The sequence below is a fragment of the Cynocephalus volans genome, chromosome 7 (assembly GCF_027409185.1).
Source record: "Cynocephalus volans isolate mCynVol1 chromosome 7, mCynVol1.pri, whole genome shotgun sequence".
NCBI classification, from domain to species: Eukaryota; Metazoa; Chordata; class Mammalia; order Dermoptera; family Cynocephalidae; genus Cynocephalus; species Cynocephalus volans.
The window spans coordinates 157,057,418-157,124,445 of record NC_084466.1 but is presented as its reverse complement, the minus strand read 5'-3'; the positions used below and the strand labels follow the sequence as shown (position 1 = coordinate 157,124,445).

At 49.5% G+C, this 67,028-nt stretch overlaps 1 protein-coding gene across 4 annotated transcripts; it reads right to left on the bottom strand.

Moving 5' to 3' along the window:
• Positions 1–6,334: 6,334 nt before the first annotated feature.
• Positions 6,335–45,591, bottom strand: PTPRE (protein tyrosine phosphatase receptor type E). 4 transcript variants are annotated; one of them, XM_063101998.1, is made up of 19 exons: positions 45,453–45,591; positions 39,241–39,340; positions 38,932–39,005; positions 37,141–37,277; positions 31,724–31,814; positions 27,767–27,843; positions 27,047–27,083; positions 26,206–26,303; positions 23,279–23,398; positions 21,888–22,051; positions 20,413–20,548; positions 20,164–20,313; positions 19,821–19,914; positions 18,561–18,637; positions 17,512–17,646; positions 13,991–14,116; positions 12,868–13,034; positions 10,581–10,716; positions 6,335–6,418 (listed from the first exon to the last, which is right to left on the bottom strand). In XM_063101998.1, the coding sequence occupies exons 1-19, from the start codon at positions 45,562–45,564 to the stop codon at positions 6,344–6,346; spliced, it is 2,106 nt and encodes a 701-aa protein (XP_062958068.1). In that variant the 5' UTR covers positions 45,565–45,591; the 3' UTR covers positions 6,335–6,343. The 4 variants fall into 4 exon arrangements, with proteins under 4 accessions (XP_062958068.1, XP_062958069.1, XP_062958067.1 ...); XM_063101999.1 differs by having other exon boundaries at positions 39,247–39,340; positions 45,453–45,582; XM_063101997.1 differs by lacking the exons at positions 39,241–39,340; positions 45,453–45,591 and adding an exon at positions 39,085–39,119.
• Between the last annotated feature and the right edge of the window lie 21,437 nt (positions 45,592–67,028).

Genomic DNA, 67,028 nt, shown 5'->3' with positions numbered 1-67,028 from the left:
TAAATTGTACATTTTGGAAATAAAAAAGAGGAAAGAGGTGAAAGCATTGTTTGTCACTATCATAGTTGTTTGGGGCTAATTGTTGTAATGGTTTCGTCATAATGATGATTACTGAAAAACAATTGGGATTTTTTCCCTCTTATTCAGATGTCTTCTCTAATAATAAGCATTTGTGTTTACTATGCAAGGAATTCGAGGAACCAGGGCTTATTGGCCTGTGTTCTGAAATCAGCCCTATGAACATCCCCAAGGGAGGTTTGGTGCAGGGAAGTACTGTCCACAGGGATAGATGGGCACCCCAGGCTGACTGTGGGTGGGGTCAGTGGATAGTAAATGTGGGGTGACCCCACAGCTTGACCACATGCTGGCCTCTTAGTAAGCCTGGCCCTCCTGGTGCAGGACATTTGTGGTGTCCTATAGCCTGGGACATTCCAGACCTGTCCTGAGGACACATTCCTATTTGCAAGGCAGAGAAGAGCTGGCATCTCTTTGACTCAAGCTCAACACCTGCAGGAACATTGAATTAAAAAAAAATTCAGCCAGGTAGAGCATTCATTTGCTGGAACGTGAGGAAGAATCTGCAGGAGCTCTGAGGACACTCTCAAAGGCAGCACCGTGGACACCATCAAGATGACATTACTTTCCATGCCTGGGTTTTTCAGTTTATTTGAAACAAAATTATTGGCTCATAATATTGTCACAAACGTGGGTGGGGAGAGCAGAATGGAGGGGGAGGTGATACTTTCAGGAAGAGGGGACTGTCATGTGAACTCAGCAGTCAAAACAGAACCAAATGTGAAACTCACACCTCAGCACAGCTTCTGCTGGGGCCCCGCCACCAACAGCTGCTGGTCCCACGAGCCAGAGTAAAACAGGCCCAGGAGCCCATGCAGATGGGCTCTTTTGGTCTTGAATTCTGGAGGAGAACGTGACATCGTGAAGTGTTTTCTGAAATTTCATCTGATCCCTTTACAAAAGTGGTATTCATGGCTGCTTCCTGGACAAGGTGCACTATGTAGTCATCAAAGACATTCCTTTATAAAGGAACTAGAGGAACAGATTTATAATATGAATAACAAAGACTTAGTATCTACGTTTTTAAAAAATGACAATAAATTAGAAAAATAAAAATATGAATAGCAGACTCACTGATAAAATACAAATAATACACATATGAAAAGATGCTCAACTTACTAGAAATTTGGGAATCGCAAATTAAAATTAAGTTGGGTTTTGGTTTTTTTTTTTTTTTGCTTATTAGTTTTGCAAAAACTAAAACGTGTGCTCATATCCAGGGTTAGTGACGTCTAGGGACGTGCAACTGACAGCTGTAATCCTGAATTTGATGATATGCCAAACAACAGGAGCTTGACACTGTGTTTATGCAACTGTACAGTTTAAACCTGCAGACAGCTGTCTGTTGGGAGGTGTACTCCTAAGTTATCAGTGGGCTGTGGTTTGGGGAGAGGAGTTAGGTAAAGGGCCAACTTCATATGTACGCTGTATGTTTCTGGTTGGTTTAAACTTGTACATCAAACACGTCTCCCCCTATTGATGGTGTGGCTCCATCCTTTGAGACCAGGGGCAGCTGGCTCTGTAAGGCCCCTGGGACACGTGGGAGACAAGCTAGTGGGCAGTGGATGTACAAGCGGCAGTGCAAGTGGCCACCAGACCCTCCCCAGGCTGTCCCGTGCCCTGAAGCTGCCCTCCTGGCATCCCGGCAGACAGCCCGAGCTCTCCCTGGGACCTCCATTGCTGCACACTAACACACAGCTGCCAAGCCCATGGGCAGTTAGAGGCCAAGCCTGGGAGCTTGGTGACCACAGCAGAGGCCTCGTGTGTTCTGTCACATCCCCTGGTCCTCCTTTGGCTTCAGCGGCAGCAGGCTCAGAGGCAAGTATGGCACGATGTGCCAGGGAGCCGGCAGCCCTGGGGACAACCTTCAACCTGGGGTCAGAGCTGTGGGTCAGTGCCAGCATCCTGCCCTTCAGCTAGACGATTTGTGGGGGCTCTTCTGGTGTGTCAGTGGTGTGGAGTCCCCAGTGCTGGTCTCAGTAACGCTCTTCTGAGCAGCTCCTGTCCCCTCCGTCCTGCCTCCTGCAGTTCCCTCCCAGCCACACCAGCTGCACCCAGGTCCCTGCTCCAGGCATTTCTTTTGGATAAACCCAAACTTGGAGACCTCAGCCTGTAGGGGTTACAGTGGGGTGTGTCAGTTTGCTGGGGCTGCTGTAACAAAGTGCCACAAACTGGGTGGCTCAAGCAACTGAATCTTATTCTCTCAGTTCCAGAGGCCAGAAGTCCCAAATCTAGGTGTTGGCAGAGTTTTCTCTGAGAGCTGTGAAAGAGCACCTATTCTGTGCCTGTCTCCTAGTTTCTGGCAGCCTCAGGTGTTCCTGGGCTTATAGAAGCATCGCTCTCATCTCTGCCTTCGTCTTCACATGGCCTTCTCTCTGTGTCCAAATTTCCTCTTCTTGTAAGGTCACAGTCACATTGGACTAGGGCCCACCCTGGTCCAGCGTGACCTCATCTTAACTTACTACATCTGTAATGACCCTATCTCCTAACAAGGTCCCATTCTGAGGTACTCAGGATTAGGACTTCAACAAGCGAATTTGGAGGGGACAAAATTCATCCCATAATGGGGGGCCCTCCACTCTGGCTGGAGGTGGCAGGCAGAGGCGACAGGGCACCCCATTGGCTGCCAGGCTGTCTCAAGTATGGAGCTTGGGTTTGGGGTGAAGGCTTTGTTTCCCCCTCCCCATGAGTCCCCTGGGTGGAAATGGCATGTAAGCCCACTGAGGGGCACCCCCTAGTCCATGCACCTGCTGGCCTGCCAATTTGTTTAAATTTCCATTTAAATAAATATAACAGGACTCATACCATTTATTAAATAACTGTAACAAACAATAAAAATAATATGTTTAAATTCCACATTAGGCCCAGAGCCTCTGAAGGAGGAAACTGGTCATGGGGCAAGGTTGGGAGGTGTGGAGAGAGACAGTCAGGTCATTGGAGATATAATAGGTGCACAAGGGAAGGGTGAGCAAAGAGAGGCCTATTAGGGTTTTAGATTTTAGGAAGAAAAGCAGCTTTAGAAGGAGTTTTTGAATTCACCTGGCTAAGAACTTCAAAACCTGCTGTCATCTCTGCAGAGATTTGGGAGATGACTGCTCATGGCTCAGATTCCTGTTTGGACTCCAGGAGGAAAAGGCTCCCTGGAGGGGGAGTTATGACTCTGTGATTCACACAGCTCTGGCCTCTGCAGACCAGCCAAGAGCTGGGCTGGCCCACCTGCCACCCCACAGCAGTGCCACTGTGCCCACTTGTGCCTTAGGTCAGGTTGGAGCTAAACCTTCAAAATCCTAAACTAATTATCCATGTAAACCAATCCTAGCCTCCAAATGAGTGTCTTGCTTAAAAGCATGTAAGGCACAGGAATGAAATTAGACATGAAGAAAGAGATGCAGGCTGGCAGTCAAAGTAAAGGTTTATCCTCACATCAGAACGGTTTAGATCTTGCAATTTGCATATACAAAGAATTCAGCAACATTCACTGGCATTATAATTGGAGCAAGATCAAATCATAAATGCAATAAAAGAAAACATGATAGTTGAAACTGTAATACATACATATATTATAAAGATTGCACATAAATTAAACACAACTTAGTTAAAACATATAAACAAAATGTATCAGTAATCGTACATTTGAAAAAATGACATGGACATGTCTCCAAATGCTGAAACACAAGTGTCAGGCTCATTTTTAAGTTTTTAAAAACACATAAAAATACCTCTTAAAACACTGGTAACACATTCTTCATTCGTACAGCACGTGGAGAGAAATCGTAAGAAGTCACACAGTGACCGATGAAGCGTATAGATCAGGAGGGTAGTCTTCTGATCACTATTTGGCATTTGAATGCTACTGCATGCGACACAGAGAAACGTGAAAGGAAGAACGTTGCCGGCAGTGGGCTGTCTAGTTATGTACAATGGGCTTTCTTTGACTGAAGGGAAGAAGATGGACTTCCCAGGTGCACAGAGAAGGTTCTGTGTCCCCCGGCTGGTCGTCAGTCCCTTGGCATGCAGCTGCTCTAAGGCCCAAGGAGCCTGAACGGGGGATGCTGCAGAGGACTGGAGACTGCAGGGACCAGTTCCTCTGGAGGTCAAGTGCTGCCCCAACTGGGGAGGGGGTCCTGCATCCAAGGGAGAGTGGCTTCTGCTTTGTTTCTGGAACGGGAAAGGTTTGGGAACAGGCAGAACCCCTGCAGTGAAACGTGGGGATGGTCCCACATAAGTGGGGCACTTTCCTGAGGACACCCCGAAAGGTCTACCTTAAAGGTACTTCTTGATACAAGAGATGCCAGTTAGACCATGAAAGGGCTTCAGAGATTCTGAGTAAGGGCTCCTAAATTTGGGCTAAAGTCCATGATCCTAGACTTCTGACTCGGAACTCAAATAAATTACTAGCGTAATGTCACCTTCATCATAATGAGCCGGCTCCACTTCTAGGTTCAGGTGCTGAATGAAAGCTTAGGTCCCTGCCTTCTCCTTTAGTCAAAGAAAGGCTTCTGGGTTTGGGATTTTAACAATGAAAGCAAGTAGGACCAGCTGGAGAGTCTCAGAAAGCTCCTTCCATTTCCTCTTCCACCTGAATGCTTAATCCCTGCACAGAGGAAAGCGGGGTGAATCCAGTGGTGACAGCCCAGGGGGCGGCTGGTCACAGGTGAGCTTTTGTCCTCCCAGCTGGGTGCCAACTCATGCCCTGGGATGGCAGCTCTGAGCCGTGGAGCTGCGGGAAGCTCCATGACCTGTGAACCCATCATCAGAACAGGAGCCTACCGTGGGGTTGCGTTTGCATGCGCTGTAAGTGAGTAGGGATGAATAGTGCAATGGGAAGGGGCATGTAGTTATTACACAAAACGTCCAATAAGGCCTTCATATCTCTTTACAAAGCAAAAATTGTACCCCAAACGCACATATTAAATGCTTTTAGTAAGTGAGACCAGATGTCTTGTTTCTTCTATTGTGCTCATCAGCTAGGTACCTAATGACCCACATAAAGATAACTGTTCTTAAATTAAATGTTTCTACATTCATCCTCCCACCTTTTTTTTCTTTTTCTCTTTGTTTTGCCCCTAAGTCAATTCTGTCTGGCAGCGGGATCCTCATTATTTGCCAGTGTGAAAGGTCTCAGTAGTATTTCCATTCAAAAATAAGTTAGCCTTTAGACTAAGGATTTCTCTCTTCTTCTTTTATTAAACATTGAGCAGTGTGGCTTTAAAAAACTGTATAAATCTAGATTTTAGGATTTCTTTTCTTAACAAACAATCTTAGCTTTTTACAAGAAATTTTTAAATACCAAAATGCTTCTCAGAAATTTTAAAGTATAATTGCTTGTAGTTATCGCACTGTTTCTCCCCAAATGTGTGCTCCTCGACTCTGTGTGTGGGATGTTGGGCTTTATTTGAACGCTTGGATGGGAGGGGTCCTGTGTGCAGCCTCAGGGCACGGCTTGCCCGAGGTAGAGTGGGAGGGGAGTTGAGCATGGCAGTGGGTCTGACTCGCTGAGGGTCACCTGAGTCAAACAGGCAGACAGAGGGACAGCAGATGGTGCTTTGGGAGTGCAGCTCTGATGGCTGGTTGTGCTGTACCCAAGGCAGTGGGTGAACGGGACCACCTGGCATTTGCATCTCTCTTCTAGCCAAGACAGTACAGGCACAGCCTTGAATAAGTGCATTTTTAAATATCATATATAGTCACAACTACTGTAGTGTGTTTTAGACCTGGATTCAGGTGGTAAAGTCTTCTGTGATCTTTAAAAGATGCACATGGGCTGAGATTGAGGACTTTACGAAAGTCCCTATTTATATTGTATCTTCATGAACAGTTTGCCTTCAAAAATGCTGCTGTTCAGGGCTGCGAAATCCATGCCAGGAAAGGGAATTTTCAGCTGATTTCTGATTCCTCGACTGTTTTCTTAACAATGGACTTTGTGTTTAGACTCTTGCATAAGCACATTTGGCATGTTAAGATTTACAACAGTTAGAGGTGCTGAACATGTGAAATTAATGATATGAATCTAATGAAAAATTAAGATATTTACTGATATTAGCAGAAATATATATTTTATGGCATATTATTTGACCTTAATACATTACTCCAATTTTTAAAAGGGTATTTAAGACTTTATAACTCTATAGCAGGTGGCCTTTAAAGCATAACAAAATATATACAAAAGAATTAGGAAGGATATTAATGTCAACTATGAAATAAATTAACATGATTTTTACAAAATATACTGACCATTAAATTAAAAAATATTTTAAGGCAGGAATCTTCATTTGAAATTAGCATAATCAGAAAATATATCAATAAAATCTTGTACCACTTTGTAGCAGAATTCATACTGTTCCTGAAAAAGAAAAACAAGAATACATTAAAGCGATATTTCAAAATAATATATTTTATTAACTTAATCAGGAGAAACATAAAACAAATAAGATAGAAGTAAGTCTGGTTATTTATTAAAATACTGCATACTCCTATGCACATTAGTTTCTGTTACATAATTTAGTTTTTAGGTACATAAAAATTTCCAAATACAGCTGTTTCCTACATAGAAAATGTCAATTTTAGTTTTAGTTTCAACTTATATTTTAGACAGTCTGAGTAAAATGTCTTTAATTTTCATATATAAACTGGAAAACAACTATTTGTGAACTGAAAAAAAATCAGAATATTAACACTGCCAGGTAAACTTCATAATATAACAAAAAAAAAAAAATCTACAAAAGTTAAATAGAATAAAAATCTAGATTATCTTTAAGACTAAATTTACTCTGCAAAAGGGACATTGCTTTATATAAATTTTACTAGAGTCCAAAAGAATGATGCCTTACATTTGTAGAAGGCATTTAGCTCACTACGGCACCTCTGCACCGTGTTTGACTCTCTTTCCAGCAGCCCCGCAAGGAGGACTGCGGCCAGGCTAGAGGGTTCATGGGCGACCAGCGGGTGGTGCCCCTGAAGCCCATCAGTAATGGGCACTCGCTGGTAAGAAATGAAAGAGATGGGGAAAAGAACAATTGCCAAACTTTTCTTAAAGAGCCTAAAAAAAGTGAGCTTTGGAAAGCCATGTGTGCATGATGGTGATTGGGTAGGGGAGGGGACCCCAGAGGTTCCAGTAGCAACAGACAGCTGCTGACCTGCCTCTCACATAAGGGATCTGGTTACTTGCAGACTTCTGAGTGGGACACGTGAGCTTGGGGCCCAGAGGGAAGGGCTTGGGACACCTGAGAGGCCAAGAGCTGTCCTCAGCATCTTCCCCTCTTCTTTTCCAACACATTGGATTTACCTCTTCTCAACACACATTGAACAAATGTCCAAAGGCTTTTGGGTTGAAAGATGCCAAACATTAGTCCGCTTAGTCTTTCCATGAGTCTCAATCTGGCTGGGATGCGATTGAACTTGGTTTTCCAGAGAAAGAAAACGTGGACCATAAAGTTTGGTTCTGGGCTGGCCAGTTAGCCCAGTTGGTTAGAATGTGGTGTTATCATGCCAAGGTCAAACAAACAAAATCTTTGGTTCTGAGATGCATGAAATTATTGGGAGAGCCAAGAACAGACTGTAGGGGTCCTTGCTTTAAGCTACTAAGATTTCCACCTGATTACCCAGCCCTCAAAAGGAAAAGGAATGTGAATTTTCAGAAGAAATTCCTAATAAACGTGTAGGCTCTCTTCAAAGAGGCAAGCACTTCCATGACACTCATAAAGCATTACATGTGCAAACTGGCCTTTGACTTGACTTCCCCAGCTTCCTCTATCTGAAAACTATATCAGCTGAATATCAGAGCTGGCTCCAATCTGGGAGGGAAGCAGAGATGGTGATTAGTCACTTGGTTTTCACAGCAAACACACGAGCTAACTGCTGACCATCTGTTGTGTCTCGAGTGCAAGTGATTAGCCTCCAGTGGCCAATGAAGCATATTTTGGCAGTGTGCTAGGATGACACAGGCCACCTCTCAGGCCACAGATAGACATTTCTTATCAAGGCACAGAGCTCCCGGGAAACAAGTGCACTTGGGGTCTTTGGAATGCTGGTTCTGATGAAGGCTATCTAGCATTCTGGAAATGGGCCTTCCCTGCATGGTTAGCAATTAGAAATTGGTTTGTGAGCCGCTGTGCCTATTTGCAGGGCCACATCAACCTGCACGTCAGCACGCATCTCATTGCCCAGTGATGTTCCTGCATCCTGTGTTCCTTGCTAAAATGTCCCTGCCAAATGTTAGGTCTTCAATTCTGAGCCCTTCAATTCTGGAGTCAGATTATGCTTGAATCTCATTCTGACACATAATGCCTGAGGATCTTGGTCAGGTGGCTTACCCGTCCCCAGTGGGGGTGATGGCAGAACACTCCTTGTGAACAGAAGTTGACACAAGAACGTGGTGAGGTTGAGATGAGAAAGATGTTTGTGGAGCATCCGGCTCACAGCCCCCAACACCTGACAGTTACTGTCCAATGCCCAACAGGTGCCTCACTTGTTTGCTGATTCACCACTTGTTTGGGGGCTAGGCATTGGGCTAGACGCTGACTTTAAAAATAAGGTTGCAAAATGCTCTGTCAAGCCGCCACCAGGCAAGAAAACAGATGCGAGCCAGGAAGTGTCCTAGGGCAGCTTCTCAGTAAGAAGCGTGGTAAGAGAAGCTGAGAGGAAAAAGCAGAGCTGGGAAGGGACACTCGGAGTCTCGATGCTCTTCAACATAGAATATAATGACAGACCAGGCAACTTAAGGAGAGCTACAAGTCCCTAAAAAAGCCAAGGATGTGCTGTGTGCTGCTTCTTTGACAGACGCTCTTTGCTGCAGTTCGCTGGGCACCTCCCCCGGGGCCAGGCGTTCGTGGAGCCCTTGAAGTACCTAAAGCACATTTTGCACAGAGACTCTAAAGGCAGCACCCTCATCCCCATTTTCCACAGAAAGGGACTGAAGCCTAGAGAACAGAAGGAGCTTGTCCAAGCTCCAGAACCAAGAGGGAGTCCTGCTGTGAAGCTGTATGACACGTGGATGTGGCCCAGGCTTTGAAGGGACCACATGGCTTCTCTTTTAGACCTGACTGTGGCCAGGTGGGCTGCCTGGGAGAGACTGTAGAAGAATTAAACAGTCAGCAAAGAAACTCAAGTGAGTCTGGCTCATAATTAAAAACTGGATTTCTTTTTGAGGGGCTTTCTATTATGTTTTTATTGTTATTATCATTTTGATCTAAACAGTTTTTGTGGAGTGGTCTGCCACAGATTTTTTTCCATGCACAAAGTTGTTCTAGTTTGTGATCTCCCTGTGGTCTCAGCTAGCAGGGGACAGGTAGAGCCTTTAGCAGGCATTAATTGCCTCTCTTGTGTCTTTCCATAGCCCTAGCTGAGTCTGTCAGTGCTGGGACCAGAGCCCCAAGGTCAGTGGGAAAGGCCTAGGTGCTTTTTCCTTCCCATTGCTTGCAGCTGTCCCGATTTCCATCACAGTCACAGTCAGCAGAGATTTAGAGGTGAGTGGGACACCGCAGGCACCTGATTTCCTTCCAGTCCAGTGGCTTCAGCCTGCACTCACTTTGGAACTACTTGGAGGGTGGGGGGGACTTTCAATATGTGGATGCCTGGGTCCCACCCCCAGAGATTTGACTTCACTGGTTTGAGGGGCAGCTTGGGTAATGGGAGGAAGGGTCAGTACTCCCCAGGTGAGTCTACTGTACAGCGAGGGTGGGGATCACTGCGGCCCAACCTGGGTGTGGCGGGCACAGCTGCCCTTGGCTAGGGCGGTTCTCTCTGGCTGCTGTGCTCCACTGTGACAGGAGGTCGTGGAAGGGTCCCCTTTGATACCTTTTCGTGCACAGGGAGCTGGCTGCTTAAGCCGGGGTTGTGTCAGCCCGGAGAATGAGCAGGCTGGAAACAAGTCCTAAGTAGGAAGCTTTGGAGAAAACTGTGAGGTGTCACAGCCTTTAAAATTGCACTTGCTGGTTTAGCATGAGCCATGACCGAATCTGGTAAGGAGGAATCTCTTCCGAAAACCAGACAGTGTGTGTCCACGTGATGAAAGAAAATGTATAGGGCAAGTTACAGTAGGTCAATTCCTTAATGCACTGGTCACTGAGGCCCAGCCAAGGAAAACAGACCACATGAAATGGTGTAAAATTGAAAATAACAATCAGCAGGATTTCAAACTTCAGTGCTGCTTTTGAACTTGATAGCAGTACACATTTAAATGTACACTGGAATCTCCTAGAATAGTTCACTTTGACACAGAAGCTCCTATCATCAGCGCCCTTGGCCACAGGGTCTCGGTTATTGAAATTCGTGGATGAGCCCCTCCTCCTGGGTCTTGCCCAGAGGACAGACCCGAGTCAGAGACCCAGCAAGGAAGCGGGTCTGTAAAGCTCCACTGTGGGAAGCTGCAGCTGGCTGTCCTCCGTGGGAATGTGCCCCTCCCACCTCCCACATATACTTGAGTTTCTTCAATGAAACATACATCAAATACTACATGAAACAATTCTCGACTCTTCTGGAAACATTCTTATTGTTCAGATCCTTACCAGGGTTTGCACCATATGCGGTCTCTGAAGTCGTAAACTCTTCACAGCTTGAAATACGTCTAAAAGTCCCTCGGCTTTTACTCGTTCCAGAATGTTGCTGAGGGCTATGAATGTACCTGTCCGCCCAGCTCCAGCACTGAGGAGAAAAAGCACTGAATGCAGTTAATCAAACTTGCACATGGGAATGAAAGATGGACAGCTCACTATGACCCTGCATATCAGTGTCGAGTCATTCAAATGATCAGAGTTTGATTGGATTTCTAATGATCATTTACATGTAGCTAAGCTGCTGAGCAAGATTCAGCAAACGTGACATTCCTAAAACCCATCCCTAAATTATACTAGACAGATATTTCATGCAATGAATCAGGACCAGTTACAAGTTTTTAAGTGAGTGTAACCATCTCTCCTCTTCCTTGTGTAGACCAGCCTTTCTCAAAGTGCAGACCCTGGACCAGCGGCACCAGCATCACCTGAGATCTTGTTATTAAGTGAAACAAATCAGGCACAGAAAGAGAAATACCACATGTTCTCACTTATTGGTGGGAGCTAAAAATAAATAAATAAATTCACACACACACACACACACACACAAAAAAAAAAAAAAAAAAAAAACGGGGGGGGGGGGAAGAAGACATAACAACTACAGTTCCTTGAAGTTGATACAACAAGCAAACAGAAAGGACATTGTTGGGTGGGAGGGGGGAGAGGGAGGAGGGAGGGGGGTTTTGGTAATGGGCCACAATAATCAACCACATTGTATATCGACAAAATAAAATTAAGAGAGAAAAAAAAAAAAGAAACGCACACCTTCCCCAGTCAGGTCTGGGGAGGAGGCGATCCTGGCACAGACTTTCCTTCCTGTGCCAGGGCCTGTCTTCTGACATGGGTGATGCTGAAAGGCAGGAGTTAAGGGATGTTAAAGCACAGGGCGCTCGCTGCCAGGAACAGGAACAGTCAGACAATGACACTTAGATCAATGATGATTTGAGTCAACTCCGTTAAAGATGATCATTTGCTTGAAAAGCTGGACAAACGTCACAAGAGCAGAGTCCAGGCCCACTTAGGAGAGCCCACGTGGTCAGGCCAAAGGAGGCATGGTTGGCTAGCCCCTTCCAGTCCCCTCTGGAGAAGCAAGGCTGCCCTCCTGGCCCCAGAGTCTTATTCTAAGGCTCCTGTCCTGCTGCAATGACCTGTCCCACATCTGCCTTCCTATAGGATCTGTTCACCTTTGCATCCCCGGTATCCTACAAGTGCAAAACTCATAGCCTGAGTTTGCAGAGGCAGAACAGGAAGGAACTCATTTCTTCTTTATTCTGAATGACCTAAGAAAGGCACCTGGAACTAAGAACCCGAGTGTGTGCGCCCCCTACTGGCCAGGCCAGGAGCGTACCCAGAGGGTTCTGACAGGGAAAGAGTCTCAAGCCCTCCAAGTTAACGGGGGTGGGCTTCACTGGCAGCAAGGGTGGCAGCAAGAGTGGTAGCGACTGGGGGAAATCACACAGAGTGGGAGCCGCATGTGTGGGAAAATAAATAGAATTGCAACTTTAGAGGCAAATTTTCACCATCCAAGAATAAAAATACTCCAAACTCCTGCTTGGAAGAGCTTTGCAATGGTGGCCCAGGTCCCTGCAGGCGGTGCTTGGCAGGACCAGGACTTCACAGGTACAGAAGGAAGGTGGGGTGGCAGGTGGATTCACCCTCCTACTCTCAAATGCTGCCTATGAAAGAAATTGTTGAGGTGCTCAGCTGTCTCTAGGTGTAGCTCCGGGCATGACCCTCTGCCCTTGGGCCTGACTTGGGAGCTGGGCTGGAAGGCTTGGTTGGGGAAGGTGTGGCTGCAGGCCTCTTTTAGTGACCCTGGCTTGGACATCCTGATGTGGCATGGGAAAACCATCCTGCGCCCATGTTCACACTGACTTGGTTCCCCAAGCCCAGGGGCTCGGACGGGCAGGTGTGGGCTCAGCAACCAGAACCAGAGCCATTTTTCAAAAGAAGGCAAGCAACTTGAAGTGTAGGAGTGCATTTGTCAAGCTTTGCTGCAATTTGTTATGGCTTCAAAAGCACATGGAAACGTGTGTTTTAGTTGTTTCCTGACTGCTTCTCTAAAAGTGCATTCTGCATGCTCGATAAGATGACATTTATGTCAGTTATTTGTCTACATGTGTAAGGAAAGGTACAAATACAGTCCAGGGAAATAACGTGGCTGGGAGCAGCGAGCTCTCCCACTAGGAGCTGCAGATTCAGCAGGTGCGTGGTCAGCATCCTCCCCACCTGGAGCGCTCACCTGCAGTGCACAGTGATCGGGTGGTTTCCCGTCTGCTGCTGCTGCTTCTGCACGGCCGCAATGAGGTCGATCATGCCTTTGCCCTCGGCGGGAATCCCAATCTCGGGCCAGCCGTGGAAGTGGAACTGGCGCACCATGCGGACCTGCTCCTCCTGGCGGGCCAGGGGCTGTGGGGGAACGGATGTCTCAGCGCTGCCCAGTCCCATGCCCCTCCCCATCTGTTGGGGAACAGGCCCCAAGCCCTCTCGGCATCCCAGAGGTCAGGCTGAGGCTCCCAGCCAGTGTCCCCACCTACACAGCTGAGTTTCTGGCCAGGTTGTTTGTACCCTTGCCCACCTTAAAGGAGAAGGCTAGCAGTTGGCCATGTTTCCTTCTGAGAGGGGAGCAAGACATCCAGAGGACGTCCCCTAGGGCCCCTGATAGGCCCCAGGCAACCCTTTAGGTGATCCTTGTCAACTCTGCTTGAGACAAGGGAATTATCTTTCCTAAGAAGCCAGAGCCTCGAGCTTCTCAGTTTCGCATCAGAGGTGCGAGATGAGCAGCTTCTGAGTCTAGCGGCTTGGGTGGTTTTGTTAATGGCACGGAGGACAACAAGTCTTTGGGCAATGTGGTTTTGCTGTACTGACCATCCTGAGGGCAGAACCAAGTCCCACAGCTGAGTCATCTTACCCACAATTGACCCAGAGTCCCCATTCATTGCCAGGGAGAGAGTGTGAGCAGAGCCCCGCACTGGGTAGGGATGGGGGATGGTTGAAGGCTCTGAGAGGGCCCCAGAGTGGCCTCTATGGCTTCATTCATCCCCTCTGGTTGATGTCATTCTCCCGGGAGTGGGGAGGGAAATTGGGTACATTGAATGCCTCTCAGAGTCAGCCTCTGCCCCTGAGTCCTCATCCTCCGGCAGGCAGGTAGATGACCATGAAGGTGCGGATTTTACAGGAGACCTGCTACTGCACAGCGTGGCTCCCTATTAAACCCACTGGCTATTCATAGTATTCTGGGGCTCAGGAAAAGGCCAAAGAAGCATGACAGGTGCAGGGCCACATTCTGGGACAGTGACAGAACACTGAGAGATGGCTGCAGTTCATTAGGTCGACAAGAGTTTAAAGAGCTATGGCGACGATACCTGATTGAAAGTGACCAGGAAGTCTCGTATACTGATGGCTTCAGAAAGGGTATCGCTCCTTATTTCAATCGTTATATCTCCATGAGTAATTGAGCCCTCTGTTGGCCAGTACTGGTAGCATTTATCCTTAGAGGACAAAATAAAATTTTAAGTCGTGTAGTAAATAATTTGCGGCTAGCAGTTTTGACTTTACAACGCAGACTTGCTCTCAAACCATTTACCATATTTCATCTGACCAAGAAAATAATGTATATAACGTATGAGTATGAATATGAATGCCCATTCATGCCTGTTGAATGAGAGAAAGGAATAGAGAGTTCAGAAACAGACACACACATATATATGGAATTTTGATACATGACAAAAATGAGAAATTACTCAATAAATCCAGCTGGAAAAATTTGTTTTCTAAATGGGAAAAAGGAAATTGAACCCTGACTCACACCCTACTGGGGCTGATATGAATGCCCCAGCCCTTCCTAGAGCAACCAGCATCTGTAATATCCTTGAAACAACAAAAATAAACCCAGATGAGTTAAGACTTAGGGTTAAAAACAAAACTGTGAAACACTTAGAAGAAAATAGCTTTCACTTTGGTGTACAGAGGATTTACTGAATAAGGCCCCAAAAGATTTAACTAATCATGACACAAAAGAGTGAAACATCAGATTACAATAAAATTCACTTCTCTTTATCAACAAACATCATTAAGAGTGTAGGGGATTGAATTATGTCCTCCCAAAACTCCCTGAAGCTTGAGTTGTGTCCCCCAAGTTTTATGTATTAGGAACTTAGCCCTCACTGTGACTGTTAAGAGGGTGGGAAATCCTATTATGGCAACTGAAAGGTGGAGCCTTGAGTAGGTGATTGGATTGTAGGACCATGCAGTAGTGAATGGGTTAAAAATGGTGGTCGGGGCATGATTCTGAGGGCTTTAAAGGAAGAGGAGAGTCTCTCTCTCTCTCTCTCTCTGTCTCTCTCTCTCTGCTCTCCCTGCTTTCACCATCTTGCAATGTGAGACCTCTGGGTCACTGTCACCACCAGATGGACTTTGGACTTCCCAGCCTCAGAAACTGTAAGCAATAAAAATCATTTTTCTTTATAAATCACCCGGTTTCAGGTACTTTGTTATAAGCAACGGCAACAAACTAATACAGAAAAGAACGAAAGGCCAGGCCATCAACTAGGACAAAATGTTTGGAATACATAAAACCATCAAAGGATTAGCATTAAGACCATGTAAAGAGCTCCTATAAATCAATAAGAAAAGGGCAAAGGGGCCGACCCCATGGCTCACTCGGGAGAGTGCGGCGCTGAGAGCGCAGCAGCGCCTCCGCAGTGGGTTCGGATCCTATATAGGGATGGCCAGTTCGCTCACTGGCTGAGTGCGATCACAAAAAAAAAAAAAAAGGACAAAAAAGAAAAGGGCAAACAACTCAACAGAAAAATGGATGAGAGGCACGAGCTGGCTCTGCACAAGAGGAAATATGCCATCCACAAATGTATGAAGTGATGCTTGACCTCTAGAAATCAGAGAGATGCAAATCAAAGCCACAAAATGATGGTATTTACACCTATTCAATTAGCAAAACTTAGGACACCTGAGAATATGAGGTGTGTGGAGGAATGACATCTCTTATACATGGCTGGTGTCCACTTTGGAAAACTCAACCACTTTAAAAAGCAATTAGGTAATATCTTACAAATTCAAACTTTCACATACTCTCCAATATAGCATTTTGTCTTTTGGGTACATATTATTCCTTGTGCAGCAAAAGCACAAGATATGTACAAGAATGTATAGGCAGCACTGTTTGTAAAACAGAAAAATTGAAATTGACCCAAATGCTAATGACAGAAGAAGGGATAAATAAGTGGATCCAGGACGTATGGTTTGTGAAGTGGAATATAATGACATAATGACCATGAATGAAGCACAGATCATGAACAACATGGCAAAATATCAAAAGCACAATTGTGAGTGGAAAAATCCAGTTCCAGAAAACCACACGCTATAATGATGCTCTTTACATATAAAGTTCAAACACGAGCAAAACTAAACAATAGTTTCTTTAGGCATAATATGCAATTTAAAAAAATATTTTAGAAAACAAAGAACACATCCAGTAGGATGGCTTTAGTCAAAAAGACAAAGTATGACCAGTGTTGGTGAGGATGTGGGGAGATTAGAGCCCTTGCACACTGCTGGTGGGACTGTGAAGTGGAAGCTGCTTCAGAAAAGAGTCCGACAGTTCCTCAAAAATGTAAAATGGTAAAAGTTTATGATATAGACTTATGTTACGATGCAGTATTCCACTCCTAGTTATATTAAAAAAAAACCAAGACCATGCAAAAACTTGTACATGAATGTTCAAGCAGTATGATTCATAATAGCCCCAAAGTTGAAATAACCTAAATGTCCATCAACTGATGACCGAATAAACAAAACGTGGTACCTCCATACAACAGAGTGCTATTTGTCAATAAAAAAGAATGAAGTACTGATTCATGCTGCAACATGAGTGAACCTTGAAAACACTATGCGAGGGCTGGCTGGTGAGCTCAGCTGGTTAGAGCACAGCCTTATAACACCAAGGTCACAGGTTCGGATCCCCGTACCAGCCAGCCAGCAAAAAAAAAAAAAAAAAAGAAAAGAAAAGAAAAGAAAAAACATCATGCTAAATGAAAGAACTCAATTACAAAAGACCACATGTGATATGATTCCATTTGTATTAATGTCCAGAATAGGCAAATCCATAGCATAAGAAAGTGCATGAGTGATGTCCAGGGCTGGGGGAGGGTGAGTGGCAGTGACTGTTACTGGTGTGGGGCTTCTTTCTGGGGTGATGAAAATGATCTGGAATTAGAGAGAGGTGATGACTGCTGGTGACGATCTGTACCCTTTAAAAAGATGAACTGTGTGGTAAGCGAATTATACCTCAGTAAAGCTGTTCCTTTTTTTAAAAAGCAAAGAAAAAAAAAAACAAATTCAGGGCAGTGGTTATTTCTTGGGGGGACACCTAGATAGATGTACATTATTGCAAAAGTTTCTGTGGGACAGTGGGTTCGTGAATAATATTAAATAAACACCAGAAGTCTGCAGATGGGTATCTTAGAAAAGGGAAACATTTAGCTCATTCAGTTTGACTAGGACAGTGTCAATTGGGTGCACATCTCAACGTCTATGTCTTTCGGTCTTAAATAAAAGCAAATAAATATCTTTTACTTCAACAGGTTGTGATCTTGGCTAATAAGAAATGGTGGGATTTCAAGGCAGGTTAAATAAAATGCGAGCTAAGAACAAAAGCCAGTGGGTGGTTATGGTTAACCTCCACCCCCAAAACAGGAAAAGGTGAAATGAAACCATTTTCATTCCCAAACTCTCTCCCTCTTCAGCAGTCCCAGCTCAGCCCCCCTGAAGTGTGTGCAGGACCGAAAGCAGGTGAGACACTGATAATGAATAGCTTGACCCGCAGGTACACGGACCGCCCCTGGAGGGCTGGCTGGGCGGTGCCCCTCACCTGCTCTCTCTCCTGCACCTCAGTCAGCATCACGATCGTGTGACACTTCCACTCCCAGACCATCCTCCAGAAGTCCTCGACGGTGTGCGCCAGTGGGCCCTGGGTGGCGATGAAGTAGTCCTTCTGCCGGTAGCCCTTCAAATGGGAGAGGAGAGGTTAACTGTGACTTCCTACCATCCCCAAGCCACTGCCTGCCACATGCATTTAGGGCAGCCCAAGGCTTGATGAGGGAAACTCTCCAACCTTCCACAGCCCGAACCAAACCCCAGTTGGCACATGCACACACACACACACACACACACACACACACACACACACACGGGAAGCAGGTCAAGATGTCCACTTCATCAGAAACCTAGCACCTCCACTCTCAGCACCTGAGGTCACCTACGAATGGACATCACGAACTACCAGTCACTCGTGATCACCTGAACAGCATCTGGTGACGTTGATTCTAACATGTTTCTGTGTTTTACAGCTGGGTTAGCATCATGGTGGTGCAAAGGGCCCTGGGAATGGAGTCAGAGGAAGTGGGTTCAAATCCCAGTTCCTCCACTAGGACTTCACTGACCTCTGGCACAGTTTTCTCTTCTGTGAACGGAAATACTAACACGCGCTTAGCTGCAATGCTCTTTCCTGCTCATTCTTCTGCTGACTGTGCCGTGCATGAAGACAGCCTGTGCCTGTGTGCCCTGAACACATAACTGTATTATCTGCATAGGCACGTGTTGCAGAAATCACATGAGAGAAAGCATAAGGAAGTGCTGGGTATGTAACTGGTGCATAATAGATATAGACAAGAAAAATCGCTGGATATTTAAAGTGGAATAAAAAATATCCAGTTACTTAGCAGTAAGTCTATATCCTTCTGTTTCCAAAGTTGATTCTTCATGTTTTTAAACCAAGTAACTCTGCTAATAAAATCGTTGAGTTTCTGGAAGCATGTCAATTTTTTCTGATTGTGAAAACAGGCCAATCACAAGCCTGTGTGGTCATATATGAAGGAAGCACACACCTGCACACGGCACACCCAGGGCCGGGGTACATACGTCAATGAAGGACGCGTTGATGTAGTCTGTGTATTCCTGACCCCTTTTCATGGAAAGGATCACTCGATTGAAGTCATCTGTAAAGCAGTATTCTTCTGAAGTTAGTACAAATAACTTTTTTCCCTGAAAATTTTAAACTGTTGTTACAAGCTTCAGAGATATAAAGCCTATTAATGGAATTGCTAAGTAAAGCCAACTCTTTGGAAAGTTTACTTTATAAAACAGGTTAATTCAAGTGGCTCAAGGAAGTTTTGTTTTATAGGAAAGCTCTGAAAATAACCCAGTTATCAATTTCATTTTTCATAAATGGATATAATACATACCAAAATACAAGCATTAAAAACACCACATTTAAGGGGTATGACCAGGCAGGCAGCCGGAGTGGTGGCGGTCTGAGCACGCTGCAGCCACCGAGGCTTCGTCCAGCCTTGGGGACTTTCCACTCCCCTCAGCAAACCAGCAGTGGGACCACCGTCAAAGCTGCCCATTTACAGCCACTGTATGATGGCCAGTATTTGTCGAGCTGTGAATCCATCCAGGACACAGCTACAATGAGGCACACTCTCTTCTTGAGAAAAGTGGACTTCAAGAGTCCACTTTTTGGCTGGGTTTCTCGGGCTTCTATTTATTTCCCACTAGGAAAGACCCTGGGTCCCTACCCCGCCCCTGTCACATGGGCCCACCCCTGACTCCTTGCCGTCCTCTGCCTCTGCTCCTCCGTGGCCCTGCCAGGCCGTGCCTCCCTCACCCTCGACAAAGTGGCAGGCCTGTATCCTGACTCCACCCCAGGCCTGCTTCTTGCCTTACCCAAGGCCAAAGGGAAAGGTGTGACCTGGCTCCTTGTTGCCTGCAGGGTTTCAGCCTTGTCACCGGCTGCCCCTGCCCACCCAGGCTTGGTGGAGCATTGAATGAGATGTGGAATAAGGAGACACCAAGTCACTCCTGCAGCAAATCTCTCGGCTTCTACGAAACCTCCCTGGCCAGCCAGCTCCAGCTGCCCTCCCTGCCTCCAAGCTCATGTTCCAAGCTGCCCACCTGAGAAGCACACAGGACAGTCTGGGTCACCTGGTGCTTCCCAGGGGGGTCTTCTCTTCCTGACACTTGGCACAGCACCCAAGATGGTCCAGGGGTCACCCTGACTTTGACCCTGGTTTACAGAGGTCAGTGATCAGTCGATCCTCAGTTACTGAAGCCACCCAGTACCAACCCTGCCCAGCCCCACTGCCACAAGTGAAGGTCTGTCCCCCAGGACTGCCTTACATGGGATGATCTGGATGACCCTCGCCTTCTTCATGTTTGCTGGCAAGTTGCCTGTCCTCATGTTCTCCTTCATGATCCGGACGTTCGTCAATTTCTGCAGCCGAGAAGGACACAGTGACGCAGTGAGAGCTCTGACACTGAGCAAATCGCTCAGCCGTGTGCCAGCACTACCTGCAAGGGCATCTGCTCAGAGGAAACACCTGTCCCCATCTCAGTGCCCTGCTGGTGGCTGCAAAGCTCCTAAAGTCTCTGATTGTCATAGCCGGGCAAGAGGATAGGTGACAGCAAGAGGTGGCATTTAAAGGCCGCCCACCCGGGGCAGCACCAGGGCAGCAGCACTCACCCTGAACTCCTCCTCCAGCCCAATCTTGTTGAAGTGGGTGGCGGCGCCATGCAGGCTCTGCAGGTGCTTCTCCAGGGAGGACACGTCCAGCTCCGTGTCCCCGTAGAGGTAGTACTCGAGTAAGGCTTGGTAGATGAACGTGTACTGCATCTGCAGGGGACCAGAGGAGCTCAGGGCGGGGACCATGTGCCACCCCAAGCCAGGGCCCGCAGCCTGGGGCGTGCGGCATCAGAGGAAGCCAGCACTCACATCCGTCTGGACCATCTGAGGGCGCTGGTTGCGGATACGCGACACAAAGTCAAAGACATCGACCTTCTGCTCCGCCTGCATCATGTCCATCATGGCATCGATCACGATGAAGGTGCCTGTGCGGCCCACACCCGCGCTGCGGGAAACACGAGGGTCCCACCGTGAGTCACTTTCCCCGAGCGTGACAGGCCCCAAGGATGCCGGGCCAGGAGCGTGCAGCCCGCACACAGCGAGTCCATGGTACGGCCACCCGAGGTCACTGCACCCTCACAGCCCGGTCTCAGGTCTTTCCCCTGCTAACTACAGAAACTCTGCTGTGTCCTGAGCTTTGTCTCTGTTACCAAACACTGTCTTCTTGTTACCACTTGTGTAATTGTGCCCTGGCCAGATATGGCATTCTGGATCTGTTCCTTGGAAGCTGAGGGTTCTCAGATCAACTATGCAATACCTCTGGGTCTCAGCTTCCTCCTCTGGCAAACTGAGCGAACACTGTCACCTATCTCAGGGCATCAAGTGATGTGACATCTGTAAGATTACTGCTACCTGACCCTGCCGGCTCCTCCCAGCATGGGCTGCGCTGGAGGGTGGATGGGACATGGTCCAGCCCTACTTGGCCCCAGCAGCACAGTCTTGCTCACACTTGGTGAAAGCCAGTTCTGCTAGAGTTTCTGGTTGAACACCTGTGACAAGTGCAGAGCACCTGCATCACTGTGTGCAGGTGGCTTTTGTCCCTGGCAGTGCTGTGATACTCAAGATGAACCTGGCTGTAACGGCTGGAAACTCAGTATCTGATCAAAGTGACACCTGGTGAGGGCAAAGCTTGGCAGGAGCAAGCAGGTCCATCCACCCCAGACACAAGTCACTGGTTTCTCCAAGGTTGTCTTTTCCATGACAGACGAGGAAACCGAGGCTGAGAGCAGTGAGTGGCAGCCAGTGGGGGCAGCCTAGTCTACAGGACAGCCTGCTCTGGAGGACTCTGCTCCTGGCTGTTGGCTGTGCTCTGGGGTCATCCGCAGCCCCTCTGAGCCTCAGTGTGCTCTTCTATAGACGTGTGTGTGTGTCTAGGGGCGGGGTCCTGTAGATGCACTATTTCCATCTCTGTTCCTAGAGGTGACTTGGGAGTCCCTTGCAGAGATGAGAGGGAGGCCAAGTGAACCTTCCCAGAGCTTCACTCCCACCATCAACCTGGGTCTCTTGACTTTTGTCAGTTTTACATATTGGGGTTCCCCCTCAGATGCTATTGAAGAGGGGGCTCTGATTCCACGGAGTGCACCAGGGGCTGAAAACCCCTCCAGCTCTCTCCCCGTAGGACTGTAAGCCACTGCTCAGTGACTGCACAAGTGTGTGCACGTCCCCCGGCCTGCACCTCTGCCCACCTCTACCCAGTGTCCACCAGTCACTTTCCCACAAGGGGCGAGTCCTCCCACCATGGGCTGCTCTCAAGGGTCCCGCCCATGGCACCCGCCCCGACTTACCTACAGTGGACCACGATGGGCCCAGCATGCATGGGGTTGAGCGTCTTCACTTTCTTCAGGAACTTCAGCATCCCGATGGGGGTGAAGGGCACCCCAAAGTCAGGCCAGCTGGTGAAGTGCAGCTGCGACACCAGCCTCGGGGACTTGCAGCCATCGGGCAGCTGCTGCAGGGGACATAGGAGGGGTGATGTGAGCCGGCAGTATGCCCCGTGCCCCTACCCTCCCAGCTCCTTCTGAGGACGCTCGCACAGCCCCCCGCACCCTCCAGGCAGGAGCAGCCAGGGCTGTGTGCGGGGAGGGGCCACATGTGGGGAGGACACCTGAAGGCAGAGAGTCCTGGCTCTCGCTACTGCCGGCTCTGGACATGGTGCCACAGCCTCTCGGGATGGGGGGCATAGAGCAGGGCCCAGGGCACGGGCTACACCCCAAAGCTGATCCTAATGCTCACGGACCCATGTGTAAGCAGGGTCGCCGTGTCTCACTTTGCCTGGACAGTCCACTTTATGCCCATGGTCCTGAGTACTTACCAACAGCACGTCCTTTCCCTCTCAAAGTGTGTTAAATTTGGGAGGGAAGATGGTGTGGTCGGCCTACTCACCGGAAACCCCCAGACCCACCCTCAGAGCCCTCTCAGCTTCCATACCCAGAGCCCAGGAGTAATTCCTCTGCCCCAGACCACGGAAGTTTATATGTAAGCACTGTTTTGGAAGTATGTGTGTGCATGCGTGTGCACATGTGTGTGTGTGTGTGAGTCTGGGAGGGAGGCGAGCAGGGGATCATAAGAACGGTAAGGCTCATCCTTTTCTCTTTTTGCCATGGCTCCTAGGAACCTCAGACTCATATTTTGTGCTCTAATTATGTAACCACTTATTTTTGATTCTTGACAAAATGATCTCTGTTTCCTGTATGGTTTTCTCTTAAATCTTTATTTCAGGTGCCTTGTATACAGCATTTTTTCAAAGGCCGCCTAAAATCCTTGGGTTGTGTCAGTGGGTGGGGGGGACTAGCAGGAAATAAGTGTGAAAAGTAATGAGGTTCCAGACAACATTTTGGAAGTGTTAAGCACCCTGCCTCACAATGCCAGCATGTGAAATGGGGTTGTGCTGCTGAGGGGGACCTGATCCCTTGCCCTCAACTGACCGTCTTCCTCCTGGGGAAGCCCAGGTGCCCCCGGGAGCCAGGAGCACCGGGTATGCCCTGCAGACTCGCGTCCTCAGCTGGTTAACCCGCCCATCCCCGTACCAGCCTGGCCACAAGCTCCAGCCCCCACAGCGCTGGGGTGGGGTGGGGGTGGGCAGAATGGTTCATATTATAAAATGTAGAAATGTGTTTAATCTTGACATGTGCTCTCAAAGAATGATCTTTCAGAAAATTGCTCTGGAGATGCTTACCGCCTGTATGCAAAACTTGCGGATGGTATAGTCGACCAAAACCACGCAGTCTTCCACGCACACCCGGATGTTCCCGTAGGTCCAGCAGCCCTGGTCGGGCCAGTACTGATAGCACTTCTCCTGCGTGGGACAACGTAACAGAAACGAGTGCATCGCCCTGCCATCCACGCAGGCCTCACGCGCACCAGCCTCAGGTCCAACAGCTCATGAAGTGGGGAAGGGGCTCGGGCAAGTGCGTTTTCCTTGTAAGTGGGGAAACCGAGTCCACACAACCGGTTGAAAGGAGCCCCGAGATGATGACTAGGACCCCCGAGGCCTCCTGATCCCGCACCAAAGAGGTCTCACTCACTCATGCACTTCATTACCCGCACGTCTGTTGTGGCGGCTGGCTGGTGCAGCGACAATGCCAAACGTTTTATTCAGCTGGCCCTACAGTGACGCTGAGCCCGCTTCCTTCAGAGCCGGGACCACGATGACCCTCAAGGCTGCAGCAGGGCTCACACCAGCCCCCAAGGACTGCAATTCCCCAAACACCCCCCATCCGATTCGGCGGGTCAATTCTGCTCAGCTCACTGAGGACAAATGTCATCTGCATTGCCACCAGCCCTCCATTCAAGAGTCACGCACTTCAGCCTAATGATCCTCGTTTCTCCAGGAAGATGAGGCTGACGCGGAAGTCTGCAGAAAATGGGCTCCTTGTCATGGCGAAGCCTACTTCTTCACCTCCCCCCGGCTCCAAAATTGCAGTGACCCAAAATACAAGCTCCAGGAGCCCTTTTATTCTCCGGCGCCTCCGGCACGTAACCTGTGTTAAGTCTTCCACGTGCATGGGGTACAGGAATGAGTGAGAACCCACCCAAAGCGGGAAAAGACCTGCTTAACGAACCACAGAAAGGTCTCCGGGTTTAACAGACTTCCAAATGTCTGATGTTTATCCTGGAAATGGCCCATGACTGGCACAGCTAATGGGCCAAGCCATGAGGATGAATAATCTTACAAAACAAAAAGCATCTGGCATTTACCAGTGACCAACATCCTCGTGTTATGACACCCATGGGACAAACTTCCCCCTCCTCCGTCCCGGGTCTGGCTGCTCTGCCGTTCACAGGGTGACTCCTAAGCGGCCCCAGGAGCAACCACCCAAAGGTCCTGCTTTGAGTGAGTCTCAGTCTTATTGGGGGCCCTTGACACCTTCCTGAGATTCTTGCCTAGAAAAGCTCTCTCGGGGACCCAGGACTGTGTCTAAGGCCCCCAAAGGGCTCAGGCTTTGCAGCTGTTTTGATGCCCCAGGCCTGCCCCTTCATCCTACCAGATCATGAGATGCCAGGGCAGCTGCATTTCGCAACACGGAGCCCAGGAAGTGGGAGCTGGGGAGACCGCAACAGAGGTGTAAGCAACGAAGAAAAAGGGAACTATTGAGAAATGATTTCATCTGAAATGGTGAAAAGCAAGATGCAGAGGGAGGCCAGTAGTGAGTCACAGCGATGGAAAAATCCAGTAGGAGGCTGCGGAGGAGGATCAGAGAGAAGATGCCAATAACGTGCCAGCAGAGTGACTGCAGGAGGCACTGGGGGCACTCGCCAGGGGCTGCCGCCTCCGCACTGGTCTCTGCAGGTTGCAGGCTTGCAGAACCAGCCCCAGGAGGACTGGTCCCCAAGTCCCCTGGTGAAGGGTCAGTGTGAGGTTTCTTCTCCAGCCAAGGCAGGGTTCAGTGTTCTGCACCCACCAGGGAATCCCGTTTCCCTCCTGTCACTCTTTTCAGTGACAAAGGATGACAACTGCAGGATTCACACAGTGAGAAGGGGTGGCCCTCCCCAGCCCTGTCTCAACTTCCTCGACTGGAAATGGTGGCTGGAGGCTTGTTTCTGTGCTTTTTGGTGTGCAACCAATTAGTACAGTCGTGCTGTGGGGAGGGGTGGTTCACGGCTTGCCCTTCCTGCCTCCCCGCCCCTCCTGCCACCCCCGCTGAGCTCCCCAAGGCCCGTCACCTGCCTCTAAACAGCAGCTCTTCCCCTGAGTCCTGCCACACTGCCTGGGTGCTCCTGGGCCAGGCCATTGAACAGTGAAGGGCAGAAGTAGAGCTCAGGACAGGGAGGCCCTGGTCAGGACCCAGGCAGGACAGACAGCACCCGCCATGCTAGAACGTGCCAGAAGCACCGTCTCGTAACTGGTGGCCCCACCTGTATAGCAAGTCTCCCTCAGGCTCGCAATTCTTCCTTGATTTTGGAGAGTGAGTTCATTGCCTAAAACACAGATCCCTGCTTAATTGCTGAAAACTCTCCAAGGGCTCCCTCTGCTCCTCGTGCCGGGGGCAGCGCTGGTCCAGTATGGCAGGTGCTACTGGGCATTTGTGACGTGAGATCGATCTGCTCAACTTTTCTTCTTTGTGTATGTTTCAAATTCTTATCATGCACATGCATCCCTTTTAGAATTAGAAACAGCTAATTAAATATGAGGGTACTTCAAAAAGTTCATGGAAACATGGACTAAAAGATTATACGAATCCTTTCACGAACGTTTTGAAGACCCCTCCTGTATGTGGATGACAAATCAACATTCCTTCAAATGCCTTTCCCTAGTCTGGAAAGTAGACATGAAATCATTCCCATGTATAGTCTGCGGCCCACCACATTATACATCCAACACACTAACAATCTAAACCCTAAAACCCATCGCTCCCACCATGGAGTGACAGCTGTTAGGTCAGCCACGGTGACCCTCAGCTAGAAAAAACCGAAAACTCTCTTATCGTTGTTATAGAGTAAAACAGATACCTGGAGCTCAGAGAATTTGTTTCTAGATTAAAATGCTGTGAGCCACTGGGTGGTTTTTTCTTCTGCGGTGACAGGAGGGAGGGAAATAGCAGGAGGAAGTGGTGAGAAAACCCCGCAGAGCTGAGGAAACAGCCGAGGCAGCTGCGCACTCACCTCTTTTCTCTCTTTCAGGTTGGTTAACATGACGACCGTCGCCGACTTTTGTTCCCAGATCATTCTCCAGAAGTCATTAACAGTCTCCTGTTTAGGGCCTGTATGTAGAGGATAATTCCAAAGTTAAAATGCGTAAAGAGAAGTCGCTGTGGGGTCCCCGCCCCTGCACCTGGCCATGGGGTCCCCGGGATGTCTGTTCACCTCTGAGGCACAAAAGCAATGGTGACAGCTTGTTGACACGTTCCATGCCCTGAAGAATTCTAGAATCAAGAGGTTGGGAGGGACCAGTAGGTCTCCAGCCTTCCTGGTCTGTCCTGATGCACTCAGCCGACTCCAGCTAAATAATGGGACCTCGTTTAGCTTATTATGTTATATTGTGATATTCACGGGCAATAAAGGGGATTCAGATGAGAGCCGGGCCTAGAGCTCTCCTGGGTTCCAACTCTCCTGCTCCTCTGGAGCAATGTCTGCAGGGTGGGCTTTATCATCTCAACATTGCAGAGCTTCTCACACTGACGCGGAGAAGGACCTGGGATGCTTGTTAACGTGTCAACTCTGATTCAGCCTGGGACGGGGCCTGAGAGTCTGCATTTCTAACCAGCTCCCAGGACTGACCGCATGTTGATCGCAATGCTCTATGAGAGTCACGACATATTTGAATTCTTGGGCTTAGAGACATAGCTTCAATAGACTATAATCAGGCAGTATAAATGTAGCAGTACACACACAAAAAATACCGATATAAATTCTTGGTATTATTGGCATAGAGATCAGGAAACAATGACAGTTTGCATCACTTTACCAAAACAATGTTCAGAAATTAATTTAATGAAAAACTTACCTTGAGCTGCTATAAATTTATTCTTCTCTTTGTAACCCTAGAAAAATAAAATCAGATTTATGACTTTTTAGAATTATCTTTACTAAAAGGAATTTGCTGTTAGGAAAGGAATACATATCCGCCATGGAGAATTTGCAAAACACAGGAAACAATAAAGAAAACTCACCAATAATTTCAGAAACAACAAATGCTATTTTCATACGTCCCTTGACTAGTCTTTTTTTTTTTCTGCAAATATTTTCCCAGACACGTACACAAGCAGATGCACAGACAGTTATATATTTTTAATTGTGCAATATGTATAAGTTCTTTCACACTGTATTTTTAATGAAAATTTTATAATCCATATTAAATAATCTTTTAAAAATTAATTAAAATGGGTTCTTAATAATCCATTGCATGTGGGTTTACCACAATTTGTTTAACTGGTCCCCTCCTGTTCTGTTTACTCAGTGATGAAAATAACACTGTAATGAACATCCTATGTGCTTATCTCTGTCTCTTGGAAACAGAGTCCCAGATGCAGATGCCAGCTCGACAAGTACATATGGTGTCCCTCTCTTGGTGCTTGTGGCCAAGCTGCCCAGAGAGGTTGTAACTATTTGCATCTGGCCCCAGAAAAGGAGGCACCCACTGGTCATGGCTCACACTCTGCCCCCCCCAAATCCCCCGTGTGTGCTTCGTGCCAGGCCAGGGAACAGGACACCTCTGTTGACTTACATCTATGTAGGAAGCATTAATGTAGTCCGAGCAGGGAATTCCGTCCACTTGGCTCAAAATCACCCTAGAATGATCATCTGGGAAAAACAAACAAACCCATGATATTAGGATAAGGAATCACATGTGCCATGTATTTCTTTCATCTGAAATATTAAGTATTAACCACTAGAAAGGACACAACCAGGTCCTCTTCAGCGATCTCGGGGATAGAGAAACATTTTTAACATTCCTGCCGAGGCTATTAGTGCTCTGAGGGTGGGAACGCACCTGCTTTACTGAACATTGACTTTATCTCAACTCTGGAATGATGACAACAGTAGAATTTCAGTGTCCCAGGTGGGAACTGCTCAACTGTTATGCAGGGGACAGCAGAATGTGCCAGGACCCATGCAATGACCATGTTTTATGAACGCCACATTGGGCCCCCAGATTGACACGTGTAGGTGGACTCAGGAGAACCTTAGAACAGAAGAACTGAGTCCACTTTCCTGGCCTTTCCAGGAAAATGACCCATGAAGACAAGTAGATGTTGAGGATGGAGGTTAAGGACTTTGAACCCTGATCCCCACCCTTCACAGTTTGCCCAGAGCTGGAAGATAAAGCAGGACTCACACAGATCTGGACTGGACATGTTGGAACACCTGCCTGGAAGATTCCAGCCTGTTGCGCAAGCAGTTTTCCAGGGTGGGAGTGCTCTGTGTGTATGTGATGTGTGTGTGTGTGTTTGTGGTGTGTGTGAGTGTGTTGTGTGTATGTGTATGCTTGTAGTGTGTGGTGTGTACATGTATATTGTGTGTGGTATGTATGTGTGGTGTGAATGTGTTGTGTGGTGTGTGTGTGTATATGTGGTGTATGTGTGTATATGTGGTGTATGTGTGTATATGTGGTGTATGGCATAGTGTATCTTGTGTGTGTGTGGTGTGCATATGCATGTGTGTATGTGTGTGTAGTGTGTGGTGTATGGTGCAGTGTGTGTTGTATGTGTGTTGTGCGTGTAGTGTGTGTGTATGTGTATGTCTGCAGTATGTGTGAATGTGGTATGTGTGTGCATGTGTGGTGTGTATATGTATGTCTGCAGTGTGCATGTTGTGTATGTTGTGTGTGTGTTCCATGTGTGTGGTGTGTGTAAATGTGGGTGTGTGTGTGCGTGTGGTGTGGTGTGTGTGTCCATGCATGTCAGAGAGGTTTCAACCAGGGCTCCATTATGATTTTTGTGGGCCCCAGTCACTTCTGCCTTCATGGGCCCCTTCCTCCATAAAAAAATTTTTAAAATACTATTTTATGACTGCATAAATAGTAAAACATGACTATAATCCAGGCTGGGATATGTATACATTTTTTATGATTTTAAAAGCAGTGAGAAGAACATTTTCATTGGCCACTAAAAGCACTGTGGGCCCAGGCGCCGCGCCCCTGTGTGTGATGGGTACGTTGGCCACTTTCTGAGGAATGTCCAGACTCAGCCTGGGACAAAGCTGTTTCTGAGGGTATTATGCTGTGCTGGGAGGAGCTCAGTACTCAGTAGGTACTTAGTACCTCTTTATTGAATTATTACTGAATAAGTCTAGGTAAGTCCTTGTCCCTGCTTTCTGCCCCGCTACTCCCCTCAGGACTGACAGTAACCGGGGAGGGCTGTGCTGCCACGTAGTGCTGGGCAGGGCCCCCGCATGGTGCACTGTCTCTCCTCACCTGGACAGCAGCTGCATGGCCACGAGCTGGTGGCCTCAGAGGAGGGGCCAGTGCAGTTCTCAGGGTCACATGAGCAGTCAGGGTGTCAAAACCCCAAACATACAGCCATTAGATTTCGCCATGAGACCCTTCTGCTCAGGGGCTGACAACCGAGGCAGAAATAGGTCTGGCTGAACACGTATAATGCCAGTTGAAAATAATTTGGAGTGATCTAAGCTTTGAGGACAGCTATAGAAAAGCAAAGGGTAAAAAATAGCCTTCTGGTTAGATTTAGAATCTTGTAGTTTCTAAGAGCTTCCTGTCTTTCTATTCGAAAAAGTCACACTTCACTTTCAAAACATTTCCTAAAATTATCGGCTGTTGGCATTTTTCCAGAAAAAGAGGACTCATTTGCCATTGGCCATGGAGCCTTCCCAGAGGCAAAAGTCCAGCTTCCCAGACACAGATGGTACCTTGACCCGTGTCCTCAGAGCTCCCCAGCGCCACACACGTGACTGGGCTTCCAGCTCACGGGGCCCTTGTAGATCTGATGAAAGATCTATAGTCAACTTAGGGAGGCCAGGAAAGGCAGGGAAGGTGCCCGGGGCTGTGGGATTTGGTCTTCTCTCCTGCTTCTCCCCTGCTGACCCTAACTCCCACCTGAGTGAGAGCAGGGGCTCTCCCCCTGGCAGTCTGGAGAGCAGCCTTGAGACCCCCCTGCCTGATGTCCCAGGATCTAGCCCACCAGCCCTGACCCCCAGCAGGGGTCCCAGTGGCACCTCTGACCAACTGCTTGGTTTAGTCAGACGTGCCTCTCCTTTAGCCTTTAGTTTTCCTGACGCCAGACACCACATGCCACCCGTTGGTCCTCTCCAGGACACAATGCCTACATGCCATTTAAGCCAACGTCCTACTTGTGTGAAACACGCCATGTCTGGCGGTGTCCCCTAGCCCTGGATGGGCAGGGAGAAGCTGGGGCAGACCCTCCCCCTGGTCAGGAGGTGGGGGAGAGAACTTGCACAGGGAGCTGGAAAAGCCTGCTCAGCATCCTGCCACACTATCACACTTGAAGGAAAGGCCAATTTACTTCTGTAGTACAAGCCAGAGCGTCCAGCTTGGAGAAGACTTGCAGGAGGAAGGCTCCACCTGCTCTAGGTTGGGGCTCCCACGTGAGGGGAGAGGCAGCGGCTCCACCCTGGGCCTGCACAAACCGGGAGGAGGGGCTGGATGCAGGTGACTCCCACACCTGGCCATTGATTCTGCTGCCACAGAGGTCCCACCTAAATGCTCTCAATTAACAATGTAAATGCTGCCTTTAAGAGAGAAAGTCTTGGTGATTAAGAGAGAAAAGCAGGTAAGGAACCTGGAAAAGTGCTTGTCATGGAGCAGGCCCTTAATGCATACATTTGGCAAATCAAGGCATAACTTAATTAATTAAGGTAATTAATTAAATTAAAAATTGATAACTTCCAAATATCAGATTTGCATTTGACATGAATTATTCTAAAGACCCCTAAACTCCTGCGATGGTCTTCCTATTCCCCATCTGGCAGCAAATCCTGGTGACTCGGTCTTCACAATGTGTCCAGAATCTAGCCCTGGACCCAGCCCCCTCACAGCTCAGTGGCGTGACCACTGCAGCGGCCTCCTGACCAGTCCCCCTGGGCCTGCCTACAAACGTGTGTTGAATGAAAGACTATTTGACTAATTTCTCTAGTTTTAGTTGAATCATGGGCTCATGGTGGGCTGTGTAAAAACCACATCTAAAACTTATGCATGTGAAATGGGAAAGAACTATTTCTGGAAAGTGCTTGAAGACCCAGAGACCACAGATTGGACAGACCATAGCTTCTCTTACATAGGCTGGGCTAAAGATGTCAGAACACTCTCCAGGTTTCTTATTCTGTCATTTCCATCCTTGGTCCAGCACCCCAAAGGACTCTGGGCACTTGCTGCTGTGGCCAAGAGCACTGAGTCTGAGGAAGGGGAGATGCCCAGGGCCACCAGCAGGCCTAGTGTGGGGCCCAAGGCCTCAACAGCTAGCACAGGCTTAGCAGCCAGACCCATGAGCAACGAAAGTTCCAAAGTCTGTGTTGGGAGACAGGCACCTAGAGGGGAACACTTTAGAGTCCCTGGTGCAATGCTGAGCAGCTATCCTGAAACAGGGGCCCTTGATGTCCAAGCACCGCAGACATCACGCTTTCTGGACAGACGCAGTCAGGGGAGCTGCAAGGCCATGCTGAGGTTAGTACAAATGCCATTGGTCATGCAAGCAAAGTAAAACCTTACTGGGAAGGATGTTGGGATATCTGTTTTTTTCTCTGTTTTCTTCTTTATTTGCCAGTTCAAAAGTTCCTTGTATGTGTCCAGATGGCAGCGACTGGAAGAAAATGTACAGTTAGCAGCGTGCTGACATCAGCTTCCCTAGGGAGTTAAGAAAACACATCTCTAAGCAAAGTATCTTCTGTCCATCGTCCGTCCCTGCCTCGCACCCGTATGAGGTACGGAGAAGAGGATGAATGAGACATAGGCCCTTGCTTTCCTCAGAGTGCTCTGTCTAGTGGGGCCAACAGAGGTGTGGGCAAAATGATGGTCCCATAAGCCAGACCCTGAGCTGCATGAGGCAGGGGCTTGCCCATGCATCCCTACCCGATCCCAGGACCCAGGTCCTGGCATAGAGCAGGGGAACGGGAGGTACAGATTTGCCAGGACAGAGCTCCGGCCAGGAGACAGAGCAGTAAGGTGTGGATGGCTGAGCAGGGCTGTGTGGCTTTGGGGCTGGGCTGAAGGACGAGTAGTGTGATCCTGGGGAGAGAACGGGTGGGAAAGAGACCCCAGGTGCAGTCCCAATCTTGCTTCGGACTCTGGTTGTGCTCTGGACCAGAAGCATCGGCAGGGCCTGGGGACCCACTAGCAATGCAGACTCTGCAGCCCCACCCAGCCTTACAGACTGAGCAGAGCATGACCGAGGTCCTGGGGTCAGTACTCCCAACCAGCCCTCTCAGATGAGGACGCCGAGGTGTGAAGGATCACTTCACCGGGGCACTGTAACTGGGGAGTGGCACACAGGGGTGTAAACTCAGGCGTCCTGACTTCTCGTTCTTTCTCCTACTCAGTGCCACCTGCCTCTGATTCTTGGCTGGCTCCAGCTGTCTTACCCCAGCCTTTGCAACTCACCTATTATCAGGTGACACTAGCATCACCCCCACTTTATGGATGAGGAAGCTGAAAGCCAAGGCAAGGGGTTGCAGACTAGCCCAGGGTCACTGGCTAGCAAGGGGCAGGCCCTGGGTGGGGGCCTGGCAGCCTGGCCTGCAGCCGGCACCCAAACCACAAGGAGGGGAGGGCGCTCATTCCTTCAAGCACAGGAAAAAGTGAGGGCATTGTGTGTCCCTCTGTTAAGTGCCCAGGAGAGTGGGGCAGCCCTCACCGAGCAGCCTCAGATCAAAGCCCCGCTGCCCCAGGCTTGTTCACACTGTGAGTCAGGGCCTGCCCTGCCACCCTCCGTACTCCAACCTCCTTCTCCCAGGGCAGGGAGCTTCTCAGTCACAGTCTCAGCCCTGGCCAGCCAGTGCTCACTGCAGGGCGCCATAGGCCACCCTCTTTCCTCTGCTTTTGGGGCCACCAAACCCCATGACTACAGGTAGAGGCTCTACCAGGGCCAGCGTGGAGGGGCCAGCCTGGTGGGGTGGTTCCTGGCTTCGTCCTCAGCCACCAGCACCTACCCAGCCTGGCATTTATAATTCCACTTCAAAGTTGTCTTCATACTGACCTTCTGAAACTAACCTAAACATTGCATTTGTGGTAACATTCTAGAGACTTCTCTTTTTCTACCCTCAAAAGCTTTTTGACTCCAGTGCTGGAAATAAAAAGGAGGCACGATTCTGTGATGATGGATGCATTATTCTGTGTAGTTGCCAAAGCCCACGGAAAGGAGGACACACAAGCCCTAACCAGTGGCCTTTAGTTAGTAACACTGTATCACTGCTGGCTCATCCGTGGTAACAAATGTAGCCCACCAATGCAACATGTCAATCAGTAACAGGGAACCGCCTGCAGGGGAGAGATGGGGGATGTGGGAACTCTGCACTTTCTGTGAAATTTTTCTGTATCCCTGACACTGTTCCAAAAAATAAAGTCTATTAAAAAACAATAAATTAAAAGAAATTGAGAAGCCTCTCCAGAGGGGTCTAAGTGGCTAGGGGGGACAGGTTCTGTCACCCCTACCTGTGTGACCCCAGGAGCTGCCCAAGATTGGGAACATGAGATGGGCAACACTGCTGGGCTCGGTGGCCTGCACCGAGGGTCAGACAGGGTGAGGGAGGTGCTCTGTGCACCGCACACGCACCCGGACCCAAGCACACAGAGTCACATCCCTGCAGGGACTCGGCCCAGCACACCCCCAGTGCCAAAGTCAGTCTACTTGGGGACTCAACTCTCCAAGCTCAAGTGGCTCTGGGGACATAAGGGAGAAGCCGGGAGGGTCTGTGGTAATTGGATGGGCCTTGCAGTGCCTCTTTGAGCCTGGCATGTAGTAATTGGTTGATAAATACCTTATGATCGATTGTCCAATTATGTAAATTGTCCAAGGAGGATGTGTTGTTTATTTGTTTGAGGTGACATTTCATTTCAATGAATACCCGAGCCACGTCCCTTCCCCTCCGTGGTTCTGCAAGAGACCCAAGCTGTTGCAGCCAGCTCCAGAGGATGGTTCTGGTTTGTTTATTGTGCTGAAACTTTTCCTGGTGACACCTCTCTGTGCATTTCTAAGCATTTATTTGAGTTGGCCCCATGCACTTGGCTTGAAATAACTTGCTGGGATGGAGGCTGGGAAGATCCTATATGGGAGAGGGACTGTCACTTGGCCTAGTGTCACTCACTTGACAGGGTTTAATCAAGGCCTGGGAAGACACCATCTACCATTGCAGGGTGGAGACTGCAGAGGTCACTGGTAAGGACCCATCTACATGTTACCACAATCCTATGGGGGCAGGGAGCACTCCCATTTCAAAGAGTGGGAAACTGAGGCAGGGGGGAAGTAAATTACCCAAGCCCTCCAGTTGGAACACACACTCAGACAGGCTGACTCCTGCCTTCACCACACTGTGCTGACCGCAATACCAAACTCTTTTTATCCTCATTGCATTGGCCTGAGCTTTGGATCGTCAACCACACATGTCCAAACTCAACTGGTGTGACCACTTTGAGCCTCGTCTGGGTCCCTCTCACGATGTCTGGGAGAGGAGTTCAGAGCCGTGGGTAGGAAGAGAGAAAGAAGGGGTGCAAGAGCCAAGCACAGCATGTCCATCTCAGGGCCCAGGAGTGGGCTGGCCACACAGACACCCATGCTCCTGCAAGGGTGGTGCTGCATGGATGGATGTGGCCTTAGGACACAGCCAGAGCCTCACTTGAGAGAACAGCAAACAAGCAGCTCCCACAGGGTCCCCCCCAGGCAGGACCCCCTGGACTCCAGGTCCAGGGCTCTTCCCTGCACCATCTCTCCACACACCCACCGCTGGGCAGGTGGACTGCATGTTCAGCTGAGCAAGCACTTGCAAACTTTAAAGGGATACCAAAAAACTCATGAAGTAATATTCGAAGGCAATATTTTTTTTAAAATCTGAATTAATGCACAGAATCCATGATGACTAAAAATCAAACTCTTAGATAACGACAGAATCAGTGAGGTGACGAGATGCATGGGAGCCCAGGGCAACAGGAAAAATGTCAGGCCAATCCTGTCTTCATCGAGCATTGTGCAATTCCGTTCCCCGTGGACTGTGTGCAAACATTTTGATATTTTTAAAGGTTGCATTAAAATATGATTTATCCTGACTACTGAGCTTTTTGGTGCCCTCTTAAATTTTGTGCCTGGGGCAAGAGCCTCACCCTCCTCACCCCATTCTTGGCCCTCTCCGGGGAATTGCCCCACTGTTGAGAGACTGGCAAAGCCAGCTGCCTCTGACTCAGAGCCTCCACCAGCAAGCCCAGCCACCAGCCGCCCTCCATGTGGAGAAACTAAAGTGCAAGGGGAATGGGACGAGAAGGGGGGTGGGGTGAGAATATTCTAGCTGCAAACTTGATTAGTTATTTTGAAAATGGAGTATTAACTTCTCTTGTCAGGCTGAGAGATTGCAAAACAATGGTGCTTGGAGCTGTCTTTCAATATGACCACATTTCTCAAAAAGAAAGAAAAGCAGGGGGCACATTTGGAAACGATAAAAGGGAAGCAAGATAAAGCAGATGAGGCTTGTAATAAAAAATAAGCAAAGGAGACTACACAGTTAGCTCAGTTGGTTAGAGCGTGGTGTTGATAACACCAAGGTCAGAGGTTTGGATCCCTGAACAATCCAGACACCAAAAAAAAGAAAAAAAAGTAATATAAAAAATAAGCAAAGTATAGTTTAAGTGTGCTGTCACCTTCCCGTGACCTCACAGATTGTTTGTGAAAAGTCATATGTCTGCAGGAGAGTCCATGGGATCTTCAGATGTGACAATCTCACGACACTTTGCTGTCTACAGAATCTGTTGTCGGAGCCTCACATTGGAAAGGAGAGAGAATTAAGACAGGCCCAGGCCCACCCGCTTCACTGACGGCGTCTTCGAGGAGGTTAACTGATGTACCGGGCCCAGGAGGAGTCAGCAATCCCGCTGGAAACCCATCCTCTCTCAGCTCGACCCTCAGCAAGCAGGCACACAGGAAGGTGAAAATGTACAAACTCCAGCTCAGAACACGATCAGGGAACAAACACTGAATAATGAAATCCAAGACATCTCTTCTCAGTGTCTGTCTGTCCTTCCTTCCCTTCCTCCTTCCCTCCATCTATCATATGTTATTATATCTATCTATCTGTCTATCTATCTACATAGATGCATATGAGGGTATGTCAAAAAGTTTACGGAAAAATAGAATTGAAATATAATATGGATCTTCCCATGAACTTTTTGAAGTACCCTCTAACAGCGGATCCAAAATCCACAGGACATTCAATAAAAAAGTAACAACACAAGGCGAGGTGTCGATAATTTACATCTGCAATTTATGTTGAGAGTTAAGAGAATGAGTTTGCTGCAACAGGGACAGTGCCACTTAGTCACATGCGTCCCCTGAAGTTAGCTGCTGCCACTGCTAAGGCTATGGACGTAATTCATCTCAAACAGCAGCAGCAGGATGAAAAGCAGAGACTCGTGCTTACTCCCACATGCAGAGCAGACCTCAAAGGCTGTCCAAGGCAGAGCCAGTGTCCCCTCAGGGCAGTCCCCACGACTGCTTGACAGTGGCTCAGAAGAGGGACATTTCCTACCCCGATCGGACGCTCGAGCTCTCAGAGCTGCAAAAGGCCGGTCCAGGGGCTCCAATGCTCCTGCGTGCAATTCTCGCACTGCACGTGCTCGGGCCCTGGACCTCCACGTGATGGGGGTAACTGTGTGTGTCACATTGATTTTAGAACAGGGCATTTACAGTGCTCGAGCTAGAAGGAGGCTTCAGGATCCTCCAACTCCACAGTCTCAGAGATGAGGAAGGAGCATTCGTGAAGGGCACTGCCCCAGAAACCAGGTTCCCTCAGTCCCCCTTTTGGGACAACAGCATCATCACTGACACAAGTGTCTGCGTCTTTGGGATAATTGATCCAGAACGACGATGTGACACTGTGCTGCACGGGTCTCTACTACGTGACACGAGGACAGGGCCCTCCCGCACTCACGTTGAACTCCTCGCGGAACTGCTTGCAGTCATCAGCCGACCGGACGCGCAGCTCCTCCTCCAGGTGCTCCACGGGGATGGGAAAGTACTTCTTGGGCCCCGAGGGGGACCTGCTGAGCAGCATCACTCTTTGCTGCTCTGTGGGATCAAAAGAAATGTGGACGTCCTTAGCCACACTCCCGGATACCATTCCTGAAGAAATGACACGGCTGGAGAGAGGCTCCTCTCAAATCCTGTATCCCAGGGCTAAGGGGGGCCCTGAGCGACTGAATCCAAACGTCTGCCTCCCAAGACGCAGCCACGCCCTCTCTAAGTGGCACCTCTCCGTGCCGTGCCACCTGCTCTCACCCCCCATGGACGCCCTGTCCCCTTGCCAGCTCACTCATCCACCTGCCCACCCTCCTCTCCTTGCCTGCAGCCCTTGAGCCTCTGCAAAGGGTTTAAGGTGGCTTCACACTCTGGCTCCGGTTTCCAGGTTTAGAAACAGAGAAGAATAATTATAGGCTTCTCGGTGTAAGCTTGGAACAGGCTGGAAATCCTTTAGGATACCAGTCTCCCCCAGCCTTCTCTTCTTTGTAACAAATACTCCTGGTTCCTCACACCCCCTAGGCTCCAAGGGAAATAAGTGAAAACCATCCTTATGTGGGGTGGAGGGGCAGGGAGAAGGGCACTGGAAAGATGGGCGGGCTGAAGGGAGCATCTATAAGTTCAGAGTGAGGGGCAAGAAGAGGAGTCACGAGCCTGCGCTTCTTCCTGGGGAATGAGCTGACATTGACAAGGTCAACATGATAATGCAGCTGTCACACTCGCAGAAGAGCCTGTCCCCACCTGCAGAGCCCTGCTGACGCCCAGCCGACAATTCCCCCAAGGCTCACTGCTCCAGGAGACAGACAGGAACGGATCTGTGGGTGTGCTGGGCTTCTCCACTACTCCCAGCCTCACCCTCTTCCCTCCCATCCAGCTGAAATGTGCAGGGCAGGGGGAAGGGCAGGCACAGGGCAGCAAGCTAGCACCAGGCCAGGTTCCCACCTACCGAGGGTTGGGGGTCCCCCAGTGCTGCGAACCTGCCCTCCTGCACCTCTCTAAGTCTTTTGTTGCCGATATCCTTTTTATTATCTTGGGTTGGTTTCAAAATTCCATTTGAAGTCTGACAGCACGTGTGTCCCCCCAAATCCTGGCTCAATGGGGTAGAAAGCTGACCACAGGAAGTTGTAGTTAGCGGTGTGGACCAATATTTTTAAAGGCCTCTGCTTTATATTACTTTCTCGCTCATCGCAATGTGTGCATAGAAAAACAATGTGCCTTGGTTAAGTAGCATTTATGTTAGAAACTCAACTTGGGATCTAAAAGTCCTCCATCAGTGTTAAATGCTCTAGCAGAGCAGTCCCCTTCTTTCAGCCTGACCCTGAAACAGTCCAGTTTCAATCGAGCCCTTTAGACAATGAACCAGGCTTATCTTAGAATGATTTTACAGGCCTTATTGAAAAACGTTCTATGTCGAAACCCTGTGAAAACGACAGGATATGAACAATCTCTTCCAAAAAGCCACAAACTAAAACTTCTCAAACATGTGTCACACCAAAGAGAAAAATGATCCTTGTAAAGTTGAAACAGTGAAATTCTACAGTTATAAATAAATGACAGGATAATACCAGGTACAGTGAGATCAAAGTTGAAAAGCTGAAGGAATTTACGATTTACTTGAAATTTTAACAAAAGGAAACACCCCTCCACCTGGTAAGAAAGGACACATGCTCTCCCCAACCCCGGCCGGGGACAGGCGTTTCTGTACCTTGCTCTTCCAAGATCCCGTTGGGCATCTTCTTGTCGTTAGCACTGACCACAGCTTTCCTTTGCTTCCGGAACCTTAGGACACAAGACGCGTTAGGTGTCAGCGCATCTAGGTTTCCAAAGAGCCAAGAGCCCCCGGCACAGTGATACCCACCAGGTGAGCCGGGAAAAGCTCTTTCTGCTGCTCATGGCTGAGCCGAGCTAAGGCCGGGCCGCCTGCGATCTGCGAGGCCCACGCCTGCAGCCTGGCCAGGGCTCATTTCCTCCTCCGAGCTGGTTGGGGCACGTCGGCGCCCCGGGACACTCCTACCTGCACAAGTAGGCGGCGAGGAGGAGGAAGAGCAGGAGCAGCAGCAGGGGCAGCAGCAGCCAGATGAGCAGCGGCTGGGGGGCACCGGGCTCCGGAGGGCCTGCGGGGGGAGGCAGAGCAGCCCGTCAAGACACCAGGCAGGAGGCCAGGCGACAGCGGCGAGGACTGCCCTTTACAGCCTGCAAGGCAGCTCCCCTCCATCAGCCCTTCCTCCTGGACACCAGCACTCCACTTTACAGTTTGCAGAGTGGTTCCACCATCCAGGGCCACCGTGTCCACAAAGGCCCTGGGATGTAACACGTGGGGGGCAGCTTCTGTTGTTGCTGGGGACACTGAGAAAGAAACCAGGCCTGAGGAGTGTCCAAGGTGCCCTGGTGAGAGCACGGCAGGGGTGAGTTCACAGACCCTCAGGTGGCATGTGCTTGGCCTGGCTGCCTGTTTCTCTGAGCCCCCAGGGCGCCTGCCTCTGCCCCTGACCAGAGGAGCCAATGCACCTGCTCTGTCCCAGCATGGCGCTGGGAGCCTGACTCACGGCAGCTCAGCCCCCAGGGCCGACTGGCTTGGGCAGGTGCTCGAAGCACAGGGAAGCTGCCTGGCCCTCAGCTGGGAGCAGGCCTTGTGGGCCAGGCACACCGTGACTGGACATTCCCGAGCTTCGTGCTCCCTGTTCCACCTGCCAGAGACTGAGTGTCAGGAACCTTCCCAGGACCATGTGGAAAGCCGGTCACCAGGCACTGCCCCTGCTCTGTTTGTCTTTCACACCTGCCAGGCTGACGGTCCTCAACCAGAGCAAGACACACAGCCCTGGGCCCAGCAGAGCAGCCTGTGGCAGGGGGACCTGCCTCCACCCTTAAGGCCAAGTTTTGACAGGCACTGGCACCTTCGACCCCACCCACTCCTCTGATGTCTCGCTTTGTTCCTGCTCCTCCCCACCTTGCCATGCTGCCCCCTCCTCACCAAAATGTGCCAGCTCTTCAAGGCCCCCCTCCTCCAGGAAGCCCATTTGGCTCCTCTCCTGTGGATCCAGAGGGTCTCTGTGTGCCTTGAAGCCAGACCTCACCCGCCAGGAGTGCACAGGCTCTGGGGGCAACTGCCTTCACTCTCTTGTTTCCATGGGATCCCCTGGAAGGCAACATCCCTCTGGGTTCACAGGCACCACCCACCGCCCCAGAACCTGGGGGGCTCTGTGCACTTCCTCCTAGGCATCTTCCCACCACCTCACACCCCCGTGTGTATTCTGCAGGCTGTGGCCACCTGGCCTCTGCTTTGCCCCCGAGTTGTAAGTTCCCAGGGGCAGGGGCTGGCCCATTCTCCACCTCCAGGGCTTCCCATTGGCCGTGGCACCCTGTAAGTGGTAAATGCACATATTTCTAATAAATAATGAAATTTTACCAACTTGAGTGACCGTTGGATGTAGAAGTGCACTGAGGACACAGCCAATCCCTGAGGAGGAGGTGGCCCCTGCCAGAGAGTGGGCTCCTACTGAGTACCCTCCTTCCAGGTGGCACCAGTGCCTTCCTATCTGCCCAGCAGCACTTAGCAGCCAAGAACACGGCCGGCCTTCCCCTTCCTCTGCAGCTCTCGTGGCCGGGTGTCTAAGACCCCAGCTCAGAGGGGCCGCCCCACCTCAGGCAGGGTCAGGTTGACAACAGGCTGAGCCGCTGAGAGCATGTGCCTGCTTCCTCCCCTCCAACCCTGACCTGCCCACTGCAGAACTTATCTGGGGAGGGTGGGGAGAGGGTGACCTGGCCTTAGGCTTCCATGCCCACAGCTCCAGAGAGTACCCCTTCCCCACCCTGCCAGGGCCTAGGAGTAAACTCAAGCCCAGGCGCTGACAGGGGAGATGCCTGGAACTAAGGGGCAAGCTGAGCCCAGCCCCGCAGAAGGCCTGGCTGCTCCAAGCTTCCCTGACCTGGCTGCACCCCTCTCGCTCCCTGCTCTCCTCTCCTGGGGTGTGGTGAAACTCCCCACTTCTGCATCGCACAGAGGTCAGGCTCTGGGCTCAGCCTCTGCGTAGGTGGTGACTAAACTGGCCAGCTTGTCAGGAGGCTCGAGGGTCCAGCCTGGAGTGAAGGCTGCAATTAGACCTGAGACCCCAGAGGGGCCATGCACGTGGGCAGAAGTGGTGGATCACAGGGGCCAGTGGGTTCCCCTGCTCTATTTCTGCCATTTGTCAGCAGCCGCCTCTGCTCTGGAGGGCAGAGATCAGGATCACAAACTGTGAAGTCTCCCAGGGTTGGACAGGAACATCAGGGGATGGGCAGGCCTGGTGAGGACCCGGAAACTGGGGAGTCCATGTCCTGGCTGCAGGGGTGGCATATCTCAGCTCCAGTCCAGTGGGGCCAAGCGGAAGGCAGGCCCAGAGTGCCCAGTGCTTCCGATGTTCCAATCTATACTTCTATGTAAAAATGTTCTGTCTTTTAAAAACTGGTATGTAATCCAATTTAAATACAAATTTGAAAAACAGCGTGGGCCAAAAAACAACAAAAAAAGCACCTCTGTAGGCTGGGCTGTGTCCCCTGGACACCAATGTGCCACAGGCAGGGAGTCAGGAACGCATCTGAGAAGAAGGTCCAGAGTCACGTTCTATTTTAATAATGTCATTTTAATTTGCATTTCTCTAATTTCTAGAGAGTTGAATCTCTTTTCATGATTAGTGAAATATAATTAATAAGATACTTGTATTTTGCCTGGTCATATTCTTTACCCATTTTTCTCCTATGTTCTTTCACATATTATTTTTTAGAAATTCTTCCTATAATATGGATAATAATATTGTGCTATATAATTTGTCAATATTTACCTCCAATTCCTTGTAAAAGAAAAGGAGTGTCTTGATGAATACTGAATACATTTTGTTCAATGAGAAAACAAAACAATTTCCTGTTATTTTGGCACATTGTGGTAATGTGTTCTCATCTCAAATGATGCCTCCTACTTTTCTCAGGGATCACATGACATTTTATAGAGCACTTCACAGGGTCAGATTTCCCTCCAGAATTTGAGGCCAAAGGAGCCCATCTGCACCTCCTAACCCGGGCCTGTTTCACTCTGGCTCGTGGCAAGGCCCCAGCAGAAGCCGTGCTGAGGCGCGAGTTTCACATTTGGTTCTGTTCTTGCTGCTGAGATCACATGACGGTCCTTTCTTCCTGAAAACAACATCCCATGACCATGGCAAGATTATGAGCCAATAATTTTGTTTCCAAATAAACTGAGACGCCCCAGGCGTGAAGTGTGACATCATTCGGAGGACGCTGACTGTGACTCCTGAGGGTGTCCGCAGAGCTCCGGCAGAGTCTTCCCACTTCTGGGCAGACAGATGCGCTGCCTTTATGACTCCTGGATGTGAGCAGGTACATCCGGGCAGTTTGCCAGGTGTTCCAAACGGCCAGTTGATGAGTGCTGGGCAGACAGGTCGGGACTGCACATTGAAATATTTCATGAACATTCCTGCAGGTGTTGGGCATCGGCCAGCAGAGGCCAGCTCCTCTCTGCCTGGCATCGGGACTTACTGTCCTCAGGGCAGGTCTGGAATGTCCATTGCAGTGCAAGGGCACACTGCCATTGATGGGCACTGGGGGCCAGCGTGCAAAGAGGACAGCGTGATGATGCGCTTATGTCTGCTGGCATCTTCTGCCTTTCTGTTTTGTGGTGTTGGGTTTCTAAATGTGACGAGGAAGAAGATGCGTGGACACGTAGCACTGCTGTCCCACCTGGGACGTGTGTCAGCGACAGAGCTTCACTCCTTCCTTCCCCTTGGGGCCGGCGGCACATTTGTAAGATGTTTGTCCAGGGTTAAGAAATCATGCAAAACCCTTGAGCTGGGTGAGGAGTGAACCCTTGACCCAGCCTGCATCGTACCAACTTCTAACTGCTTTTTCTGATAAGCTTTATCTGGAAGGAGGTGGCAACTGTTGTGTTCTCTACGGCTTGCTGTGAGCGAGCATGAGGCTTAATTTTATGTGCCAGTCGCCCAGCCATTTGGTCAAACATGACTCAGGGTGTTTGGGATGAGAGGAACACCTGACCAGGTGGACTGAGTAAGGCAGGTGGGGGGGCCTGAATAGAACAAAAAGACGGACCTGATTAGACCCCCCCAGCCTGTCTGTGGTCACCCCCCCACTTGACCCCCACCCCAGGCAGCCACTAACCTACTTTGTCACCCCATGGACTTGCCCACTGTGGACACTGCATATCAATGGAACCGTGTGCTGTGTGGTCTCCTGGGCCTGGCCTCCTCCTCTGAGCGTGCCTCTGGGGTCTGACATGTCACGTGTATCAGCATACCCTTTTCCTTTCTCCTTTTTAAATTTTCAAAATACAAAAGAGGTGAGAGAATAGAACAATATACCCCCCCCCCCGTGTATCTGCCCTCACCTTCCTTTTTAAAATTGTTGTTTTAATTGACACATAATAACTGTATATATTTATGTTCGATATTTTGATACACGTATACAATATGTAAAGATCACGTCAGGGTAATTAGCATATCCGTCAATTCACACATGCATCACTTCTTTGTGTTGGGAACATTGAAAAGCCTCTCTTCTAGCTATTTGAACATATGCAATGCGTTACTGTTAACTCTGGTCACCTGCAGTGCTACAGAACACCACAATTTATCCCTCCCATCTAGCTGTACTTTTGTATCTGTTAAACAATTTCTCTCCATGTCCCCCTGTCCTCTATCTTCCTTAGCCTATGGCAACCACTATTTTACTCTCTGCTTCTATGAGATCAACTTTTTTAAGCTCCACACATGAGTGAGCACACGTCATATTTGTCTTTCTGTGCTGCAATCATGTCACTTCACATAATGTCCTCCAGGCTAATCCATGTTGCCGTGAATTATAGGATTTCATTCTTTTTCATGACTAAATAGTATTCCATCATGTGTATATACCAGTTTCTTTATCCATTCATCTGCTGATGGACACTGAGGTTGATTCCATATCTTGGCTATTATAAATAATGCTGAAATAAACATGGGAGTGCAGATCTCCTTTTGGCATACTGATTTCCTTTCTTTTGGATATATACCCAGTAGTGGTATGGCTGGGTCAAATGGTAGTTCCATTTTTAGTTTTCTGAGGAACCTCCATAATATTTTCTGTAATGGCTGTACCAATTTATACTCCCACCAACAATGTATAAGAGGGCCTTTTCTCTGCCTCCTCGTCAGCATTTGTTATTTTCTGTCTTTTTGATAATAGCCAGTCTAACTGGGCAGTTTTTCATTGCATTATTTATTTTTTTGCTGTTGAGTTCTTTGTATCTTCTGGATGTTAGTCTCTTGTCGGATGAACAGTTTGCGTAGAATTTCTCCCCATGCTGCAGATTGTCTCTCACGCTGTTGATTGTTTCCTTTACTATACAAAAGTTTTTTAGTTTGATATAATATAATCCTATTTGTCTATTTTTGCTTTTGTTGTCTGTCCTTTTGAGGTCCTCTTCAGAAAGTCATTGCCCACCCAGCCCTATATCCTGAAACGTTTCTCCTACATTTTCTTCTTGTAGTTTCATAGTTTCAGGTCTTACATTTAAGCCTTTAATCAAGTTTAAGTTGATTTTTGTATATGGTGAGAGACAGGGGTCACTTTTCCCCCAACTTTCTTATCAGGAGGTCACTAACTTCATCCATCTGGGACCTCCGCCCACTTCTTGTCCCCACTGGCCCTTTTTGGGGGAACTCCAGGCATCAGGATACATTCACAAGTCCTTCAACATGCATCTCTAAAGGGTAAGGACTCTTATTTTTTTAAATAAACCTAAACACTATACCAATATCTTACCTAAAATATTAACAATGATTTCTTAATATCATTAATTGTCATGCCAGTGTTTACATTTCCCCCATGGACTCATCAATATTTGTTCATGGTTCGTTTTCCACACAATGGGAGTTTTCAGGATTTTTAATCCATCTGGTCTCCAGCCTCCTACTGAGGCTGCCGCCGACTCTCAGCGGGGCCTGTACATTTTTTGCCTCCAGAACACTAAGCTTTGCTAAACAATCAAACACTGAACAATTAGCTTTTCCAGACTGCCTGTTTTTATAGAATCAAATGATAAAGGCACACTAAGAAAGTTAGCCACACCTTCCTTCTCTTATCTCATCCACCTTTATCAGTCTCTGAACGGTCCCAGGAACTGAGGAGGTGACAGGGGTGGGGGGAGGCCAGGACAGGTGAGAGAGGCGGGCAGGTCCTTACCTGAGGTCGTGGTGGTCCAGTTGCTCTCCGCAGTGGTGGTATCGTTGTCCTTGAGAGCCCTGGTGAGTGGCAAGCTAAAACCTGCCAGCAGGAGTGGACAGAAGGGCTCCATGGTGCACCTGCGGAGAGGCGGGGACAGGCTCAGAGAAGGGACCCACCCGCAGCTGTGGGCTGACAGTGATGATGAGGATGGCAAGTAGTAACTTCATTTCAGGGCTTCCCCCGAGCCAAGAACTCTGCCTGTTTCTTTCATGGATCATCGTGTGAATCTTCACAGCCCCGGGGTGATGCTGTCTCTGCAACTCCTTAGATTCATTCAAAGGAGGGAACCAAGGCTCAGAGGTCCACTTTGCTGACAGTTAGTAAGGTTGGCGTGGAGACTGGACCCAGGGCACTCTCCTCCCAGACCCTTGCCCTCGCCCACGTCACGCACCAGAAATCACTTCTGGAAGTCTCGGCCTGGCATCCCGGACCCTTCAGGATCTGCCCTGCTGTCCACCTCCCCTTCTCTGGCCAAATTGTCCTTTAAACTTCCACTTCCCATCTGCCAAACCCCTCTACGGCCAGCCTGGGGTTCCTTGTCCCCAGCGACAGCACTGTCCTGTACAAAGCGTCTTTTGGGTTGTGGATGGATTTCAGAGCTACGGCCAAGAACACTCCTCAGGCTGCCTGCAATGCTTGTAATTAGAGAAGACATCTGAACGAGCATGCAGATTCCTACCTGCTTTTCAGAGATCACCACTGTTAAGATGAAACCTCTATGAGCACATCACAGCGACTAGCCCAAGAGCAGCTACGATGTGACAACCAACACTGTCACCTCTGTCCTCTTTACTTCCAACATACACATTTTAGAGTTATGAAGTGAGCCATACACACACATAAAACTCTTGTTCCATGGGCACCTCTCATGTGCGGAGCCCTTTATAAGGGTGTCATCCGCACAATAACCCCTCAAGGGCTGAGAAGTAGAGGCTTCTGGAGATAAGGAAGGGGCCCAGGTTAGGATGGAGGACAGGGAGGAGCCGTGCTTTGGGTACAGAACCACTGGAGACAAAAGTCCCTCCCCCGTCCATGCTGCCCGGGGCTTCTACAACAGGCAGCTCAGCACACATCGCCACACACCGCCTTTCATTTATTTTTTTAAATCTGTTAGTGCACACTGCCATGATCCTTTCGATATGCTGGAGTAGATTACAAACTGATTGGGAAGTATTAATTGGTTTAGTTCAACTCCAGAGATGCAGAATTCCTCACTGAAGCATGTTTTTCATCTCCTGCATTAATTTGACAGCCCTCCTCTCCAGATGCTCAGTAATCTAAGAGGAGGCTGACACTCTTGAGAAAGACAAAGGTCATTTCTCTCATCTATTAGATGTCGAAGGTGGTAAGACCTCAGAGGAGCAGCAGGAGATTTTCCTGGTAGGACTAGCAGGGGGCAGTAAACTTTACAGTGTTCAAAACCCGTCCCACCATGTGGAGTCCCTTCACTGTCCTACTTATATTCCAAGGCCACTGACAACTTGCCATTGTCATAGTCTGTTCACACTCAGAGGGCTCGCACAAGTGACCCGGTAAGCACAGACACGAATCTGTACACAAATAATGCTTGAAACAGTAGTTAAACCCATGGCAAATTTTAAGGATTGGTATTTAATCAGTATTTGTTGTGAGTCTACCAAATGCCTATATGTGGGCATAAAACACAAATGACCTGCAGAACTGAGATGACCACAATAGCTGTCCAAAGCAGTCTTTATTTTCACTCCCCTCAAAAGTCAGCCAGCTTTCAATTTGATTAGAACTCTTTTTATTCCACTTAATTCCGTAATCCCCTTTATTGGGCAACTACTGGGATCAGGCAGCCTGCTGAGCCCTGGAGATGCAAAGTTGAATGCAGTGTATGTTCTAAAGTGTCTCACTGAGTTGGAGGGAAGGGCGGAAGGACAGTCACTCCAGGAACCCCCCCCCCCCATGCTCTGGAGTGGCAGCCACAGTGCCAAGAAACGGAGCGGAGGAAGCCATGATTCCACCAGGAATGCAGTGCAGAGCGAGCAGGTCCTCCAGCAGAGAAGGGAAAGGAGTGACGGGGCACAGGGACTTCCCAGGCACGACCTACTGCCAGGCAGCTCATGGCTTGCTCTGCTGGATCTCTGCTGTACGAGGGAAGCTGAGAGGGGCGAGCATGGAAAGTCCAGGACTGAACTGAGAAGCCCTCAATTGCTGTGTTAGAGGCTGGCTTGGTCCTAAAAGAATCATTTTTCATCAACAACCTACATTATTAGAATCACTTGAGGGCACTAGGGATAGATGCTCATTTCTGGGCTCAGCTCCAGGTGCACAAAATCTGAACATGTGAGGACAGTTGGCTTTATACAGATTGAAGTCTGAAAACCTTGGCTATGACAATGAGCTGCCATTACGTTTCGAGAAGGAGCCCTGGCATTTGGTCATCAGCTCCTGTGGCAGTGTCACTCTTGTGCCACAGGGTGGTCCAGGAGCACAGGAGTCCCCTGTGAGCCTGTCGGGAATGTAGAATCTCAGGCCCCAACCCAGCCCTACCACATTCTAAAAAGATTCCCGGGTGGTTCCTGTGGACATTGACACTTGAGTTATGCTGGTCTAAGCACCCTTTATGAAGGGCTAAGCCAGGGCAATGGGAATGGAAAGAGGGGAGGGAGTCGGGAAGGATTTCAAAGGCAGAATCCCAGGGAGGGGCAGTCAGCCCGGATGTGGGTGAGGAGCGGGGAACCAAGGGCACTGGGGTTTCCATCCCATCTTGGAAGTGGAGTGGGAGAAGATATCATTCGTCAGCTGAGACAGGGAGATGGGGGATCCAGTTTGGGGACAAAGATGATTGTTAGCTTGGGGCATAAAGCAATCTTACGAGCTGCCATTGATTGAGCTCCTATGAAGTGCAATAAGCTATCTGAGGTTCTGAGATAAATGGCCTCATCAGCCCTGGTCAGAATCCTATGAACAAGGTCCTGTTGTCCTTGGAGTGGAGATGACAAGTTGAAGTTCAGAGGACAGTGGGACATGCTAGGGGCGATGGCCCACAGGAGTTGTGTTTAGAGTCTGGGGCTTGATAGGAAGGGAGGGTGGGCTGCAGGTGCACTGTGTGGGTGAGGCACACAAGGGCTTTATCAAGAGAGGAGAGGCCAGGGCCAAGGCGGACACTGCACTCAGGGGCAGAGGAAGGGGAGCCAGTGGGAGACGGCATAACGGTGTCCTGGAGCCAGCAGGAGGGCAGGGGGCAGGTCGAGGTGGATGAGCAAGGGCAGGAGGGGGATCTTCCTGGAGCCAGCAAGAGGGCAGGAGGCAGGTCAAGGTGGATGAGCAAGGGCAGGAGGGAGATCTTCCTGCAGCCAGCAGGAGGGCAGGGGGCAGGTCGAGGTGGATGAGCAAGGGCAGGAGGGGGATCTTCCTGCGCCCTGTCGGTGTCCCTGCAGCCCTGCTCAAATGCTTCCTCTTGTAGGTGGTCCTCTCTCTCTCCTCTCCCATCATTTGATCCACCAGCTTTTGAAACTGAGCAAGTCTGAGACAGCCTGTCTTCCTGGGCTCATGTTACCTGGTGTTGTGCAAGGTCATCTGGATGATGGACCTCACAACCATCCCTTGAGCCCCCTGAAGGTGGGGACTGTCTCATGCCCCCCTCCCCCCACAGACTTTCTCCCCATCTGGCCAGCCCAGATGATTGGGGCTTTCTGGGCTTCTGAGGGCAAGGAGCCATCCCGTGAGGCAGTGCCTTTGAGCAGGAGACTCTTGGCTGACCCCTTCTGCCCCGAGGGACCTGGAAGTGTCCTTTCCAGCTGGCCCTGGGTATCCAGCAGTGGACTGAACCACACTGCCCCTGCAGCTCCAAGAGGGCAGCGTTTTCTCTCTGCAATCCAAACCCATCACCGCATGGTGAGAATGTGTAGCTGGTTTGCTCTCAATGATAAAACAGAGAAGGTTCCCTCACAAGGGATCCAGAAATAACTATTTGGGAGCCATGTGCAGAATTTAAAGTGACTGCACTTAAACAGAGCCCCTGGAATGAGTGCCAGGTAATTCTCATCCAGACCAGGATACCTGCTGTTGCACATTAGGAGAGTGAAAGGGGGCTAAAACAATTCAAGTTGCATGCTTCTCTAAATGATTTATTGATTGGCAGTTTGGTTTTATTAAACTGGAAACCTATTAAGTAGTTCTACTCAAAAGCTATTTTTAAAAATTAAAAAAACTTTCTAAAAAAACAAAATTAACATAAGTACATTAAAGCAATGTTTTAAAAAACATTTTTGTGTTGATTATCTGAAAATAAAATGAGGACACCAACAGAATTCTTATTTTCAGTGCATATTCACATGTTCTAATCAATTTCTGGGCCTTGTCTGTACCTAATACGTTTCACTCTTAAAACAGTTTTTCAATGCCTTTAATGTTTTCATTTTTTCATAAAATGACCTGCAACTTTTTTCAAATTAGCATTTTTTGAGCTCTCATCATCTTGTTTTATTCTTGATTTTTTAGGAATGTTTTGGTGTCTTCCTGTTCGTAACTTTGTTTTCAATAATTTCAATTCTATAAAAGTTTTAAAAGCAAAGAGTTTTCTTTTTTTGTGGTGTGGTTGTTCTGTTTTGGTTTTTTGAATCCTTCAGCATTTGTTGAATCCTTCTGTTACATCTTTCCAGCTAGCCTAGAACAAAATGGAACCAACCCTCAGTGCCTTGTGTGCAGAAAAGTTCACCATCTTTGTAGGACACTTAAGATGATTTACAAAGTAATTCTCCCAAGGCCCGACCATTTCTAAAATCTGATAGGTGAATGGAGAGAGAGTGCATACCACCAAGCTGAAGTATTTTAGAAAATTCAACATCAGCCTTGTTACCATGAATCTGTAGCTCAGTTACTGTGTGCATGTAGAACTATTTATAAATTTTGACGCCAACAGATTTTATTTTAAGCGATGGAATATCCAGTTTGTTTGGACAAAATTATAAATGAAGTATAGACCACAATTGACTCTAAGTGGAATACATTTATCACAGACGCTGAGCTTCCCCAACATTTACACATCTATATTCACCATTTTTCTACATGTAGTTTTGTCATTGCTGTCGAACTCTTTCATTGCATTTCCAGTGACATTAGCAATTAAGTCAGTGGTTCACCTTTGACAGAAGGAACCCAGTTCTATTTGGATTCTATAAAATGGATTGACAAAAAACAGAACCACTATTGTGACACACTGATTTTCTGTCTGAAAAATTGCTGTTTGAAGATGACACTGATCTAAAACTGGCACCAGCTGACAGTTCTGCTGTCACTGCACCTTCTGTAAGTGCACATGAAACCTGGACTGGTGGGTGGGCAAAACGAACTGAGAACCATCATTTATCTAAATAAAAAGTCATGCTTCACGGAGCAGTGTGCAACGTGCCTTCAGTTCATCAGGCACAGGGTTCTCACACGAGCCACTCCGTGGACGCTGATGTTTTCTTAGCAGCTGCTTTTTTGTTTCTGGCTTCTATGTGGTCAGTGGTGCCATTACAGCCCCCGAGGTAGATGATACATGTTGATAAATATTTTGTGCAGTTTACAAAATGTCAGTGACTTTCTTGAAAGTAGAAATTCAGTTCTTAATATGCCTTTTTCTTAGTTTATTCCTGACCCATGAGTTTAATGCAAATTCAGAAAGTGTTACTGAAACATAATTTAAATAAAAAGTTGTAGATTCACACTGTACAATAAATGCCCAAGTGAGTGTAGCAAGAGAGCTCGTACTGTGCTCTACAAGTTCTGTTGCAAAACTCTTCAGTCTCTATTTCCTGAAAATATTTCAAAAACACCTAACCTGTAATTTCTCATGTTCCCCACTGACTGTGATAACAAGTGACATTTCACAGGCCACAGCGTGGGCCACAGATTAACAGGTGCCACCAGGGGCCCCGGCCTCCAAGACAGCTCCCACCTCATCGAGAGGGTAAAAGAAGCTAGTGGCCCAACCCCTCTTGTCCAAGCACACTTTTCTCTCCTATCTTTCCTGTTGTCCTTGAAAGGACATGTGAGGAAAGGGTGGGAGAAAAGAGAAGAAAACGGCTGGTCCTCTTTCAGATGTAATTGCCGTTCCCTGCACCTGTCTCATATCCTAAGATGAGACCTGGAGCAGAGCAGACGGTCTCCCAAACCCCTCCTGGACTCTGTCAATATAAATAGCATTCACTAATGAAAAATTTAATTTTTACTGACTATAAGATCAACAATACAGAACAAATGTGAAAGTGGACAGGACACAGGAACAATAAGCGGAAAATAGTCTGTTCTAGTCAGAGAGGGAAACACCTTTCCCCTGGGAGAGATGCAGACAGAAGGGGAGGGGTGGACGGCACTGAGCCCTGGGGGTCTCCACAATTCCGAGCTGAGACCGGCATCAGGACACGAGCTCCCGAGCTCCCGTTCTTCCTTTTCACACCAAAACACATCTCGTCCCTCAGCCATCCAGTCTCTCCCACCTTTTGCTGCCCTGAAGGTTCACACCTGAGCCAGGTTAGGAAGGCAGCTTTGTTCCAGTCTGACTCATGCCTGGGCATGCCCCTCATCTGATAGAGCCACACCCGCAGATACCTCCCATACCCCAAAGGCCTGGGCTTCGCTCACTCAGAGAAGATGTGCTTTATCAGAAGACCACCTGGGAGGCCCACTGGAAAGGTCGACAAGGGAGGCAGATCCACTACCCGGATCCATTGGCCCCATCCACCCACCCTCAGGGCTCAGCAGTAGCAGTGTGAAATGCAGTGCGTGCCGGAAGCCGCGCAGCCCTCCCCCGTCTCCCAGCAAGCAGAAGGCGCCCAGTGCTGAGGCCCACACCCCTGCACCTGCTCTCCAGTCTCAGTGCAGATGGCAGAGGAGAAGCTGGCCAAGTCCACGGCCACACTGCCCCTCCTGGTGAGCCTCGGGCCACGCTGCTCCCAGCCCACCTTGGATCAGATGTCCACAGACCAGGAGGGGTGGACTAAACTTTTGTGGCTAGGTTTAGGGTGCACTTTCATTCCAAAGAAGTCAGTTTCACGGTGGTTGAGTGAAACTCTGTAGACTTACAAGCACCTTGTTGGACTGATTATTCGTTCATTCGTTCATTCAGCAATACAAGGGCACTTCATGGAAAAATAGAATTAAAAGATAACATGAGTCCTTCCACGAGATTTCTGAAGTGTCCTGGTACTTATTGAGAGTAAACGGCCAGAGTCTGGAGAGACAACCAAACAAGACAAAGGCTGCATTTGCCCCTCTCCCACCATCCCCTGCCCAGAGCTCGCATTTCAGCTGGAGATAAAAGGCTGAGATAACTAGAATGCCATGGAGACGCCCTGGGATGGGGAGCGCAGGGTGTGCACAGGTGCTGCTGTGGAGTGAAGTGTCCCCCAAAGTCCACGTATTAGAAACTTCACCCCCACTGTGATAGTGTTTAGAGGGTGAGTAATCTTACGGTAGTTGAAAGGTGGGGCCTTGGAGAGGTGATTAGGGGGTGAGGACCATGCCCAAGTGAATTGATTAACATGTTGATGGTTTAACAGGGGTCACGGGCGTGGTTCTGAGGGCTCTAAAGGGAGAGAACGTGAGGATCTCTTGCTCTTTCTCTACCTCTGTCTTTCTTGCAATGTGATTCCCTGTGAGACTGATGTCACCACCAAAGAAGGCCCTCCCCAGATGTGCTCCCTGGACTTTGGACTCCCCAGCCACTGAAATTGTAAGTAATAAATACTGTTTCTTTACAAATTACCGTATTTCTGGTATTTCTGTTACAAGCAACAGAAACAGACTAATACGGGCATCCAGCAGGGATGCCTGTCCCTGTCCAGGGGATCCAGAAGGCTGCCTGGGGAGCAGGGGTGTCTATTCCCACATGAGGAGGCAGCAGGCAGGGGCTGTGGGAGGAGGAAGCAGAGGAGGCTTCAACATGCGCTGGCGGAAGCCTGAGGGGGCAGCAAACACGGCGCCTTGGGAGCCCAGAACCAAGAATCTCTCGTGGCAATGCTGATGATCGTGGTGTTTGAAGACATCCAGGAAAAGCTTTCCAGCATGACGGTGGTAAAGCTAACTACACACGGCAGAATCACCCATGCCCTGGGACCTCCTGAGGGCAGGGACCAGCTCTCATGCATGTGTCCACCCCTGGGGCCAGCACAGAGGAGATACTCATGAGCATTTCTGCAGGAATTACCATGAAGAAATGTCACCAGGGTCTATCCTGGCAGCTCTCCCTAGCTCATGAACCTCACTGGCTTCCAAAGAGCCGCGGCCACTGAGGCTGAAGACCAGCTGGTTCGACGTCTCTGCCCATCTCGTGCTCATTAACTCTCTCTCCCTCTCTCTGCACCCTCTACACACATCCTCAGGTGACGGCCTTTTCCAGAACACTTCCCACTCTAAACTTGCTTTCCATTCATAAAACAAGAGGATCCTCCGAGATAAGGAACGTGTGAGAATCTTGTAGACTATAAGTCACCAGGCAAGGGCTGGTTGTGATGGTTACGTGGCTGTCTGTCAGCCAGGGCACCAACCACACTGGGGGAAGATTTTAAACTCAGGAATGGGACCGGTGGTGTTTCCTGAGCTCTCGCCACCACTTCCTTCTGGGAGGGCTCCAGAGCGGCGAGGGAAGCCCATGTGGTGAGCCGCAGTCCCGGGGCCTGGACCTTCTCCATGCTCCTCACTGAGACGTGTGTGTCACGTCTGCTTCCTCTGCCTTTCAGCGAGGTTGTGTCCGCCGGAGATGGTCAGTGTGGGGAGGACATGAGTGTCCTTCCCCCACCCCCAAAAGAACATTTTCTCTGCAAACAACTTTCAGAAACAGCTTGGACGGATCTGACTGTTGCTGGGTGGGTGCCCAGGAGCAGCCGACGCAGGCAGGTGGGTGCCAGGATGCCAGAAGCCCCTGAATTTCCAACCCCATGTGTGCTCAGGTGCACCCAGCCCCAGCCTCTCAGGGACCTTAGACAAGCTGACGCTCGGAGTCCAAAGTTTCCCCCCCAACGTCGACACACATCTTCTTTTCCTCGTCCTCCTCTTCTTTAATGGCTTGTTATTCAGCTGAGAAATACATGGGATTCAACACATTTTCTCTATTCAGAAATAGACCGAAGCGTCTGCTGGGATCTGGCAAGAAAAATGAGGCCTCCAGACTTTAAGCACTGTCTGCTTCCTGGAAGCTGTGCAGGGTCTCTGAGCATCCTGGCTCAGTGGTCCCAAGGCGTCCTGCTCATATGTGCTGGCCCTGGGGTGGTGTGACAGCTGCTTTAGGTGCCCTCTGTCTTTGGTGCAGATGCCCATGTGGGGCTTGGCACATGGCAGGTGCTTGGTCAGTGCTGATGCAGAATGATGATGCCTAAGTACCAGGACCCACCCGTGTGTTAGAGGGGTGCGGCAGCTGGGAAGGCAGCACACGATGCTCCCCCCAGTCAGTCACTCAGGACCAGGAGCCTGTGGTTATCTCAGAGCAATTCTTGGGACCAGCACAGGCACCTGCCCAGGTGCTGAGTCTCAGGTGGCTTCCACCCCATGTGCGGCACCTCCAGGGACTCAAACCCACCTCTGCACAGTGTCCCAGCCAGGCTCTGAGTTAGAGCTCACGGGTCTCATTTCTGCTTCCAGGGAACTTGCAGTCAGGAGTTCGCCCTGTGTGGTCCACCCCTCTGTGGGCAAATAGCCACAGGAAGGGACGTATAGAACGAAACTAACCCCAGGACAGGGTGTAGGAGGAAAGGTGAAGGGAAGGTGGAATAAAGCCCGAGGGGCGGTTGTGGAGGGCACAGGAGGGAAGCCTCCTGCAGGGCGTTTAGGAGGCAGAGGAGAGACTCCAGGCGGAGGATGACAGGGGACACAGGGACAGGCTCGAGAGGATGATCAGCCTCTGGGTGGCCGGGCAGGGCTGGGGCAGGATGGGCATGAGTGGGGAGGCTGGGCTGGATGACAGAGGGTTGCAGGCCCCCTCAGGGGTGGGGGCTTCTTCCTGGAGCAGATCGCCCCTCCTGGTATTATTCAGTGTTCTGTAAAGGAAGGCGCTGAAACCTGAGACCCAAGGAATCCTACCTTTCTGGGCCTCTGGGTCCCAGCGGATCTCTCAGCTGTGCCTGGGAGTGGGGAGTCCCAGGGAGAGGAGGGGGCTGCCCTCCCACTGGGCTCTGGGTGAGCCGCCTGCAGCTGGGGCAGCGCGGGGCTAAGTGTACCGCATACCCCACCCCCATCCTTCCTGGACAATGCAGGTTACATGACCTTCAGAGGAAGCTGGAGAAAGGAAAGATGCAGTGGGGCTCCCGGGTGGGCATTTCCCAGCTCGGGCCATGCAGTGGGTTGAATTCGGGGCCTTGGAAATCCCTCCACCCTGCAGGCGGCCGCCCAACACCGGCACTGAGGATGGACAGTGCTTAGAAGGGACAGCCGCACAGATGAGTGAGCTTCACAGGCCTCTTGCCACAGACAGCACAGGCTGGGAAGGAGGGTGTCAACGTTCTGAAATAATTACTAATGATACAAACCCACCTTTTGAGCACTGTCGATACCAGGCACTGTGGTGGGTCTCTCCAAACCTCATCCATGGCCTCCTGACACGCCCTCTAGGAAGAAATGCTATTTTGAGCCCTGTCTACAGACAAGAAACCCTCAGCTGGGGGCCCTGACTCTCTAAGTGTCTGTATCTAATACTGTTGTACCTGTTTTCTATAAATTCAGAACAATATGACTCATAGGGCAAGATTATTATGTTTAATACATTGAGAAAAACTAAACTAAAATTAAAAGGATGTGTTTTCATGGTAAAGGAGAAACAAAATCTAGATGTCTTCCAAGCTTCCGGTATGAATATATTTACATGGATGAAAGATTTAAATAATAATTTTTAAAAAAAACCCTTAACAGTAAAATTTGTCAAGTCACCATGTTGCGGATGTACCCGGTGATCCTCCTGCCTTTCTGGAGAAGGGTTTTTGCTGGTTAGAAAGGAAAAGATGCAAAGGGCACACTTTTTGTTTCAGTGGGTGAAGTCTGGGGCTTAATTGCTTTTGAACAAAGGCAATTGTATACATCACTGAAACATCAGTACAAGGAGACTGGCCAAGAAGTTCATTTGTCAAGAGAGGAAAAAAACAAACAAACAGAGAGAAATGAAGATGAGAGGTTGGCTGGTGCCCCTGACCTGGACGGCAGTCACTGGGCAGGGACCCGAACTGGCTCATGATGTCCTCCAGGCCTGGTTGGGGGACCAGCTGCACCCTGGACAAGCATGTGCCAGATCACTGGGAGTGGATGTCGTCCTGGGTCTTCCTTTACTGAAGATGCAAAGGGTGGGGATCAGGAGCCCGCCAGCTGGAAGGAAGGAGGGAAGGACAGAAGAAAGGAAGGAAGGAAGGAAAGAAAGAAGGAATGCCTGCTTGGTGCTGGTCAGCGAGCTGCAGGGGTCCCTCATCTCTCTGGACCCCCTCTGATAACCTTCCAGAAAGGCAGGTACCACCTTTGTCTTGGAGAGATGGACAGATGAGGACAGGGAGGTCAGAGACAGTGAGGGACCCGCCCACCGCACCTGGCTGTGTGGGCAGAGGGGTGCTTAGGGGAGAAAGTGCCACATGCCCTCTGCAGCCACACGGCTGTCCCCTGTGCACACACGCCCTGCCTGCCAGTGCTGAGTCTAGTTGGGGTTCCCCTGAGATACAAGGATGAACTCTTGGGATTCAGGAAGCTTAATTCTGAGCACACCCTGGGAGGTTGTATGTCTGAAAGTACCTGGGTGTGTGGTGGCCAGTGGACAGTAGTCAAACACAAAGATGTGCTTCTCTACCCAGGTACACATGCCCTATTTCCCCCGTAGATACAGCCAGGTGTGTTGACATGTTTGAGGTCCTGGGGAACAGACAGATGCCCTGGAGAACGGGGTGGCCAAGAGGGCCGGATGGGAGCTGGGGAGGGGCTGCACATCTGGGGGGTTTGTGACAGGAAGAAGAGCAGCTCCTGGGCTCCCCCACATGAGGCTGTGTGGAGAAACTGCAGCGTCTGGAGGGAAAGCTCAGGATTAGGGGTCAGGTGTCCGCCTCCCACTCTCAGGGCTTCTCCTGACTGTACAGGTCCTCAGTTTAGCCATCTGCAAAGTGGGGCCATGAGACCTACTGTTATTCCTGTACTCAACTGACCACGTGCTGGCCCTGCCTCCTTAGCAGGAGGCTTTGGAATCTGGATATGGGGTTTCCCTGAGCAAAGGAGAAGCTCCATGAAAGGAGAGGACAGAGACGCCTAAACACTGTGTCCTCACTTGGGAGTCAGGAAAACGAGCCCATTCCCTGATGCAGACAGGGTAACAGAGAGCAGCAATTTGTCCTCTGAGGATTCGGGAAATCCATCATGTGTAAGAGTCAAGCGTGCTTCACGATTCATGTCAGTGTTTTCTCCCATAAACTCTGCTAAAGACCCATGTGCACACTTCTGGATCATATGCTGAATTTGGTTTCATTAAAGACTTTTAAAAATTCACAAAAAAATTTTAAAGCCTCCGTGTATCCCCAGCCCCTGACATACTGGTGCACCCTGGGCTTGCTGTCTGGCTCCAACAGAGCAGGGCCAGATAGATGCTCAGGGGACAGGACGAGCACAGGTTAGGGGCCATCCTGAGGACAGAGCACTCTACCCAGGTCACCGGGAAGGATCTGTGGGAATACTGGCGTGTCAGTCGTGTGTTAAGGGATGATTTCAATTTCCCATGGGCCACATGATAATTTGCATAATCCAATTATGCATTATGTCCTCTGAAAAATGAATGAAACGTGAAGAGCTTATTCTGTAAGAATTAAGTCTTTTTCCATTCCAGTAAAGATGACAGACGCGCAGAGAGCTACAGACACAGGAAGGTTTCTCACAAGCACATTTTCACTGGCCCTAAAGCCTCTGAACTCATTTAATCAACAACTGACAAGTCCACTGACCAAGAGGACCATTCAGAGGACATGAGGCTCACAGTGTTTCTACAGCTGGGGCTGAAGAAGACAGGAATGAACTGTGCACAGCCGGACTTTCACTGATACATTTTTCCCTATAGAAGAAAACCGTCCTTCTTGTATTCAAAGAACAAAGCAAGGAAAACCCTGAAAACCTACACGTGGTAACTCTTCATTCTTGAATGGGGGTCACGAAAGCCAAAGATGACAGGCAAAGGTTTGGTTGCCTAATCTCAAATACAATGAACAATGTACAACATCTCACATCAGCTTCGAAACTTGCCAAGAGTCTTTCCTACACTTGTAGTAGCTGATGTCATTTCAAATAAGATAGAACATCATTGAATCTTTTATTAATTAAAAATTACCACTCGGTAGTGACAAGAGAATTCTGTCTGGGATAGTCTTTGGATCTTGCCAAAACTAAATCATTATTAGAGTAGACAATTTATAATTAAGAAGAAAATGCTGTGAAGATAGCAAGGTTAACCTCTACAGATACAGGTAAATGACAATTAAGAGGCAGCAAGATGCAGCCCCAAGACTTCTCAGTCCGTTGCTTTTTCCATCAGAAGCTGCCGTGGCCCTGACAGAGGCTCTATCAATTCACACGCAGGAAATGCGAGTGGTGATCTTCACTCCCCAGATCAGGCGCTCAGATTAGTTTTCGTTCTCATTCTTATTGCATTTTAATATTAATGAGGATGTTCAGGTGTCACTGTTTGTCAAAATTACTACAATCTGAAGGGTGATTTTGGAGCAATGGTGGTTTCTTCCCAGCTCAAGCGTCAGGTCCAGGACTCTGTTCACACGACCCTCCTGATCAGACGCCCTCCTCTCCAGTGTCCACTCTGGCATCCCACCCACCCCAGGCTCCCTCACCAGCCACCGTGCCAGCTGCGGCCCCAGGCATCTTTGCTGGCGATGACGGCGCAGTCTGCTGCTCCAGGGTCTCCCCGTCTGTGTTTCTCTCTGGACGTGAACCTGAGTTCCTGTGAGTCAGGCCCTCTCCTGGTCAGTCTTGCATTTCCTGCAGGGGCTGCTGCAGGGAGACAGCAGGGTCCACAGCTGCAGCACCCAGTAAAATTGTAGGGGTGCTGCTAGGAGAAGATAGTGGAAGAGCGTGCCTCTGACGGGAAGAGAAAGCACACGGATCATAGACTGCCGGTGCCTCCTTTTCAGGACTGCATTTCATTAAAAGCCCGAAGAACACCCAGCAGGGCCCTAGGTTCCACCTGCAGGTACAGGAAGGTTGTCGGAGGCACATTTGCCATTTGCACAGGCTTGCAGGAAGCTCCAGCCCTGCCCTATTTCCTCACTGAAGCACGCCTCAGGGAGCAGGTGTGCTGGGTGCTACTTATTCGGAGGCGCCTGTGCGCTAGGTGGCATTTAGACAGTTCTCCAGGGCTTCAGAATATGATAAAGACACTTTCAATGTGACAATCAGATAAAGACCACTTCCTCTACCTCGTGACTTTCATTTGACTTTATCTGGGCTGTGTCAGTAAATCAATTTGTGACATCCTTCAAATAGGATCCGTAAATAAACCAATACTTCCATCCCTGCTTCCAGGGGAGATGTTGTGGTAGAATGATAAACAAATGTCCTGTATCTAAGTGCTTAAAATATTCCTGCTGCAACCTTGTGCTAAGTTGTCTCAACAAATATGCCAATCGCTTGGGCATGTAACTCTATCAGTGATCAATAAGTGAATGCATGTTCTAAGATAGTTCCTGAAAACTAAGGCTGATTATCCTGGAACTCAAAGCCCTGGGAAAGGAATATAGAATCAACATCAAAGTCAAAGATATATGCTGAACCTTCACTTAAAAGCAGCCTCTTGGGAAGCAAATGGTAAAAGATCCAGTTAAGAAACTTAGAACTCTGAGACTTCTTTTCTGTGCCCTTGGCCTTTGCAGCAGGCACCCTTGATTCTGTAACAGGCTCTGGTGAGATTCTTGGCAGTTTAACAGAGGAGATCTCTGTGTGACCTTGACCAATGGGTGGAACAGGAGATGGAGACTTTAATGCCCCTCATATACTTTGGGGTGCTGAGGACAGTAGTTTTACCTTCTTATGGGTGATCGGATGGTGCTAGTTCTGGGGGAGGGTGGAGGTGGCTGAGGACAGCCAGGTGCAGAAGCTGGCCCAAGGGGCACATTGCTGCTGGACACAGCTCAGACAGACCATTGTACTATAGTCCACTAAATTCAACCTGACTCAATTCAGTAAACATCTTCCAAACACGTGGCAGAGGCTCCCAGGGTGCCGGGGACCCCATCCCTGCCCCAAGAAGGTCACAGTCTTTTCAGAGGCCAGCACAGCACCCAGGGAATGAACGCCCTCTGCAACTTGAGACAAAGGATCCCAGTGCCAGAAGTCACTGCACTGGCATGCGTACATACTCTTTCACTGAGTTTACTACAATTCCACCTGAAAAAATTTCACTACACTTGCAGGGCTAAGACACGATTTAACCACCACTATCAAATCCCTCAGGTCCTCCCCAATTCCGTCATTCCCAGTGGGGCCCACGCTGGAAACCTGCACCCCTGGGGTGGAGCAGAAATGGCAGCTGTTGTGGGCTTGTCCAGGGGCATCTCTCGATTATTCTACTGGTGTGAGATCGAAAGGCAGAGGTGCCACGTGGGCAGTGCAGGGCAGAACAGGACAACACTTCCCAGTGGGGCTGACCAGCTGGGCCCACATAAGCTACGGACCACGTTGTTATTCCCAAACCAAGTCGTTTCTCTTTCCTTTTCTTTTTAAAAAATAAAAACCAAGAAAAGGATAAATCCACATTTGTCTAGTTACCCATGCTCTAAAACTTACATACTGAGCCACAATCAGACTAGGCAGGTTTTTTTGTTTTTCTGTTGAAATGTCCTTAAGTAGGTTTCTGTTGTTGACAATCAAACAGCGGAAATTGAATGAAAAACTTCTTACATTTGTGATCCGATCATATCCTGAACATAGGGTCATAAGATCAACCAGCAACTCAAACTCAAGTAAGAAATGTATTTGTGTCAGTGCACGACGTTCCTCTTGTGCCCAGAATAAAGTCAGGGCTTTTCCGACGGACAGCTGAGCTCCTGATTAACTGCACAACACCTTGCTGTGTAAGTTCCGACGCACGAGGAAGGGGGTCGGCCGTGGGAAGCGTTCTCATCAGCTACCCTTGCTCCGAGCACAATCACTGCCTCGCATCTGGAAGTCACACCGTAGCCTCATGGGCAGCACAGAGACACACACACAGACTCTGCCCTCTGCCAGAGCCTTCCGGGAGTCCAAGAAAAATATCTTGACCAGCCTGAGAGACTCTGGGGGCTTCCATGAGAATGTAACAAGAGTCCCTATACAGGGGGCCATCGCTCTGGGCTTGGAAAAAGCCAGACTGTCCATCTTGACTGTCCTCACAGCCCACACGCAGAGGGGCGGGGGGTCCTACCACAGGACCCTGGACCGGCGCTCCTTTCCCCACCCCCACTTAACAGCCTGGCCTCAGTGTGAGACCCCGGCCCAACAGAGGCCTTGGGGACAACCCCAGTGCACCCAGTGGATGCTCATGGGAGGTCTGGTTAATGGAGTAGGTGACTGAACAAATGAATGAATGAATGAACGGTGGGCCAGGCTGAAACAGGCAAACCATCAGAGAGCCACGGGATGGCACATCTGTGTCCTGGGCTCCACTTCCTTTGTGCCAGCTCTGGCTACTAGAAGTGAATCTTATAGAGGACCCTAGACATTTGGTACTTTAGAGAAACAAGAAAAACCTGGAGCCATGTCCAGTCCTGACTGCTCACTCCCAGAGTTATAGGCCTCCTGGAGGTGGAAGACAAGCAGGGGTGAGAGGGGGTTGGCTGTGTATAAGAGCAGCCCCAAGCGGAGGCCTTCTGCGCATGGGTGTCAGGTGACACGCTCTCTTTCTCTTTTGTCATCATACAACCCTGTGAGGCAGCTGTTGCCATTTTCACTCTCTCAGCTAGAGAAACTGAGGCCCTGAAAGGCCAGGCAATGGGCCCAAGGTCATGCAGTGAGCAACGGCCAGAGCTGGGATTAGAAGCCAGACCTCTCAGAGTCTGAAGGTCCTGCCTGAACCACTGCACAGTCCTGCCTGGAGCTGGCAGCAGAGGTGGGGCCCAGGGACCAGGAGAAGACCCCCAAAGCCTGAGGTGAAACACACCCTCTCTTATGACCTGCTAGAGTCCTTGACTTTAATGTGGTGTCTCCCTTGTGAAGCCTGTACGTTAAATCGGTCATGTCTGTAGAAACCCTCTAAAAACGCTTTGTGCATGTGTGTGTGCGTGTGTGTGTGCGTGTGTGTGTGTGTGTGTGTGTGTGAGAGAGAGAGAGAGAAAAAAAAAACCAGAGAAAGAGACGGGGCATTGGAGTGGAGCCCAGGGCTCAGCACTGCTCCCCCAGGCAGAGAAGCCCCTATTTCCCAGCGGTCCTGGGGTTCAACTTCTGCCATCTCCCGAGGGGGCCGGTCTGGGAGCACTGGGCAGGGGGCAGCTTTAGGCTTAAGCAGAGAAGAGTGAAGGTCCCTAATTGCAGGCGAGATGGGGGCTGTCCTCCGCTCCTCCCAGACACACCTCACTGGGCAGCAGCTGTCAGCACAGGCTTGGCCAGCGCCGGTGCCCTCTCCGCTCGACTTCTGGGAGTAGCGAGAAGCATCTGCACTGTCAAAGCCGCATGAGTACGATCGTGGCCAGGTCAACGAGACCTATTTTGATTGGATCACGAGACAGGAATTTCAGAGCCGGGATGACACAGATCGGTATGACGACAGTGACTTGTCTGACTCGCAGCTGGAGAGCTCGGTGCAGATGCCACCGACCCACTTGCCTGTTTGCAAGCTGCCCTGGAAGACCAACCAGAGCTGGCAGGAAGCAGCATCAGGGAGCTGGAATGAAGCTTCCCATCCAGCTGCAGCCCAGGAGGAAAGTGCCTGTGCAACGTAGATATGTGCTTTCAATGGGATACATCTAAGAAGTCACACTCATGCCCCCCTCCCCAGAGCTCCTTCCACCTCCAGCCACACTCCCTTCATATGCCCCCTGAAGGTGTCCACTCTGTCTGCGGTGTGGACTGGGGAGGGCAGACGCTGGATCTGCCAGCGAGTCGTGGGCATATATCCCACTGATTTTCTGCCAGGTCCTCACGGGAGGCCCTGTGGGCTGCTGCCCAGTGTTTCATCTGTCAGATGTCCTTGCCCACGGTGCAGACCTGGTGAAGCAAGGCCGGTAGGGCACCCTCTGAAGCCTACTTCAGGCCTCTGAGAAGTTCGCTTTGTCAAAGGTCACCCAGCATCTGATCCAGGTGTGGAATGATGGGGTGACCCACCTCCCCACCTCAGTCTCTGGCTTGTCCCCCTTTAGCTCCCACCCCCCTACAGCATTTAGAGTGGAACTACTCTGCACGATACTACAATGTTCTTACTCATTTACCCAAATCCGTAGGCTGCAACACCAGGGGTGAACCCTAGTGTAAACCACGGACTGTGGTGATAATGATGCGTCAGTACAGGTTCCTCATTGTCACAAACGTCCCACTTGGTGCAGGATGTTGACAGCGGGGGAGGCTGGGTGTGTGGAGCAGGGGTATATGGGAACTCTCTTTCTTCCACTCAGTTTTGCTGGGAGCCTAAAAGTACTCTAAAAAATAAAGTCTATTAAAAAACAAACATCTCACCACATTCCCACTACCCTCTGAGTTGAACCCAGATTCCTCCTGGAAGCCAGCTTGGGCAGCAGCCCTGGCTACCTTTCCAGCCCCCAAAAGACACCTGCTGCCCCTGCCCCAGCAGACGTGCCAGGCTTCTTACCCCTGCGCATCTATAGCTTCCCGGCTCTTCATCTGTTCAACGCCCTCCCCACCTGCTCACCAAACTCCTCTCAATCCAGCCCCTCTCTGACCCATGCCAGTTTCTCCAGGAACCCGCATCCCTCAGCAACATGGGTTCCCTGTTTCCAGTCACCAAATAACCATCTACTCACGTCCGTCCAGTCTGGTCCACCCCACTCGACTGACTCGCCTGCCTCCCAGCTGCGTTCTGAGCCCGCCTCAGCTCTGCAGTGTCACTAGCATACAGGAGGTGCTCAATGCATGTGCATGGACAGGTCTGCCTGACATATCTTCTTGGATGTGCATTATCCTCCACCCACATTTCCTCAGCACTCCAAGAGTAAAGGAGGAACGGGAAGGACTTCACCCCGTCCCTGTGGGTTTGGTCCAGGGAAAAGGAAGACCAGACCCCAGCTGGCATGGGCTCCTCGGCAGCATCAGATGTCCCCATCAGGAAGACATCAAAGCTGCTGTGCCCCTGCCACTCAGGTCTGAACAAGTGAACACAATCCTCTAACCTGTGTGTGAAAAGAAGATCAAAAACACCAGTAAATTCAAAACAGTGGCGTTTCAGGGGCCACTGGGTGGGCAGCCATTTGGTGGGATGGAGACCTTTCCACCTGTCCCCCCGGACCCATCACACCACATAGGTAGCTGGTTGCAAGGAACGTGTTTCTCCACCTGGGGGCTGAGGATCCCAGGACATTAATACAAGGGTACAAATTTACTCTAACACAGAAGTCACAGATTGGAGCCGGCTGACCAAGTGTGACCCAGAAACCCTGGGTATTTTGTAAGTTTTTTTTTTTTCTCTTTTTAAAAAAGGTATGACGACATAAAGTAAAATGCACAGACCTGAAGCCCATGGCCTGATGAGTTTTGACATGTGTATAGACCCCTATATAATCCACACCCTCATCCAGAGGAGGAGCGTTTCCCATTACCCTAGAAGCCTCTTGTCCCTTTCCAGGCTTCCTCCCCGCCCACGCTCAGGGAAGCAAGCGCTCTTCTGACTGCACCTCCAGAGACATCAGTGTCGCCTGTTCTTGAGCTTCCCGCAGATGGAACCATCCGGCATGTGCCCTTTTGTGCCAGCTTCTTTAGCTCAACAGGTGCGAGGCTCTTCTGCATTGTTGGGGGCATCGGGCGCCAGTTCTTTTTGTTGCTGAACGGGGTTCCCTCGCGTGAGTGTCCCGCAGCTTGCTGACCCGTTTTCTTGATTCACCTGTGGGTTGTTTCCAATCCTTTTGCTCTTGTGAACTGAGCTGCTATGAACATTTGAGTGCGGTCTTTGTGTAGACAAATGTTTCTCATGTATTTGGGGTTAATGCCTGTAAGTGGAATTGCTGGGTTCATGGAGTAGGTGTATGCTTAGACTTTTAAAAGTTTTAAATCAGTTCGAAATATTTGAAAGTGGGGGAAGTTTGCACGGAAGTCCGGAGATCTGGCTTTTCTTGGGAAGACGATGTGTGGCCTGTGTAACCTTATGGCTGGTCCCTGAGCTTGCAGTGACAAAGTGCCCCCACTCCATCCATTCCCAGCTGTGTCATCCCCCTGACCCCGTTCCTTCCTCACACAGCCTGGGGCTGCCAGCATGCTCACTCAGAACTCCAAGAAGCCAATTTAAAATTGGGGTCAGGACAGGGGAAAGCCTGATTTCCTTTTTCCTGACTCAAAGCAACAAGTCTTAGTAACTTCAAGTAAAATGCTTCTTTTTCAGGCCCCCGCTATTCAGAGTTGTGGGAGGATTTTAATTTGCTTTGGTCTTCCTTAATATGCTGCAGATACAGAGATTTTAATCTTCTTTTATTAAAAATAAATCCACCCTCCTTGCTTGGGTCTCTCGTGTAAATACCTAATTAGGGCAGAAGCCTGGCCTAGCACAACAGAGATGTGTCAATGTCTCTCAAGAAGGAAACGATTTCAAAGAACTTCCCCCATCTTCTGAAGAATGTTAATTGGGCCAAACCACGTGTATGAATTACTTATAACTGCTACTCCTGTTATTTGGGAGAAACATGTAACCAAATTGCAACCAAGGAAAGAACTCTCCATGTTATGTAGCTCGGAGAAGCTGCTTCAGGACCTCTTGGACGCCCCAACCAGGAGGGACGCACAACCTTATTTGTTCCTGGCGGGGACATGTGGGGCGGGGACATGTGCGGCTGGGCCCTGCCCCAGCCGGGATCCACTTCATACTTGCTAGGGTGGCACATCTCAGGCTTCACTGCCCAGTCTGTGGGTGTGAGGGCAGCTTCAGTCGACCTGTAGTTTGGATGCTCCTCCCAAAACGATGGAAACGGATGTCCCAGGGCCTGTTGGGTGCTACGAGTACTGTGCTGAGCCATCTCTGAGCCCCTCATCTAATGCTCAGCCAATCAGGGCAGGAGGAATCAGGATCCTCTTCTAGAGCTGGGATGGCCATAATCAGGGAAGCCAAGGCGATTTGGGCCAAGGCACATATCCAGAGAACGGCAAAAGCAGGGTCACATTCAGGTAAGCCCCTAGCAGCTTCCTTCCTTCCTTCCTTCAGCTATTTATTAGTACCTGCTTGTGTTCAAAGAGGAACATAAACATAACCCTGCTCTCAGGGACCGCCCTTTACACACTTAGTCGGTTCAGGATGCTATAACAAGATACTTTAGACTGGCTGGCTTATAAGCAACAGAAACGTCTCATAGTTCCAGAGGCTGGGAAGTCCAAGACCAAGGCACCAGCAGATTCAGGATCTGGTGAGCGCCCACTTTCTGGTTCACAGTTGGAGTCTTC

Excerpts from the sequence above, each read along its gene's own strand:
- PTPRE (XM_063101998.1), bottom strand. The coding sequence starts at position 45,564 with ATGGAGCCCTTCTGTCCACTCCTGCTGGCAGGTTTTAGCTTGCCACTC. Across the intron at positions 39,006-39,240 it reads CTCGCCGCCTACTTGTGCAG|GTTCCGGAAGCAAAGGAAAG; the intron begins GTAGGAGTGTCC and ends TTGTGTCCTAAG. Across the intron at positions 26,304-27,046 it reads TAAATTTATAGCAGCTCAAG|GCCCTAAACAGGAGACTGTT; the intron begins GTAAGTTTTTCA and ends CTCTACATACAG.